The 71,552-nt window shown below is 46.9% G+C and overlaps 1 protein-coding gene and 1 long non-coding RNA gene across 2 annotated transcripts; one reads left to right on the plus strand and one right to left on the minus strand.

Annotated features, from left to right (window-relative positions):
- The first annotated feature begins 19,722 nt into the window (after positions 1-19,722).
- Positions 19,723-23,186, plus strand: FOS (Fos proto-oncogene, AP-1 transcription factor subunit). Its single transcript, XM_022576518.3, has 4 exons — positions 19,723-20,046; positions 20,829-21,080; positions 21,511-21,618; positions 21,742-23,186. The coding sequence occupies exons 1-4, from the start codon at positions 19,906-19,908 to the stop codon at positions 22,381-22,383; spliced, it is 1,143 nt and encodes a 380-aa protein (XP_022432226.1). The 5' UTR covers positions 19,723-19,905; the 3' UTR covers positions 22,384-23,186.
- On the minus strand, positions 23,053-32,328 carry LOC111175953 (uncharacterized). The gene is made up of 3 exons (XR_002644856.2): positions 31,937-32,328; positions 28,883-29,013; positions 23,053-28,778 (listed from the first exon to the last, which is right to left on the minus strand). It is a non-coding gene; the product is annotated as an uncharacterized LOC111175953 (long non-coding RNA).
- Between the last annotated feature and the right edge of the window lie 39,224 nt (positions 32,329-71,552).

Below are 71,552 nucleotides of genomic sequence, written 5' to 3' on the forward strand. Positions count from 1 at the left end.
TGGAGGTTTTCTGTGCATTTCACCTCATCTCATTGGGATGTAGGAAGAGCAGATACTCTGAAAAAGGACACCTGAGTTGGAAACCTGGTTCTGTACCACACCCTTTGGCAGGTTGCTTAACTGCTTGAGCCTCAGTTCCTTTGGTTGTCAAAATGGGCACAAGAAGACCTAGTTCGGAGATGTTGGGAGGATAAAATGAGATCACATATATGAAAGCAAAGAACATTCTATATAGTTTGGCACATCAAAGGACTAGATCAATCTTGCCTTCAGTTATTTTCTTCCCTCACTTCACACTCTCTGTCAGTGGCTAGCTAGGCTCTTATTTATTTATTTATTTTAAAAATATTTATTTATTTGGCTGCATTGGATCTTAGTTGCACCATACAGGATCTTCCTTGAGGCATGTGGGGTTCTTCGTTGCGGCGAGCAGGCTTCTCTCTAGTTGTGATGCGCAGGCTCCACAGCGTGCAGGCTCAGTAGTTGTGGCGCACGTCCCAGGGCATGTGGGATCTTAGTTCCCTGACTGGGGACCAAATCTGCATCCCCTGCATTGGAAGGCGGATTCTTAACCACTGGACTACCAGGGAAGTCCCACTTGCTGGGTTCTCGATTGGCCTGAAGAACTGGAAAAGAGATCTAGAGATAGAATCTTACAGTAAACAAAACTGTCTTATTCTAACTTAACTCTGAGTTTAAAGTAAGGAAGATAAGGACTGCTACTCCACTTTCTTTCTAGAGGGTAAGGTAGGTTATTTATACGTCTGGGGGTAAATCATATCAATGCTTTACCTTCCCATCTGAAACAAAACACAAACCACTTCATTCCCACTCCCAAACTGATTCAATCTAATCTACCCTCAAGTCGGGCCTTCCCATTAACCTAACTTGAGGTTTCTCCCTTTACCATATGCTTTATGCTCTAGGTGGAGTATTGCAGGGAGGTAGAGGGGAGTATAACTGATACTCGCAAAGGGGTCTAGTTTGGCCATCGGTTGACAGAGAAAAGTAGAAGCTATCATTACTTCCCTGAAAATGTCACAATTAGTAGATTGCTGCCTTGCCCACAGTCCTGTGACAAGCGGAATCTGCATAATGCTTGAATATGTGTCATGGATCTCAACTATTACCTGGGGATTTTTTTTTAAAGTGCAGGTGATGGATTTGTTCAGTTCACTATGCCGTTTCTCCTGTGTTTAGCCTACATCTGCAAAAGGCTGCAGTCTTTTTTTTTTTTTAATTTTCTCTCATTTTATTTATTTTTAACATCTTTTTTGGGGTATAATTGCTTTGCAGTGGTGTGTTAGTTTCTGCTTTATAACATGCAGTCTTTTATTAAGTAAGGACCAGACAGGAAAAACATTATGGTGGAGATGGGTGGGTGGGACAACGGTTTGGGGAGTGCTGGTCAACTGGGTACACAGCTGGGGAGAGGCAACAGACCGCTAAGGGAGTTGAGGGAGAATTGTTTAGAGAAGGGTGTCAGGGAAGTGAGTAATAGGTAGGTCAGAGGATGGAGCAAAGGAATGTTGAAAGGGAACAGATATGCTCTGTGGGAAGGCAGTAAGTATCTGAATGGGAGCACAGGGAGGGCTAGCATGGAGTAACAGGGAGGGAATCCTGAGGTGCTGATTTGTCAGAGATGGAAAACGGGGTTGGATGTGTGTTGGTGGAGGAATGGAGGAATCCCAGAACAACTCCAGACACCATTCATTTTGATGAAATCCTTCTTCTTTATGCTTCTGCCATCAGAAATAGATGCTATGTGCTCAGCACCATGGCTTATTTTTAATTCCAGCAACTCATATCCTTTTTGCTTTCCCTCAAAAATAAAAGACATAGTTTAAATTCAGCTAAGCTTGAAGATTATGATATTTGGAGAAAATTCAAAGTCTTGGACCCTTCAGCTGTGCCATATCATTCAAAGTTTACTTTCTGTTCTGGGTGGTTGCCTTCACATGGTCATCTCAACCCTTCACTCCTCTGTTAGTTGATCTGGTTTTGCTTACCATTTGTTGCTGCAACATTCCTGTAACTGTTTCCAGAATTGTGTGAAGAATAAGGAGGCTGGCAGACTATTTCTCACACTCAGCTATCTTGTCAGCTATAGTCAAGACAAAATTAAGCAATGTAGAAATCAAAGCTTCACTTCCTATTGACCTAGGTTTTTCAGGCCTTCCCATTTTTCAGTATCACAGTCCTCAGGGGCTTCTAAATTTTCTGTCCCTTTGAGAAGAACTCTTCTTGAACAGGCACCCCTCCCTCAAGTTCTTCAACGAAGCTCTAAGGAATGAAGGTCTAAAGAACTGCTGCTTTTAAACTATAAAAGATAAATCCAAACTTCTTTATGATTCCGCTTGATTCGGGGGCTTACTCCAAGTGTGGGGAAGTTTTCTACACTGGGTTCTATTCCTGCCTCCTGGGCAAGGCAGTTTGGTCAGTGGTTGTTCTGTGGGCTGCTGTCTGGAGGAGACGGCGGTTTCGGAGGTCACCCTGACAATTATGGCCAACTAAGGGTGGAGGGAGTGGTCTGGGTTTGGCCCTCATTCTGGAGTCCCAGGCGGCACAGAGAGATCTTGGCTCAGGACCTGGGGCTGAGGCGTGTTGGGACAGCCTAGGGGGTGTCCTGGCTTTCCAGGGTCTGGGGAACCCTCTCTGGCCCGGGGGCGGGAGACGCTGTTCCAGAATCGGTTCTGGCTCCACTGCCGCCTCAGCACTTTCTAATTCCAGCTCCAAACAACAACAGCCGCGGCTGCAGCCACAGCAACAGGCCCCGCCCACCAGGCCTGGCTCCCCGCATGGAGCACGTGACGGCGACGCCGGCGTCGCTCCCTCTGCCCCTGGCGCTGCGGGAGGGCGGGGAGACTTGGGCGGGGGGCGGATGACGTTTACTCAGTCGTCTCCATGGATATAATGCACAGACGTCAAAGTCGCCCAGTGTTTAGTGTGTAATGGTTCCTCCGTCTCCATGGGAACGTCAGGCGGCCAAACACCGGCCCCAGCAACAGGCTTCCGATTGGCCAGGAACTTCTAAAGGCGGAGCTTCATCTCCCGCTCCAGTTCTGCTGCGTTGCTGTTTTGGTTGTTGTCTCCCACTTATTTATTTCTCTAACAGATCCTGGAGTCTGAGGTCTGGATCTGTCGCCAAGTATGGGATCCAGGAGAAAACGTGCTCAACGTGTAGCTTGCCCCTACCTATTACAACCCAACAGATGACGTAGTTCCCTTATGACCAAGTCCCTTCTGGGAGTCCCGGCCCTCAGGCCCAGCATCAGTCACAGCACAATACTTGACGTTTCACCCTCTGACCCCCCCGCCCCCCCCCGCCCCCCGCCAACCAGCATCACATCTGAGGCTATTTACCCTTTCAGCCTCGTGCCAGAGTCTGTGTTGCCTTCACACTTACATTTGTTTATGCTCGCAAATCCAGACGGGGGGGGGGGGACGGGGGGGGGCGGCTTTCATAAATAATACCAGGATTCAGTGCTACTCCCTGCAGGATTTGGCTACATTTTCCCGTCTGGTCTTAATTCTGTTGAATGACATCATTTATCCGTATTCCCACCCATATATGCTCAGATTTCCTGCAGCCTGAGCAGTTTGTGGGCTAGTTGAATATTATGCTTTTCTCTCTGCCCATTTTAATTCAAAACAGGGGGCCATTTGACTTCTCCAAAAGAGATAGAAGTAAATCGAGGACAGAGATGGGGGAGTGGGTGGGGGAGAATTCTAGTCTTAAAACCCCCGATTTCTTGATATATATTACCAGTATACTGATGAAGTTAAACATTCTGAGGCACAAATGTCTCCAGAAACAGTTTTAACCTACCCTGGGCTCCCATCAGCGAAACCAAGTTAACATCTGACAAGAGATAGTGATCTAGCCTCAGGGTTTCCAGTCAAGCTGTGCCTAAAAGAATTCCTTAAAATCTTAAGTTATAGTGTCAAATATAATAAATCTTTACCAGCTCATGCGCATACAAGTCTGAGATGTTTCATAAAAGGTTTAGATGACCCGATAATATGTTTTCAAAACCCAGAAAGAGAGAGAGAGATGCTGGTGCAAACCTCAAGTTAAAAACAAGAAAGTAAAATTATTTTTGTAGATTGAAATTGATAAGGAGTAAGGAGGGTATCTATTCTCTTTTCTAATCTTAACCTACTACCTCCTTTTCCCCTTTATCTACTCTGGTGAATAGCCTTGCTAACTGTCCTCCCCCTACCCCTAGGCCAGCCTCATAGCCTATAATTTCCTTCAGAGATGAGAGTGAAATTAAGTGAAATCGGGAGCATGCTTAATGCAAATAGGACCAAAGGGCACAGCCCTTTATCGTAATGAACTTCATTCTGATTAAGTCACAGGGACTGCAACTGCTTACTATTTACCCAGTAAATATATTAAATTGCCAGGCAAGTCTCCTTCATGTCCTGACACTCCCAGGGAATATTTGAAAATCTGATATAAGATCATTTTTAAACGATCAAACATCCCTTTCTAATTCTATCATCTCTCTTCACGTTTCCAGGAATACAGAGTGTCTTGGTCTCTGAGAGCCAATATATCTGGGTATATTCCTACGAAAAGAGGAACAATGAGGCACTCTTTGCATTGTACATTGAAAATGACCTGAAAAGCTGGAAGAGGTGGCTGAGGACATTTTCTCAGTGTGGATGAGGAAGAGGGGAGGAAGACGGAAGATGACAGTCTCCAAGTGCCTAGCTTTGACTCTAACACATAAACTGGATTTTATGATTCTGTCCAAGGGCATCGGTTATAACCTTAGAGCTTCCATGTCTTTTTCCATCTCCCAGACTTGGCTCCTTTTTTCTTAGTTCTTTTTTTTTTGTTCTTTGGACCATGACCCAAACATGTTCGTGGGCCATGGTGTGCGGCCCACGGAGTGTTTAACCCGGGAAATACCAAATAGATTATAGTTTTGATGGTGCTGAAAGCAGCAGTTTGTTTCATATGTGCTTACATGCACACACACATGCACAGACCCTTTCTGCCCAGTGGTTTGGCTGAGCTGCTCCATTTAGCTGACCAAGTTCAACTTAAGGACTGTGATGTCCTACTATGCTACTGATTTCTTCAAACCACAAGACAATTAATCTCCCCAGCCTACTTCCTCGTCTATAAAATGGGGTCTGGAGAACTCATTGACCCCACATGCTTGCTTTGACCTAAGAGCATTGTAATGATATAGTGATTATTAGTTGGTACTGTGGAAATACAAAATGGTATATAAATACTTGATTACTATTAATGGGTACGATTTCCCCCAACACCTCCTGCTTTAGTGCTGAGTGGAGCCTCCGCCCACCAGGTTTCCACAGCAAAGAGGCCTTGGCCCAGGCCAGGAGGTATAGGAGCAATGACCTACATTGTCTTCCAAGGCCCAAGTGCACACTGGGCCTCTTGCACACCCCAGCCATGACTGAACTCCAGCCATGACAGAATTCAGCTCTGCAGTTCATATTCCTCAAGTCTGGCTTTCCTCAGTTGTAAAAATTAAGACATTTCTATCTGCCCTGCTTACCTCTTAGGACTGTTATGAGGCTCACTCTAGGTAATTCTTTTTTTTTTTTTTTTTTGGCACGTGGGCCTCTCACTGTCGTGGCCTCTCCCGTTGCGGAGCACAGGCTCCGGACGCGCAGGCTCAACGGCCATGGCTCACAGGCCCAGCCGCTTCGCGGCATGTGGGATCTTCCCGGACCGGTGCACGAACCCGTGTCCTCTGCATCGGCAGGCGGACTCTCAACCACTGCGCCACCAGGGAAGCCCTCTAGGTAATTCTAGTGAAAGAGCTTTGAAAACTGTAAAGCAGAAGGCATTTTCAAGTTTAAAAATGTCTTATGAGTGACCTGTAAATGGATCAGTGTCAAGGTGGGCTTGAGGGGTGTAATTCACAGACAGGCCAGATGAATCCCCACCTGTGTGATTAGATACGTCCTATATCAAGGCATGCTCCCTTACTGTCCCTAAAACTATCCATTTTCAGCGATTTATGCCTTTGGAGTAAGCGTTTGCCTCTCTCTTCAGGTCTTAGTTTTGGAATACAGATTCTTTTATGAGTAGTAAGCTCCTAAAGTTGAACGTAAGTGAAGTTATCAGATGGTAGCACACAGGAGCACTGGGCTCTTGGATGAGCCTGAGAAACAGGATGCTAGGAGCCTAGAGAAGACTATTAATCCTGTTCAAAGCCAGCTGTCACAGTTGTGCCGGTTGCTGATAGAGGATCCTCAGAGCCCACCCAGCGGACCTGTAGCTCTACTCACACACGCGTGGGAGATTTTTCTCCCCATCCTCACCCGAAACCTCGGAGGACACTACTGTACAGTAACCCAGGGCTTCCCACACTGTCGGATGCCAAGGGCCAGCAAAGTTTTTAAAAAGTTGGTGAACTGACATAGGTTGCCAACTTTTTTTTTTTTTTTTTGCAGTACGCGGGCCTCTCACTGTTGTGGCCTCTCCCGTTGAGGAGCACAGGCTCCGGACGCGCAGGCTCAGCGGCCATGGCTCACGGGCCCAGCCGCTCCGCGGCATGTGGGATCTTCCCGGACCGGGACACGAACCCGTGTCCCCTGCATCAGCAGGCGGACTCTCAACCACTGCGCCACCAGGGAAGCCCGGTTGCCAACTTTTAATTTTACCAAATGATAACAATTACCACGTATTATCACCATCGTTTCATAAATGAGAGGGCATTTTAACACTCAAAAAGTCGAAAGGACATAGACTGAAGGATTGAATATATGTAGCTTTATGAAAACTTCTTGCTTTGTCTTTATTTCTCCTATCTTCCTTTGACAGTTCTATTCATTCTTCATTCTCCATAGGGTGGTATTGATAGTGGTGAAGAGCAGACAGAGAAACCAAGGAGAGGTAAAAATCTGATTCAAGAACCATTTGAGTTTCCCGATCAAACTGACTACTTCTTCTTTTTCTTTTTTATCATTTATTTATCTATTTATTTGGTTGCACCGGGTCTTAGCTGCGGCAGGTGGGCTCCTTAGTTGTGGCAAGTGAACTCTTAGTTGCAGTATGCATGTGGGATCTAGTTCCCTGACCAGGGGTCGAACCCATGCCCCCTGCATTGGGAGTGCGGAGTCTTATCCACTGTGCCTCCAGGGAAGTCCCTAACTGACTACTTCTTGCATTATGCACCTTTGGGTCACCAGTTTCTTTGGTTAAGGAGAGTAAAATAATCTCACCAGATGGGTTCCTGGTAGTGGGAATATAACATATTGAGTAATTCCCTTGGAATTACTTCCACTCTGGGACAGGTCAGTTTGTTTCTAGTTGGTCTGTTCCTTGCTTGGACCATGCCCCACCCACCCAAATACTTCTGGTTTTACTCGGGGAGGTGAGATTAGTGACTGTCTTATACCTGATTCAGCCAGATCAGATGGAGCTGAATGGTGGAGACTGGCAAAGTTCCCAGAGGAGTGAACAAGCCTGCCTTCCAACTGGTGTCACAAGCAGGTGCAGGAAACACTGGCAGAGCCAGTTCACCCAGCATCTTGGGCAAGATTTGGCCAGTACTTTTTTCCTGTTTCTAATTTCCTCTGGCAGAAGTGGGAACTCTCCATGTTCTGTGGTTGCATGTTAATCTAATACAACCAACACACTATCTTTTTTTTTTTTTTTGGCTGCGTTGGGTCTTCGTTGCTGCTCGCGGGCTTTCTCTAGTTGCGGCGAGCAGAGGCTACTCTTCGTTGCGGTGCGTGGGCTTCTCATTGCGGTGGCTTCTCTTGTTGTGGAGCACGGGCTCTAGGCGTGCCGGCTTCAGTAGTTGTGGTTCATGGGCTCTAGAGCGCAGGCTCAGTAGTTGTGGCTCACGGGCTTAGTTGCTCCGCGGCATGCGGGATCTTCCTGGACCCGGGCCCGAACCTGCGTCCCCTGAATTGGCAGGCGGATTCTTAACCACTGCGCCACCAGGGAAGTCCCCCAACACTATCTATCTATCTATCTATGTATCTATTTATGTATCTATTTATGTATCTATCTATCTATCTATCTATCTATGAATGATGTATAATATATATATTTCCCTCAAAAGCCCAATGTGAATAGAAGCTGAGACTATAATTTAATTCTAAGCAATTTAAGCATAATTAAGGCACCTGAGACTGAGTTTCTCTCTCATCAGCCACCAGAGAGTAGACACCTAGGGAAATAAATGCACTTATTCAGGTCCCAAGACACTACTTACTACACTGGGGAGAAAATTTAGTCCAATTATTATCTATTGCAGATTAGAAAATTATAAGATCATTTTTTAAAACAATTATTGAACCTAGTCAACCAAAATGGCATAATATACCTATATTATTGAATTTTGGTGACTATAAATAACATAATATCTCTAAAGCACTGAACATAATTCTTGAGCAAGCACTCGGTAAGTATTAGCTATTGTTATTTCCATGCATTCAAGAAGTACTTTTTGAGCAGTCTTTATTCTGTCAGATGCTGTGTTAGGGGCTAGAGAGTCAATGATGAGTAAACAGGCAAGATTTCTGTCTTCCTCGAATGGGGAGCTAGACACCAAACAGTCAATCAACAGTTAACAGCTACCAGAGCTTTGCTAGATGCTTGAGGGTCCATCAGTGAAGAAAACAAAAATGCTTATCCTTGTGGAACTTAACTGTTTTTTTTTTAAATTAATTTTTTGGCTGCACCACACAGTATGCGGGATCTTAGTTCCCTGACCAGAGATCGAACCTGTGCCCCCTGCAGTGGAAGCATGGAGTCTTAACCACTGGACCACCAGGGAAGCTCCGGAACTTATTTTTTAGATATTAGCCCAATTGCTTTCTTTTTATTTTATTTTATTTTATTTATTTATTCTTTTTGGCTGCGTTGGGTCTTCGTTGGTGAGGGCAGGCTTTCTCTAGTTGTGGTGAGCGGGGGCTACCCTTCGTTGCGGTACGTGGTCTTCTCATTGCGATGGCTTCTCCTGTTGTGGAGCACGGGCTCTAGGCGTGCGGGCTTCAGTAGTTGTGGCGCACGGGCTTAGTTGCTCCGCGGCATGTGGGATCTTCCCAGACCAGGGCTCGAACCCATGTCCCCTGCATCGGCAAGCGGATTTTTAACTACTGTGCCACCAGGGAAGTCCCGCAATTGCTTTCTAAATAAGTATATATTATTACAAATGGTGTTTAGGGCTATGCATGCAAAGCCTAGGGTGGAATGAGGGCTTCTGAAGGGTTCCTAGTTCAGCCTGGATGCTCAAAGAAATTCTCTATGAGGTTATGACATTTTAAATTTGAGATCTGGATAAGAGTAGATCCAGTTGAGGAGCAGAGTGGGAGATGGGGGCAGAGAACATATGTATAATACTAGTAACTCATATTTAATTCATGCTTTCCATGTCATGATGCCTTTTCCCAAATGTTCTAGAGGCTGAGACTGCCAAAATCGGGAGACAGTCCCTGCATCAGAAGTTTGCTCGCAGATTGAATTCAGCTCTCAGTTTCAGAATGCACAGCAGCAACTGCCTATAGTTTGCTCCTTCCCGGGAATCACTGACAGTTGACAGTCACTGCCTCAGCTTCCCTCGGTCTCACTGCCTGGAACAATTAGTACCCACTACAACAGGAATGACCTCTGAGAACTGAACTCCGCTTCTTTGACTTGCTGTAATGATAGTCACCCTAGTGCCCCCAGGAATGTGTCAGCATATGTTTGCTGCTGGATTTAAATAATCAAGCTTGGGCTGAATAATCAATCTCTGAGGGTTGAGCTACTCTCTTCCCCTGACACACGCGTACTCCTTTAGCCCACTTTTCTCTTTGCTACTGAATTTTCTCCCATTTAAGTTTTAAGGCTCTTCTTCTGTCATTCCCGTTAGCAGGCTTTCACAGTCTGGTTCGTATTCCAGCTCTGAAATAGTTCACATAGTTCTGTGCAGACATAATATTTATGGGAACTGAAGATGGGTGGATTCTGATAATGGCCTGTGGGACAGTCTCCAGTGCAGTGAAAATAACAAAGAATTCAAGAAACTAATACTATGAGAGTTTAGTCCCCTATAAACTTCCCAAATGTACTTGCTTAAACCCTGTGTAAGTATTAGCAGAATACAAGGAAATGTCACCCTGGGTTAGAAAGCTTGGTTTGTTCAGTGTTCTGTTTTACAGGACAAATTCTAAGCTGAACTCTGTTTATTGTCAATAGCTCTCTAACAAAGAGCAAAATGGAATGCGCCCGTTTTTAAATTCCTGTAAAAAAGGGCCCTGGAAGACCTCAAAGCCTGACTGAGGGTAATTTACATCACTATTTTTCAGTGCTTTCATTGAAGATTCTCTAAGTTATTGAAAGAGAGCTTATCAATCATTGATTTTAGTGTGTAGCCATCTATAAGAAGGATCCATATGGGTTGTTATTGTGTGAGAATGAAATAGAACCATCCATGTCCTGTTTGAAGTATAGCAACAGCTAGGGGGGAAACTAAACTGGGAATAGCTGGGACATTTCCAAATTTGGTAGCACTGATCCACAAGTTAGTGTTTACGGTCTGGGGGAGGGAGAGATGGTTTTTGGTAACTAGGGCTTGAAATGCACCTTACAAAGACAGAGGGTTGCTGGGCTCAGTGATATTTCTCAAAACTTTACCTTGGGAAGCATTTCCTCTACTCAGAATGCTCTGCTCCCTGTCCTTCTGTGGCTGGTTCCTTCTTGCCATTCACTTCTCATGACAAATGTCACCTTCTTCCACCTAATCCAAAGGAGCAACACAGTCACTCACAACATATCCCTCCACTTTAATTACCTGCCCAGCACTTTACTTTTATCTGACATTTGTTTATTTTTTTTGTTTGTTTTTTACATTACTAGACTGTGAGCTTCATGTCAGTAGGAAGCTTGTCTGTTTACTATGGATTCCACTGACTGGCACATAGTAGGTGTTCAATAAAGGTACTGAATGAAGAATAAGGAATAGGATAATTGCCTCTGTACAATCTGAGTGATGAAAGGATTAACTTTGTAGAGGCCATACCCTAGTATCTGCAGGTAACTGTTTTTTCTTATGCAAGATAATAATAATTTGAGGTCTGTGAAACCCCTTTCTTTCCTGGACTGAATTCTGAAACCAATGGAAAAATGAAAAACAGGATAGAGATATCTGATAAGAATATTAGTAAGTTAATCTCAAACCAGATGTGTGAAATTAACACCTCAGGGCTGCTCTTATGTAAAAATACAATCTAGGGAAGATCCCACATGCCGCGGAGCAACTAGGCCCGTGAGCCACAACTACTGAGCCTGCGCGTCTGGAGCCTGTGCTCTGCAACAAGAGAGGCCGCGATAGTGAGAGGCCCGCGCGCGGCCATGAAGAGTGACCCCCACTTGCCGCAACTAGAGAAAGCCCTCACACAGAAATGAAGACCTAACACAGCCAAAAATGAATAAATAATAAATATTTTTAAAAATATAAAATCACTTAATTTGAAACTCTTCCTTTTTCTCTATTATTATCATCATTATTATTATTACTATTATCATATATTTTTTTATGTGTGTCTCTGGTGCTTTTAGCATATGGGCCAGAAATGGATAAGAGTTGTGGAAATATTAACTGTTTGTGGCTTAGAGCTATAGTTCTGTGAGCTTGTGGATTGGGGGGGCCAATGAATGGAGTGCTATTTGCATCAGGCTTTCTTCATTTCCCCAGCCTATTCACAACCCCTTGCTTCTCTCTTTTCCAGGTTCCAAACCTCAGGCAGACACTAGCTGGATGAAGCCCTGGGTTCAAATAAACTTAACTTGGATGGCGAAGTATTAATAGCAAATGAAGTCCCACATCCTCACCTACTATGAAGTTCCCCATTTCTGGCAAACAGACTAGTGGAAAGCAAAGATTCCTCACCCACAGACACACCTCTGGGCAGGAGACCCTTGATTTTTTCCAAACCACTTGATTAATCTGGAGAAAGAAAGAGACTGGTTCTGTCAAAGATTCAAATTAAGAATCCCATCCCTTGGTGCAAAGCATTCTGCACAGATCAGGAGCACTTGGTGCTCTGTTTATAACTGCAGAGATCAGCTCCAGCCCAGACAGGGCTGATGCAGGTGCTGCATCCAGGCCCCAGGTGATCCTGTGTTATGTGATACTCTAGTCCTGTCCAGTGCATGCCAAACAATCAGCGAATACTGACCTGGTGGCAGCCACATTCTCAGCCATGGCCGGATTGCCCAAGAAGCCAAGGAAACCTGTGCTGGGGTGGGGGCAGGGGTGGGGGGTGGAGAAAGTCTCAAAGAAGAATACAGGAAAACTGTATTCATCGTTCTATGTATTGCGTGCTTGCTATTGCGCCAGGCACTGTTCCAGGCACTGGGGAGCCAGCAATTTTTCCATCCCTCATGTTGCGGCATGTGAAATCTTTAGCTGTGGCATGCGGGATCTTTTAGTTGCGGCAGGCAAACTCCTAGTTGAGCCATGAGAACTCTTAGTTGCGCCATGTGGGATCTAGTTCCCTGACCAGGGATCGAACCCTGGCCCCTTGCATTGGGAGCGCGGAGTCTTAGCCACTGGACCACCAGGGAAGTCCCAATATTGTTTTTATTTTGAATTACTCGGCAGGGTATCATAATCATTTTAGTATTGGTGCCATGAAAGTTTTATTATGGCCCTATTCCCAGTGCTTTTTTTTTTATTTTGGCTGCGTTGGGTCTTTGCAGCTGTGCGCGGGCTTTTCTCTAGTTGCAGCAAGCGGGGGCCACCCTTCGCTGCAGCGTGCAGGATTCTCATTGGGTGGCCTCTCTTGCTGCAGAGCACAGGCTCTAGGTGCGCGGCCTTTAGTAGTTGTGGCACTCGGGTTTAGTTGCTCCGCGGCCTGTGGGATCTTCCTGGATCAGGGCTCGAAACCGTGTCCCCTGCATTGGCAGGTGGACCCCCAACAACTGTGCCATCAGGGAAGCCCCTCCCAGTGCTTTTAAACTAAAAAATTGGTTACGTTTTTTACCTCTATGCCCAAATATTTTCTAAAAAGTTGCTTGTGGTATTAGGCTGAGTTTGTGGAAAAGAAAGGATTTAGGGGGATAACCCATCCCGGATGAAATTTCTTTTTGTGCTGATCACTGTTTCTGGGCGGGATGGTTGTGGATTTAAAAATATAGCACCCATACCCTCTTGAATGGCAGCTAGTGGAAGCATTAATACGCAGATATGATGGGTCCATACAGTTCTAAGGATGGGTATACCCCTTGGGTTTATAAGCATCTAAATTATTATGCCTGGTAAAGAAGGTGTTGATCAGGATTTTGGTTCCCCTCATCTGAGAAGGATACAGGTAAGAAGTCACCCATCAAGCCCCTTTATCCAAAAAGAGAATCCATGCTGCCTTCTCAGCCACATGAACAATAGATGATGAGGTTTCTGTTTAATGTTCCTGCATTCCACAAACATTTATCGAGTACCTACTAGTGTCAACAAGCTAGGTCCTGAGGATAGATACCTATTGAATAAGACAGATAAGGTCCCTGCTTTGGTGGAGCTTGTGGCTTAGGAGAGGAAGACAGACAATGAAAAAGTACATAAATAAAAAAACAAGGTAACCTAGTGATAAGTCCTTGATAGAAAATAAAACCAAGTAATGTGACAGAAAGTGACTGAGGTACAAGGAGGAGGGATGCAACATTGGATGGGAGACAGGCTTCCTGGAGAATGTGAAACTGGAGTGGATACTGAGCATGAGGAGAAGTCAACGTGTCCAGATCAGGGGGAAAGAGGGAACAGTGAATACAAAGGCTCAGCTCCTGAACCAGACTGGCATATTTGAGGAATAGAAAGAAGGTCAATGTGGCTGGAGAGGAGTGAAGGAGGGAAAGTTGTTCAAGATGAGGTTGGAGGGTGAGGCCAGGGCTGGGTCACACAGATGTGGTAGACTTCTGTAAGGAGTATAGATTTTTTCCTAAGTGTAATTCTGTGTATTGACCACTAAACAGGTTTGGAGAGATTTATGATTTTGTGTTTAGTGTTAAGATTTAATTCAGTGCCCCACTAAGTGGGAGAGGAGATTTTCAGTGTATGATCTGTCCTTATCTGAATTGATTACCTCACAAACTCGGGTGGGTCAGTCTAAAGGTGGAATTCTTCAGTAGAGTCAATTTGGGGATTTTCACAAGGGATCTGTAACTCATTGACAGTCCAGTGGAGAAACATCAGAACTCAGTGGAGAAAATCAGAACTCAGCTGGGAGCTGCAACCAGAATTTTCTCACAGAGTACAAATCAGACACTAAACTGAGACCCAGAGTGTCCACATCTGAGGATGAAACTATGATCTGTAGATCAGAAGGCAGCATAATCTCAATTCCTACATACTGGTCAGCTGATCAGGAATCTCCTGGTTTGGGAAAGGGGATTAATTTTTTGCATTACAATTATTAACTCCCTTTTAAAGAGCTTTCTTGCTGTTCTTGTTGAGTAAGGTGGTGGATAAAATGGTGTAAGCAATGCTTGAGATGTCTTAACACCCTGAAGCTCATCATGTGCCAGCCCATTTGAGCCATCCCCAGCCTTGCCATGAGATTTCCCCATTGGATGTGAGCTCTGTAGTTGAGGTTTATTAGTCAGGGTGTGTTGTTGTCCTATAGGTTTGGTGACGTAGATGGGATTCCTTTGGAATTCTAGCAGCAAAATCCACCAGAGCCAAAGAAGGTCAGCTCAGGACATCTGGGGAGCTGACAGCCTGGACAAGACTTGCTTGTCTGAGGATAGGGAACACTTGTTTCTGCAGCGAGGTTTGGCATTACTGACTAAATTGGGGAGGGGGGTCTGAAGCTGCCGGTGTGGTGAAAGATGCCATGAGCTTGGGCTGAAATACGTCCTTCTTAGGCACCATAGCTGATCCCCAGTTTCCTCAGCTCCAGAGGGAATGTGTCCCAGGGACCACACAGACCACCACTTTGTTTAAATGCTTACATTAGCAGAAGGATGGGGATCCCATTGAATCATTACCTCCTGTCAAAAAGCCAAGAGTTATTCAGAATGAAAACAATTTTTCCCAAAGAGGCGAAATCTCTCTTACTAATTAGTGGTGGTGATGGCGGTGTGTGTGTGTGTGTGTCTGGTGATGGTGGTGGTAGTCCTGTGCCTCCCACTGTTTTAAAATAGGGACAGTCTTTGCTCACTGTCTGAGCCCTGGGGTGAGTACCTTGACCCCTAAGCCCCTTCACTGGATTCACGCGAGTGTGTGAGTCCTGAGGGAAGTGTGGAATACTTCTCTCCCTTGGGTCTAGACATTTAGAATGAATAAATTAGAGGGTGGTGGTAACACGGTCATTGTCATTACAGACAACGTGGCATTTATGTATGGGAACTAGCTGTCTTTCTCATGGGGCTCAATTACAAGAGTAAGTTCGATCTTTCATCATGAACCACTGGAGTGTTCTTTACGGACAGAGGCTGCACCAGCTGAAAATAGCCCAAACATCTTGTTATTTTCTCTTTCCCAATCTTTGCATATTCACACCCAAGAATAAAAGACTCAGCCTGTTCAGCCTTTTCAAACAGTTAAAGAACATTCTCTATTTGATTTCTTAGTACCCAGAAAGGACAATAATATATACTTGCCTTGCTTGGCTGAGGGCATTCATTCATTCATTCATCTGTTCAATACATGTTTATTAAACACCTACTGGGTCAGGCATTGGGCTACGTGCTAAGTGAATATTTGCATATGAAAAAGATAAAGGCCAAAATTATGTAGATGTTAAAACAAGTCTTAGAAGCGACTTCCCCAAGTCCCTGAAGGAGTTGAATTTGCTATATGCATCTTTCTGACTTTTGGTCCCGTGCTCTGACCACAACTCTTCACCACTAGACCACACTTCTCCAAATAAACAACTACTTCTGCATGCTGGGGACGGGTTGTGTACGGCAGCATTTACGTAGGCAGCATAGACAGTAGCCTTTCACTTAATGTTGCAATAACACCAGGCTAAACAATGTGCACTGACCTCCAGAGTTACTGAACAAAAGCTTGCTGTGGGTCAGGTCTCTTAACTCAAATGCCAGAGAAGTGCAAAATATGAAAAGTCTTTATCTGATAAGAAACAACTGCTGGGAAAGAATGAATCTGTGTTTAATCTGGGTTAAAATCGGATGTGGGAGTCTACCCTCCTGTTCATTTTTGGATCCTCAGATAGGGGGAACTCAGCACATAGATAATCACAAACTATGTAAGTTTTGGTTTTCTACGCTCAGGCTTGTCCAGAACGTGGAATCCCTGCCCTGTTGGAAGGCAGCACTGTGCTCACAGAGGCACACACACATTTGTCTTAAAGTTACCCTGACCTTGGCAAATGGCAAAGATAATTTCACAGGTTGGGTCAGATTTCCCTTTATTTTTTTATTATTATATTTTGAAATTTTATATATATATTTATTTATTTATTTTGGGCTGTGTTGGGTCTTTGTTGCCGCACGCGAGCTTTCTCTAGTTGCCGCGAGCGGGGATTACTCTTCACTGTGGTGCGCGGGCTTCTCATTGTGGTGGCTTCTCTTGTTGCGGAGCACAGGCTCTAGGCGTGTGGGCTTTAGTAGTTGTGGCACGAGGGCTCAGTAGTTGTGGCGCACGGGCTTTGTTGCTCCGTGGCATGTGGGATCTTCCGGGAGCAGGGCTTGAACCCGTGTCCCCTGCGTTGGCAGGCGGATTCTTAACCACTGTGCCACCAGGGAAGTCCAGATTTCCCTTTATTTTAAGGCTACATCACTTGAGCTCCATATTAAAAATGTGATTTGGCAGTCCTGAAATGGATACCATGAGTATATTGAGATATGAGAGTATGTTGGAATGATTGCAGGTTCAGATATTAGCGGGGCAGGAGAGGAATTCTGAGATTATATCATCTGATACTACTGCTTTGGGTTGAGCACTTGCTTCCTAGATGATGCTCTGGCCCCTTTTGATCTTTATCATGTCATTTCCCAGAGGACAGTGGATCCAGATCCTGTCTCTGTATTGCAGTTATTTCCTCTGATACCTGTCCCCAAATCCTCTTCTGTGTTCAATAGCACCCTGTTATTAGCCCCGTCAAACCACTTACTGCTGTCCTGCAATTCTCTGATGACTTGTCAGTCCAGGAGGCTGGAATCTGTCTGACAGTAGCGACAGGTCCACCCTGTTCATTACAGTGAGTGCCAGCCCCCAGCAAGTGCCAGGCCATAGGAGGCTCTCAATAAGTAAATTCTTCGTTAAATAAATAAAAGAATGAATGAATGTGTGATTCTGTCCTTTTCAGAGGATGGAGTTATTAAGTCTCCAACTCTCTAGTCATAATGTTGCCAGGAAGGAAAGAGTTAAGCTATGTGGAGGAGACAGGTTTATCCAAAGACCTTTTTCCTTTTTCATTGGCAAGGGCAGGATAAATGATATATGAGATAAATCCTGGATATAAAATCTTGACACATCCTTTGTCTGTTGGCCTGAGCTGCTTCAAGACTCTGAAGGGGAAGTAAATGAAATCATTCTAGGTTTTCTCTTAAGTGGCCTGAGATCCAGTTATGAATGGAAGGCAAGGCCAGACCCAGGAATTCAAAGCTTGACCTACTTTGCCCAAAGCTAATAAGAAGAGAGATGGATTTGCCTTCTTAACTTTTTTTTTTTTTTAAAAGAATCAAGTACAGTGAAGTAGCCTGACAGACGACAGAACTAGGTGAATGGAAGGCAGCAGAATTGCTTTAGGATTCAGAGCAGCTCCCAGAAGTCTGTGTTTACGTATTATGTGTTTTTCCTTTTTTCTCCCCTTTTTCAAGTGAGAAAAAGAAAAAAAAAAACCGCCTAAATTCCCACCAACATAAACCAGTGACATGCAATGATGAAACTCTGTTTTCACCTCTGCTTGTGACAGGGAATGCAAAAATAGCAAGTGGCCCAGTTCCACGAATCCCCGCCTCCCTGCGCTCCCAGCTCTCGCCGGGTTCGCATCTCTAAGAATGGAGGTTAGCGCCCAGCCGCGCGCAAGCCGCACTCAGCCCCCGGACTGGGCAGATGAGGTCAGGCGGCGGGAGTGGCTGCTGCCGGGCCGGGGAGGCCGAGGCCCCCGTGGAGCAAGGAGGGAGGGCGGCCTCGCCAGGCCGACGGCGCGCCCGGCCGCTCGGCGTCGCCTGGAGACTGCGCTGGCGGCGCGGTGTTGCTGTAAACAGCTGCTTCCCTGTTTCTATCTATAGCAGGATCGCCTGGCTCTCGGGTGCGGCGGCGGGGGGCAGGTCGGCGGTCCCGCTCCCCGCGCGTCCCGAAGGATCCGCCCGCAGCCCTAATCCCGCCTCGCGCCTCTCCAGGTGCCCACCGTGACCCCCGGGCCCGAAGAGTGGGGGAAGGGACACAGGGACCTGTGTCTCTACGGGGACTTGTGGCTTCGCGTCCCGGAGGTGGCCGGCGCGCTGGGACCGACCCGGGGCAGTTTGACCTCGGCTGTCCTTTGCATCCGAGCAGGAGGCTGGGGGCTTCTGGGGGGCGCAGCGCACTGTAGAGCACCTTGCTGCCCCAAAGCCCTGTTTTCCAGGCCACCGAGCGGTGCCTGAGGCCCCAGACGCCGAGGATTCCGGCCTGGGCGCTGCTGGGCACGGTCCTTCCAAGCGCCCCCGGTCCTCCCCCCTCCAAGTCCGTGCTGGAAAATCACTGGCTGCGGGCTCCCAATCACCAGCTTCCTGGGGCACCGAACCACCCCCACCTCCCCAGCACGGACTTGCGCTCCCCCAAGAGCTCACTCCATCCGGTACCCAGAACTGATGACCTTGTCCACATAACACCCCCAGGCCCCGGGCCCAAGCTCAGAACCAGGCAAACGAACCCTCCAGACACCCTTGCATGGAGGTTCTGCAGAATGTTTATTGGCTAGTTTCTCAGGGGTTTGACAGTAACACTAACATGTCATATATGGCCAAGAAAAAAAAAATGCGCCTCTTTCCTTAAAAACAAAAAAATTAAAATGAAAATTCCCAGCATCGTAGGTAAAGTAGGTTATCGTATTCTCTTATTTTGGATCCCCCGACTTTCTGCTTCCAAACGCAGTAACAATCCTAGTAGTGCTGGAGTCCGGGGGCTTGAAGCGAGGGGCTGAGGGTCTGCTCCCACAGTTTGCCCTAACTTAGGGCTAGAATGGGGAATGGGGGTGGAGGCGCATTCCTTCGGGGGCCGAGGCTTAAGCCCTCGGGGCTGTGTACCTGTTTCGCCTATACCAGAGCCTCAGAATGTGCCCCGCTTTCCGTAGAGGGGTAGAAGGGCGCCCCCACCCCATCCTCCCACCCCGGGAACAAGGGTCCGCATTGAACCAGGTGCGAATGTTCCCTCGCCTTCTCCTCCTTTCCCTCCTCCCCTCCCCCTGGCCGCGGCCCCCGCCTCCCCCCGCGCTGCACCCTCGGTGTTGGCTGCAGCCCGCGAGCAGTTCCCGTCAATCCCTCCCTCCCCTTCACACAGGATGTCCATATTAGGACATCTGCGTCAGCAGGTTTCCACGGCCGTTCTCTGCAGTCGTGGGGGGAGCCATCCCCGAAGTCCCTCATCTCTGGGGCTCCAAGCCACCCCAAGACCCAGATTGCGAAACGCTCACAAGATAAAGAAACACGACAAGACGGGAGGCAGGGATCTGCGAGGGCGGCGGAGACGGCAAGGAGACCGAAGATGTGGCCAGGCCCGGGCGACACCCCTCGAGAGCCACAATGGTTGCGCCCCGTGACGTGTAGGGCTCATTCACAAAAGGGTTATAAAAGCGGTGGCTGCGGCGCCTACTACTCCCAACCGCATCGGCAGCGAGCAGCTAAGAAGCTGAGACTGAGCTGGCGGCGGCGCAGCGAGCGAGCAGCAACAGCGCTCCTACCTAGCTCTGCCGCACAGCTCCTACCTACCTGCCTCCTTCCCTCAGCCCCTCGCCCGGCTTTGACTACCCGCGATCATGATGTTCTCTGGCTTCAACGCCGACTACGAGGCGTCATCCTCCCGCTGCAGCAGCGCCTCCCCGGCCGGGGACAGCCTCTCCTACTACCACTCACCGGCCGACTCCTTCTCCAGTATGGGCTCTCCCGTCAATGCGCAGGTGAGGCTGGCTTCGCGCTGCCGCGGGGCCCGGGGCTCCGGGCTCGGGGCTCGGGGTCACCGGGGAGGAGAAACCGGGGAGGGACGGCTCAGGAAGACGAATCGAGGAGCCCTTTCGCCGGCGGGGAGGGAGGCTTGCCCCGGCCAGAGCAGCCCTACCTCCGGATTCCCGAACCTGTTCGGAGCGCACGGAAGCTTGTCATAATAAGAATTGGTTCTCCTTTCCCGCGGCAGGCTCATTCTGAGCTGCCCCCGGCCCGCCCTCCCTGACTGATCTCTGACATTAGCTGGGACAAAAGTGTCCCAAGCAAAGACTCGCCAACTAGAGTCCGACGCCTCTGGGGAGGCGGCAAAAAGCGGCAATCTCCCCTCCCCTCGCAGCCTGGAGCAAGGCGGAGGGGTGGGGTGAAGCAGGCGGGTGTGTAAGGCAGTTTCATTGATAAAAAGCGAGTTCATTCAGGAGACTCCGGAGCGGCGCCTGCGTCAGCGCAGACGTCAGAGATATTTATAACAAACCCCCTTTCAAGAGAGTGATGCTGAAGGGATAACGGGAACGCAGCAGCAGGATGGAGGAAAAAGGCACTGCGCTGCGGAATTCTTGGGAAGAAAGGGGGAAACCTTTCATCCAGGATGAGGGGCATGTAAAAAGACCTGAGCAGTCCATGGCAGAACGGTTTCTCCTCCCTCTCTCCCTGCTGCATGCGGCACTGGGAACTCTGCTCACCCCACCTGCGTCCAGAATCTGCTCACTCACGTCAGCTTTCTCCTTCTGTTTCATTCTAGGACTTCTGCACCGATCTGGCCGTCTCCAGTGCCAACTTCATCCCAACAGTGACCGCCATCTCGACCAGCCCGGACCTGCAGTGGCTAGTGCAGCCCACCCTGGTCTCCTCCGTGGCCCCATCCCAGACCAGAGCCCCCCACCCCTATGGAGTCCCCACCCCCTCGGCTGGGGCTTACTCCAGGGCTGGGGTCATGAAGACCATGACCGGAGGCAGAGCTCAGAGCATTGGCAGGAGGGGCAAGGTAGAACAGGTGAGTTCTCAGCACCTTCCCTGGGGTGGGCGTAGTGTGGCTTCAGCACTGGTGGAGGTGGGGAGCCCAGCGGACAGGGTGAAGCCATTGATGGAAATGACTAGATATCCCGAACAGGGAGCCCTGGCTCCAAGCCCTTTCCATCCCAAGTTAGGCTCTGATAGTCCCACTCTAAGAAATACCCTAATGTGTAGTTTCTTCCCTAATAGGTTCCTGTCTGATGTTTTCAGTCTGGGCTCTTCTTTGGTTCTTGCTGAGGTTCTTGTTTTAAATGCAAGTCACACCCAGCTTGCAACTGCAGGTTAGAATGGCTTCACAGAAGAGGTGTTAGGAGCTGGGAAGCTGCAGGAGCCAGTGTCACTGGGGTGGGTGAATGGAGCTGATGGCAGACACTGATACTGAATGCTGTTCTTCCCCCCCCCCCACCCAGTTGTCCCCAGAAGAAGAGGAGAAAAGGAGAATCCGAAGGGAAAGGAATAAGATGGCTGCAGCCAAATGCCGGAACCGGAGGAGGGAGCTGACTGACACACTCCAAGCGGTAGGTAGATCCCATGGCTCATTTCTTTTTAAAACTTAAGGGGAAAGTTGGAGATTGGACATAAGGGAGCAGCGTCCTTGAGTAAGCTCGTGTCTTATGCTTTGTTTTGTCCTCTCTATCCAGGAAACAGACCAACTAGAAGATGAGAAGTCTGCTTTGCAGACTGAGATTGCCAACCTGCTAAAGGAGAAGGAAAAACTAGAGTTCATCCTGGCAGCTCACCGACCTGCCTGCAAGATCCCTGATGACATGGGCTTCCCAGAAGAAATGTCTGTGGCTTCCCTTGATCTGAGCGGGGGCCTGCCTGAAGCCGCCACCCCGGAATCTGAGGAGGCCTTCACCCTACCCCTCCTTAATGACCCTGAGCCCAAGCCCTCAGTGGAGCCCGTCAAGAGCATCAGCAGCATGGAGCTGAAGGCTGAGCCCTTTGATGACTTCCTGTTCCCAGCATCGTCCAGGCCCAGCGGCTCTGAGACCGCCCGTTCTGTGCCAGACATGGACCTGTCTGGTTCCTTCTATGCAGCAGACTGGGAGCCCCTGCATGGTGGCTCCCTGGGGATGGGGCCCATGGCCACAGAGCTGGAACCCCTGTGCACCCCGGTGGTCACCTGTACACCCAGCTGCACTACTTACACGTCTTCCTTTGTCTTCACCTACCCTGAGGCTGACTCCTTCCCCAGCTGTGCGGCTGCCCACCGCAAGGGCAGCAGCAGCAACGAGCCCTCCTCTGACTCGCTCAGCTCACCCACGCTGCTGGCCCTGTGAGCAGGCAGAGAGGGGAGGCAGCAGGCACGCACGTGCCACTGCTCGAGCCGGTGCATTACAGAGAGGAGGAACACGTCTTCCCTCGAGGGTTCCCATAGACCTAGGGAGGACCTTATCTGTGCGTGAAACACACCAGGCTGTGGGCCTCAAGGACTTGACAGCATCCATGTGTGGACTCAAGTCCTTACCTCTTCCGGAGATGTAGCAAAACGCATGGAGTGTGTATTGTTCCCAGTGACACATCTGAGAGCTGGTAGTTAGTAGCATGTTGAGCCAGGCCTGGGTCTGTGTCTCTTTTCTCTTTCTCTTTAGTCTTCTCATAGCATTAACTAATCTATTGGGGTTTGTTTTGGAATTAACCTGGTGCTGGATATTTTCAAATTGTATCTAGTGCAGCTGATTTTAACAATAACTACTGTGTTCCTGGCAATTGTGTGTTCTGATTAGCAATGACCAATATTAAACTAAGAAAAGATATGACTTTATTTTCTGGTAGATAGAAATAAATAGCTATATCCATGTACTGTAGTTTTTCTTCAACATCAATGTTCATTGTAACGTTACTGATCATGCATTGTTGAGGTGGTCTGAATGTTCTGACATTAACAGTTTTCCATGAAAACGTTTTATTGTGTTTTTAATTTATTTATTAAGATGGATTCTCAGATATTTATATTTTTATTTTATTTTTTTCTACCTTGAAGTCTTTTGACATGTGGAAAGTGAATCTGAATGAAAAATTTAAGCATTGTTTGCTTATTGTTCAAAGACATTGTCAATAAAAGCATTTAAGTTGAATGCGACCAACCTCGTGCTCTTTTCATTCTGGAAGTTTTGTAAGATTCCGGAAGGTATCATTGGAGACCAGTTTGTCAAGAAGGGTAGCTCCTGGAGGGGACACACCCCTCTGTTTGATCCCTTATCAAAAAGAGAGAAACTCTGGAGCTGACGTTGGAAAATTGTACAAACGCGTGTCTTCACCTTGCAGTGCTGAGTCTCCCCTTAGAGATTCTCGGAATGGGAAACTGCTTTGTAACAGCTTTTGTGAGAACACGTCTTCCTTTTTCTGTTTTAAAAGTCAAAGAGGGGCATGTTTAAGTCTAGTTGTGCTAATACTAAATGTCTTGGTCTTCTAGGAATCCTTTTAGCAAACAATTAAGCTTTGCACGAAACACTTTAACTTTTTGCCACAAAATCATGTGAAGGTTACTCCCTCCTTAAAGGAGAGCAAATTGAACGGTTAGAATGATGACTTTCTCAATATTCCACTGTTGGGATTGGAATCTTAACTTCATTCTTTACCCTATCCATCAGGCTGAACTGCCTCTTAACACTTGGTTTTAAAAAAAAAAGTTTTCAGACTTCCCTGGCAGTCCAGTGGTTAAGACTCTGCCCTTCCAATGCAGGGGACGGGGGTTTGATCCCTGGTCCGGAAACTAAGATCCCACATGCCTCGTGGTGTGGCCAAAAAAAGAAAAAAAGAAAATGAAAAAGGTTTCACCTGGTTAGGAAAAAAAATAAACCCACAGCTTTTCAGTCCTTAACTCTTCAGTCCTTAACTCAAACAGACATACATTTAGTCGTATTCTTTTTATTCTCAGAAAGAAAGGAGGCGGGTTCTCATCCCTATCCATTTGTAATACATGCATTGTAATTTCTGAAGTTTCTTTAACATACGCCTGACATTCACTGGGGGAAGTAAAAGCTGGCTCTGAGAATTCGAGAGATCTCAAACAGTACAAACAATGGTCGATCGTTCGGTAAATAAAAAGTTACATGATAGCTCAAGAAGGAGAAGTCAACATGACTGAATACGCTTTAACTTAGAAACTTTATCACCTTAATGAAGAACATGACCTTTGTCTGGGACACCTCTGGTGATGGGGTGCTTCCATGCACAGGTACCAACCACAGAGAGAGGAGGTGGCGTCCTTCCTCCACTGCTCCCTGCTATCATGTGGGCACCACCAAGCTCGGAAGCCAGAGCCCAGGTTTGCACCCGTGCCAGGTGGAAGAGGAGCTTCAGGGCCAGCCTTCTAATGCTTTGGTGATAGTAAAAATCACTGGGTGGTTATGGCATGTCATACTCAGCCAAGTTGAAAGTTTTAATTTAAAATGACAGTTCCATTGAGGGTGGTGTTCACACCTATGATCTCCCAGCTCCTCACATAATAACTGACATTTGAAAGCAACTTGCTTTAGGCTCTTAAGAGCACTGATCTCTCACACATCACTTGCATATTATTTTTACCTGTCAGGAAATCATGAAAATGGCCTTAGACTCCCTGTTTGCTGTCCAGAGGGTAAATTTTCTGTAGCCTTTAGATAGGACCTAAACTGGATACAGAATTACTGTAACTAACACCTAGATCTGAAGTAACAAGAAGATATCTGAAGGAAACCAGCTGGATCTCCTACATGTACCGTAATAACAACACATGGAAGCAGATTTCTCAGATGGGGAAGGGAAGCTAAACCTCTAGCCCCGGACACTGAACTCCTGGAGACCTGACTAATGGCTTCGGTCAGCCCCATGCTGATTAGAGAGAGAGGCTTGCTTTTCACTTGACAGCCCTGACCTCTGCCTGCACGCAGACCCTTCTTCTAGTTCACCATAGCCCAGCTGAGACCAGGCTGCTCCATCAACAAGCCTGCATTAAAGGTCCAGGAGAGGGCCTTGCACACAGAGAATCTCTTTAACAGGCTTCTCAGAGGACCTATAGGGTCCGCCATTGGGTTGGCATCCCACCAAGCTCTCTGCCCACCATTCTCATGGGATCAAGAGAAGAAAGGAATTCCCTCTCTTTCTAGCTAAAGGGGCTCCTTCCAAATCCTCTTTTCCTGGCTCAGGATTCAACAACTCCCATGCATGATGGACATTGGGAATGTCAACTTCCTTTTGGGAAAGACTCTATCACTATCCACACGATATGGCCTTACACTGGTCTCAACAAAATGACTATCTCAGGGCACCATCGTTCACTGATACAAAAGATACTCATATAATAGCAAGAGATGGAAATAAGGATGCAAGGGGGTCATTTCTTTATGGGGAGAATGTCTAATTTGTTCATTAATGGATCCCCAGACCTGGCTTAGTGCCTGGCACATAGTACAGGGTTAACAAATATTTGCTGGGTGGATAAATGAATAAATTCTGCACTATTTCCACAAGCAGAAATATATTCCACACATACTCTCTCAATTCTCCTATTCCAGGCCCTGTTATGATATTAAGCAATGGGGATTTCATATCTTTTATGTCTGGCTTCAAACATATACCCCAGTTCCATCTTTGGCTCCTGGAATTCCTCTGCTGCCTCCCTGGATTACTTCTGCCAATTCAACTTCAAAGTGAATGCACTGCCTTTGTGATTCCAGCTCCAAATTAATTTTAGATGGAAAAAGGGTAGAAGAAAAGAGAATTATCTTTATATAATAGTGGATTGTAGACTCTGCATCATCTTTGCACATCCCTGCATCTTGTGTAATTCTCAAAATTAAAGGGTAGCATTTAACAATTTGTTCTAATAACAGTAATTTTGTATCAACAGCAACTTTCCATGCATGAAAGAGAGTAAATCAATTATGCTATCTTTAATTAATGGACAAAGTAGAGACAGAGGCAAAGTAAACGTTTTCAGATGACTCTAAGGAAATCAGCTGAAGTTTTTATGTTTTTCAAGTAAAAAAACAAAATCGAAAACAAAAATTCAGTCTTTCAGCTGTGTGTAAGACTTCCTCCAGACACAGAATAATCATATTCCTCACAAAATAAATGAGATACGAGCATCACTTGAATGCTGAATCTCAGAGCATTTTAAGCTGTGCTGTTTTGCTATAAATATTAAAGAGCTCACTCTTGACTCCTCTCCACCACCATCTCCTGTCCTTCCGTGGACACCACTCTGCTCACTGACCTTCCTTCCATGCCTGACACATAGCATGCATGTCCCTGCTGCAGGACCTTTGCACTTGCTGTCCCTCTGCCTGGGCTTCTTTTCCCAGGCTGGCTCCTTCCTGTTGATCAGGACTCAGCTCAAAGAACACCCCCTCCAAGAAGCCTTCCCAGGTCGTTCTATCACTCTCTACAACACCTTACTTATGTTTCCTTTTCCCTTTTTAACAAATTTCTACCCTTCACCACTGCCTGTTAAGTTCCACGTGAGCAGGGACCTCTTCTGTCTTGATCACCTCTCTAGCCCCAAGGACTTTTAGGGACTCAAATGCTTGTTAAATGAATGGAGATGGATGAATGAATGAAGGTGGATTAAATCGACAAAAACATCTAAAGGGAGATAACTAGAACTTAATAGTGGAGATGAGCCGTGTTCTTCATAGGTTTCTTCCTGAGTGAAAGAGCAAGGCTTCTTGTTTTTAAAAAAAATTCTTGTCAAGAGTTCTACAATATTAAGGCGACGAACTAGCTGGCTTGGGAAGGAATTTTGAGGGGTACCCCAAAATACAAGTATGCTGCAGGTCAGTGACACTTCTAGACTAATTACAAATTGAGAAATTTATTTCAATACCAAATGAAGGGTGGATGCATATGTAAATTTAAGTATCATCACCTTCCAGGAAACAAACAAAAGAATGTTTCTCACTCTCATGGATATAAAATAAAATTTTCAGACTATCCCACAAATGCATTTGAGTTTTGGACCCTTGCACTTGGTGTGCTAAATTATAAAACTTACAATTTATTCTGCATGAGAAGAGAAGAAGAACAGGGTTAGCGGCTATCACGATCATTACCAATATCAATATCATTATCACAACCATCATTTACAAGAATATGCCCAGACCTGGGCAAAAGCAGATGGGAATAAAGTGTATTGCCTCCTGATGAACGAGTTCAAAGTCCCTGAAGGGTGCTGGCGTAATAGAGGTCCACCTTGCACTCAGGTGAATGCAACAGAAGCATAAACTGGCTTAGCTGTAACGCAGTTCATTTCAACGGCTCCACGCACCGATCCACGGGCTGATCTAAGCTGCCTTTCCTTCGCTCTTCTCGAGCACTGTTCAACTGCCCAAGAGACCAAAGATCAGAAAGGGCTCTGGCTGTTGTCCCAAGGAGGCTGCCTGTCCTGATGCATCAGATCTTCTTAACTAATCAACAGTTTTAACTTTCAGCTCAAACTGACATGGTGTTGAGGTTTGGTTCATTCAGGTGATGAGAATAAGAACCCGGAGGGGTTTGAACATCAGCTACGTTAGAAGCAGCTACATGTAGGAAGGGGACGCTGCTGAAGCGAGTGGAGCAAAATGCAGCACCTCCAACATAAGGGTAAATGGCACAGGCCCCAGTTGCTCCCATGTTCACTTTGGGGAGCAATTTGTGGTCAGAGCTACAGAAACAGTGATTCATTTTCAGGCTTTTTAGTCAATCTTGAGACTGTCATTGCAGCTAAACTTATCAAAGAAAAATGATAAATTAATCTGGATTCGAGGAATTGGATCCAATAGAGCAGAGTGGTTCAGAGCATGGACTCAGCTTTGAATCCTGGCTCCTTGACCTTGGGCAGTTTACTTCTCCTCTCTGCACCTTAGTTTCCTCATCTGTGAAAGGGAGATAATAATTGTATCCACCTCTGGGGTTGTTGTGAGCATTAAATAAGTTAGTCTGTATGGAGCTTATTACAGTACCTGGGCACACAGGAGTATTATAGAAGGGTGAGCTATTATTTATTGCTTTATAATTTAGGGAGATGGGGCTCAAGGGAGAAAATATATATCCTCTGGAGCAAGCATGGACTTCATCTCATTCAATAAAAAGTTTCCAGGGGGCTTCCCTGATGGAGCAGTGGTTAAGAATCTGCCTGCCAATGCAGGGGACACAGGTTCGAGCCCTGGTCTGGGAAGATCCCACATGCCGCGGAGCAACTAAGCCCGTGCACCACAACTACTGAGCCTACGCTCTAGAGCCCGCGTGCCACAACCACTCAGCCTGCGTGCTGCAACTACTGAAGCCCATGCGCCTAGAGCCCGTGCTCCGCAACAAGAGAAGCCACCACAATGAGAAGCCTGCACACCACAATGTAGAGTAGCCCTCCCGTTCGCCGCAACTAGAGAAAGCCCACGCGCAGCAATGAGGACCCAACACAGCCAAAAAAAAACTTTCCAGGGAATTCCCTGGTGGTCCAGTGGTAAGACTCCATGCTCCCAGTTCAGGGGGCCTGGGCTCGATCCCTGATCCGGGAACTAGATCCCACATGCATGCCGCAACCAAGAAGTCTGCATGCCTCAACAAAGGTTCCGCGTGCTGCAACTAAGACTTGTCACAGCCAAAATAAATAATAAACAAATAAATGTTAAACAAAAAAAGTTTCTGGGTGTCTACTCTGTATCAGGTGCTGGATTCAGGTGCAAAGAAGGCACAGGCTGGAGTTCCTGGCCTGGAAAGGGAGAAAGACACATAAACGTATTACACACACTGTAGCAATGAAAATTGACAAGAGATGTGCAGGGGTTATGAGAAGGAGGGAGTGATGAACTCTACCTGGGGGAGTCTCTGGGAAGGTGATCGCTGAGCTGGGCTTCAAAGATGGACGGAATTTGCTAGATGAGCAAGTGGCAGAGGGAGGATTCCAGGAGGCAGAGGGAGGATTCCAGGAGGCAGAGGGATATACGCTGTAAAGGCACAGACCCAGAAGACAACACAGTTAGTTTTGCCGGACTATAAAATGCAGGGCTGGGGGAAGAGTGGGTGGGAGATGTAAACTATAGAGCGTCATATAAGTACAGTTGATTTCATTTACATCAATATTGCCACATCAAAGTGGAGGGGGCTGGAGACACAGGTCAAGAAGAGGTAACTGTGGCCAGATCATGAAGAGCCTGGTATTTACTTAGTTCAGTTGTGTGTAGGTTGAACCCAGACAGTGGTGGTGGGAACAGGGAGGGAACAAGAGGTAATTAGCAGGTAGGACTGTTGGGACTTGGTGACTGAGTGGATGTGGGAGGTGAGGGAGAAGGAGGAATCCAAGCTCACTCCCAGCTGTACCAGGCTTGACCCACAAGGAGGCTTGTGGGTCCCCCAATGACTTTGTGACTCTAGGAAGAAGAGCAGGTTTGGGGGATAAGAAGGTAAGTCCTGTGTTGGACACATTGAGCTCAAGATACCTGTGGAATAATGGGGTGGGGAGGGGATGTAGGTGGTTGGAATTACATGGTAGAGGTTCTATAATGTCAATTTATAGAGCTTGTCTGGAGGCATGTGGTCGGGATAGAACCTAGGATATAATATTGATAATGGTCAGCATTTCACATGTGCTTGCTACGTTCCAGGCTGTGCCATGTACTTTACAGGCAACACTAAATCGGAGACCAGATTTGCTTTGCTAATCATTTTGCCTCTAGCAACTAGCACATAATGGGCACACAGTAATTGTTTTGTTGAATGGATACTCTCATTTAGTCCTCACCACAAACCTATGAGGCAGATACAATTAGGATCCTCATTTTACCAATAGGAAGATGATCTAGGAAAAGTTGAGTTAACCGAGGTCACACAACTGCTAAGTAGCAGATCTGAGATTTGAAATCAGCTCTTTGTGACTCTAAAGTCCAAAGTGCTTAACTGCTTTGCTAGAATGTTAAATCTGCCCCTAAACATGTACTTCTATGACCTAGGGTGACACTCTAACCCCTCTGAGACTCTTTCCGCTACCAAATCAGGAGTGGGTTTCAAAAATCTCAAACCACCCCTACAGCTTCAAAACATTGATGACATCAGATGACGACTGTGGCAATGCATTGAAGAGGCCCACGCCACATCATTTAGGGTAGAAGGTCCGAGCAGCATATGCAGTGCTACAGTGGGACACCAAGCAAGTGCTAGGTACAGGCAAAGAGGGTGGATTAGCGTTCTGCTTCTGTATAACAAGTCACAACAAATCAAGCAGCTTAAAACAACACGTATTCATTATCTCACAGTCTCTGTGGGTCAGGAGTCCAGGCACAGCCTAGTTCAGTCCTCTGTTCAAGGTCTCACAAGGTTGCAATCAAGGTGTCAGACAAGCTCATTCTCAGCTGGATGCTTGAATGGGAAACAATCTGCTTCCGAGCTCATCCGGGTTGTTGGCCGGAGGCCACCCTCAGGTCCTAGAGGCTGCTCATAGCTCCTTGCCCTGAGAGCTTCCTCAACATGGCTGCTCACTTCCTCAAGCCCAGCAGGAAAACCTACTAGTGTGTGCTAGCAAGATGGAGATATATATATATGTACATACCACGACATAATCTAGGGGTGACATCCCATTACCTTTGCCACATATTCTGTTGCTTAGAAGCAAGCCTCAGGTTCCACCTCAAGGGGAGGGAATCACACAAATTCCCAACATGGACACCAGGAGGCAGGAATTACTGGGGATCACACTAGGGTCTGTCAACCACAAAACACACACAATGTGTGTCATCCACATTACCTGCTGAGAATTTAAAAGTAATAATAAAACTAGTTCAACTTGGTCTGCTTTTTAATTAACACCATGAACTGGCAATTCTAGACATCATCAGTGACAAAATACTCTTTCCCGAAAAAATCTTTTGTTGTTTTAAGTTCTAAGCAGTTGCTGGGATTACTGTTGAGTTTCCTTTTTTAAATACATGCATTTATTTTTGGCTGCGTTGGGCGGGCTTTCTCTACTTGCGGAGAGTGGGAACTACTCTTCGTTGCAGTGCGCGGGCTTCTCAGTGCGGTGGGTTCTCTTGTGGAGCACGGGCTCTAGGCACGCGGGCTTCAGTAGTTGTCGCACATGGGCTCAGTAGCTGTGGCTCACGGGCTCTAGAGCGCAGGCTCAGTAGTTGTGGTGCACAGGCTTAGTTGCTCCGTGGCATGTGGGATCTTCCTGGAGCAGGACTCAAACCCGTGTCCCCTGCATTGGCAGGCGGATTCTTAACCACTGCGCCACCAGGGAAGTCTGGAAAATTATTTTAAAGTTATTTATTTTAAAACTAAAAAACGAATAAAGAAAAAACCCATTACATCATCAGTAGTATAATTTAGTAGTTGACTAAACTACTAACCCACTGTTGTGTTGCTTAGGAATAAAAATTAACAGCTGGGCTTCCCTGGTGGCGCAGTGGTTGAGTCCGCCTGCCGATGCAGGGGACGCGGGTTCGTGCCCGGTCTGGGAGGATCCCACATGCCGCGGAGCGGCTGGGCCCGTGAGCCATGGCCGCTGAGCCTGCGCGTCCGGAGCCTGTGCTCCACAACGGGAGAGGCCACAGCAGTGAGAGGCCCGCGTACCGCCAAAGAAAAAAAAAATTAACAGCTAGCACTAATTGAGGTTCACAATGCGCTAGACACTGTTCCAAACACACACACACACACACACACACACACATTTATATTAACTCATGAATCCAGGTAAGTCCTGCTATTACCCTTATTTTATAGATAATATAGTCCGGGGGCACAGAAGACTGTGATCTGCTCAAGATCAGCCAACTAGAGTGGCGGAGCTGGAATTTGAGTCCGGGTAGTGCGGTCCCAATGTGTGAATTCTTAGACACTAGTAAGGAAAAACAAAGAAACACCAATATCCCCAACAACCTTGCAGGCTGAGGAAGCCCTTCAAAAAGGACAGGAAGGCTTCTTTCCATCCAGGAGGACTTCTTTCTGTTCCTGACCTGCCCCTGCTGGATCCTGGGCTGAGGGAGAGCCGGCTTCCCAAGGACCTGTCAGATGGGGTGCTCTCTCGGCGTCCCTTCTCCGCCCTCGGATCACCCTCGCCGCGCCCCAGCCTTCCTCTGCCAAGCCCAGGTTTCTCCCGGCCCTTCCCAGCTTCCGGCCCTTTGCTTCAGGCCAGGTCGCTAGGTCGGGCCGCGCCAGGAGCTCGCAATTCCTCTATTTACTGTTTGGTTTCCATGGTGAGACGTAGGTGCCGTCAGCGCCTCCCGTCATCGGCCCCGCAGCTCGGCCCCCACCCGGCGCCGTGACGTCTGCCCGCTGATTCCGCTCTGCCCATATTTGGCTCAGCCACGGCGCCGCCCGTCTGGACGAGGCTGGGAGCCGGACTCCCGCCTTCCCCTGCCCTCTGTCCCCGGCCACGCCCCCGTGGGGCTGCTGCGGGCCGCTCGGTTCCACGCGACCCCAGACCCATCCCCGACACCCGAGCGGAGGCGAGGGGCAGGGGCGATAGGGACCCCGAGGGAAGGCGTGGATGACTGATGGATGAACTCTGGGGTCCCAAACATTTGTCTCGTTGAGGCTGTAGCCAAGATTTGGGCTGTTTCGTTTGTCTGGGGTGGGAGAGCTGGGATCACGATTTTCTCACTCTGTGCCCGAAATCATGGAAACAGCCATCCTTCGCCTCACTGTTTTACATTTTATAGGCTTGAACTTAAAATTCTTGTCCATGGCGCAGTGAAAAGCTTTGAAGGCCGAGGTTCTGGGATCAGTGTTGCCCCTTGGGGGATAAGTGACCTTGGGAAGGTCACTTCCCTTTACCTAGCCTGGTAAAATGAACTTCGGGGGTGGGGCTCTGTGTCGTCAGGCTTGTGAGGGGAGATCGTCCATCACCTTTTAGTTACAGGCGTTGGCGGGGGGGAGCGGCGCATTACATAATTGGAATATCAGTGAAGTTCTTTGAGGACCCCTACAATTCTGACCTCCACAGTAACTGGACTTGTGCGTCTCTTTGCGCCTTGCTCGTATTAGGCGCTTAATTAACTGTTGCTAACTGATTATTGAATGAATCCCAGGCAAATTACTTTCGGATTTCACCTTCATAAATCCAGATCCCCGCAATTCCTCTTACAGGCGGAACGAGGAATATTGCGGCGATGGTTAATAATCGCGCAGTAGGGTTGCTGATGTAAAGCGATTTGCAGATGTAAAGGGCAATAAACATTCCTGGGAGGAATCCAGCGAGATTCCAGAAGTCTCGGAGGGAGCCGTGGGTGTGCGCCGCCCGGCCATGAGGGCGGGGGTGGGGCGGGCAGTGCCGCAGTGGCTACTGCCGGGGAGCCGACTGCAGGGGTGGGGTCGACTCTTGAGGCTGCTTGGTCGCGGCTACCGCCCTCCACCCTCAACCCGCACCCATTCCCCAGTTCCTCTGGCCAAAGGAATGTGTGTTTTTCAGAATTTCAGAGCTAGAACGCACATCAGGTACGATTGCTCTAATTCAGCCTTTCAATTTTACAAATGGGGGAACGAAGGCTCAGGTTCACTCCTGCAAGTTGCACAGCTAGTCAGGGACAGATAAAAGCCAACATGTCTGGCTTTAAACTGGTGTCCCTTCCACCTCCCCTCTAGCCCCCTCAGCTCTTGTGGCTTCAGGTTGCCTGGCTCAGATGGTGGAATGTACAGTAAAGCTAAATATTGACTTCAGGGCTCCTCTAAAGGGTGCCAGTGGCATGCCTACTGCCCCATACAGCCCACAGCATGACACCAGGGCCTGGGGTGATGGCCAGGAGGGTCGTACTCCCCAAACCACAAGAGTTCCTCATTCCAGTGGCTGGAATGGCTACCCTTGTCCAGAGAGCCCGAATTGGCTGTCTTGAAACCAGTCTCAAACTAGCAGTTGATTATTTTTCACAGTTACCCAAGCCTCCCATTAACTTTTCTCAGTCAAGACGACAGCAGAAGGCATGAGTAGCCTGAACCCATGGAGACCCCTTTTCTGCTCTTTGGAAGGTCTTTTCATGGTACAAAGAGGTTAGATCCTGTGAGGGAATGCTTCTTTAATGTCTCTCTCTCTCTTCCCTTTCTGTTTACCCAACTTCCTCTTACATTCTATATTCTATTTCCTCCCTGACTGTAGGCAGCTAAGACTGAGAAGACTGGTGCCCACTGCTGGCCCAGGGCCGTTCCAACCTGCTGATTTGAGGAGGAGTCTGGGATCCTTCACCTTTCTCGCTGGATCGATTGTACTTGGAGCTCTAGCGACAGGAGTAGCAGCTCTGCCGCCTGGTGGACATATGAGGCAGAGCACCCTTCTTCAATTCCAGAAGCAGCATCACGGCTAGGGGAAGAGATTTTCTTCGTTCACTGATGGAAATAGCAAAACTTGGCAGAAAAAATAATCCCAGTTTTTTCTCTCTTTAGTTTATTTCTGAGGATCTGAGTGATTTGGATGCAGAAAACACTTCTGTTGTTTCTCTCGCCCAGACTGCTTTTTTTCCTTCTGCCAACTTTTGTTATCTCCATCAGAGCGAACAAGGTTTCCTTGCCCCTTCTCTCAAACCCTATTTCAAATTCCATCTCCTTCATAACAACTTTTCTGACTCCTCTCCTGTATATCTTATGAAATACAGCTGTGCACAGACCCAGCACACAGAGCACAGCTTACATGCTGTCTTTTTTTTTTTTTTAATTTATTTATTTTTGGCTGTGTCGGGTCTTTGTTGCTGTGCACGGGCTTTCTCTAATTGCGGCGAGCGTGGGCTGCTCTTCATTGTGGAGCACGGGCTTCTCATTGCGGTGGCTTCTCTTGTTGCAGAGCACGGGCTCTAGGCACATGGGCTTCAGTAGTTGTGGCACGTGGGCTCAGTAGTTGTGGCTCACGGGCTCTAGTGCGCAGGCTCAGTAGTTGTGGTGCAGGGGCTTAGTTGCTCCGCGGCATGTGGGATCTTCCCGGACCAGGGCTCGAACCCGTGTCCCCTGCATTGGCAGGCAGATTCTTAACCACCGCACCACCAGGGAAATCCTACATGCTGTCTTTACTGTTGTTTACTTGAGAGTTGAGGCCAGGTCCTGGGTGTCTTTTGTGTTCATAGATGCCCAGCACAGGGCTGGGGACAAAACCTGCTCTCAAGCCCTTGCTGATTAATTGATTAATTAATTGATTAATTTCTCCAAAAGCAACTCCAAGCCTTTGCTTTGATAAACCTTCCTCTCAGTTCTTTGGAAATCTAGATAATGATCTAATCAAAGACAGCCTTGCACAAGAAATAGTTTCACAAAGCAGTTTCCCAAGAGAATACCACCACCACCCAGAGAGGGATGAGGAAGTGTGGGCTCTCCCTGAAGATGAGGAGGGTGGTGACATAGGAAAGTCAGAGGACAAAGAACTAGGAGAGGGGAGGCCTCTGCTCCTGGGATCGGAGAGGCAGCACACCGTCTAGAGCTGGGTTTCTGTCCAGACCCCACCACTTGCTGTGTGGCCTTAGGCAAGTTTACTCTGTTCTCTGTGCCTCAGTTTTCTCATCTGTAAAAAGAATTACTCACCTCCTAGTGATATGAGGAGGATAAATTGAGCTGATATATGCAAAGTGCAAGAACAGTGCCTGGCACATAGTGAAATATAGCAGTTTGTTGATCTGTTTTCCAACGTAGCTGTTTTATAAATGGAATGGGGGAAGGTTATAAGATCTCTTTGCTCCCTTCTGCACCGACCTTCCTGGGCAGTGCATGAGCTATGTGGTCATGCAGGTCTGGGTGGATTCCTGTCTCTGTTACTAGTTGTTTGACTTTGGGCAGATCACTCTACTTCTTGGAGCCTCAGTTTTCTCATCTGTGAAGTGAAGATAATTGTGTCTACTTCCAAAGGCTGCGGGTACATTACATGATTATAAAAAGCCTGGCATATCAGGAGTTTAATAAACAGAAACTATAATAATATAGTTATAATATATATAATATAATAATAATAATATATATTATATAATATAGTTATTGTTATCTATGAGAGGAGCCACATCTAAAGGAGAAGAGAGTCTCCGAAATCTTTGAGATTTCAAGAAAGATTGAACGTTCTGAGTAGCAATGAGACCAGCTCAACTCCTGCAGCTTCGGGCTGGGAGGGTAGGCCCTGGGTCTGGGCCATGACTGGATATCACAACATCTGAAGAAACCAGGAATGGTTTGGCTTGTGTATCAGCTCTAGGGACATTTCCTGCCTGAGGACTGCGCTGAGGGTGTGGATCTAGTCGGGCCAGGTGCCAGCAGCGGGAGACCCATCCTTCCCACGAGGTGGGACTTTAGTAAAAGAGGGCGTGGGCAGGGTGGGCCTTGGAAACCTGTTGTTGTTGAGTGTGTGTGTGTGTGTGAGAGAGAGAGAGACAGAGACAGAGAGACAGAGAGAGAGACAGAGAGACAGAGAGAGACAGAGAATGCTCCAGAGACATCCTGCCCTGGAACTGGCCTCCCAGGCCTGGCACAGCCGCCCTCATGGCAGAACTTGCCTGCACAGCTCCTCAAAGCTGCCATTCCCAGCCCTGACCCAGGACATCCCAGAGTGATTGCCCCTAATTATCCAAGGGATGTGGGGAAGGAGGGCTGTCATAGTCTTACAGCCAATGTAACCTTAATTCCCTTCAGCTGCATGGATGGAAAAGTACTAAATGGCACATACAAATCATGCAGTCCTTTGGGTTCTTTTAGAAGGGCGAAGGAGGGTTGCAAAATCCAACGATGATAGAGTGTCGCAACCCCAAATATGTTGGGAATCACTCTTATGGCTCTCACCCTTGACGGCTCTCGTCCTCTGTGACCCACAAGGAGTTGTGCGCCCTGACAGGCTGGGGCCTACACTAAGTAAGTTGTTGTTCTGGGATCCCAGACGGCCTTAGGAGCTCTTTGGGGATCACAGAAGAATCTGTGAGCCTCATTCCAAACTCATGTTTCCAGTCATGGCAACGGGGGGCGGGGAGCACCCAACGACTAGTACCTGGAGCAGAGCTGAAACGTGGCTTGTGAAGAGTCACGAAGGTGCGAATATTGGTTGTCTCTGGGGAGAAAGGAATGTGTTTTTTGTTTTCTTTGCTTGTTTGTACTCTCTGATTTTTCGTTTTTGGCGAGCACACAGATTGCTTTTGTAATAAAAATGTTTTTTAAATGTTCCCAGCAGAACAGTATGTTTGTTTTTTTAATAGGTAATGATAATAAATGGAAAGGCTCAGAACTCAGACACCTCCTGATTTTTTTCTTCCACCCCTCCTTTCCAAAAGAAATAGTTGCTCCTGGTGAAACCTTTGAAAATTCAGATAATCAAAATAAAGAAAATAAAAATCACCTGTAATCCCATTACAGAGGTAACCACTGCCAAACGCGGGCCTCTCACTGTTGTGGCCTCTCCCGTTGCGGAGCACAGGCTCCGGACACGCAGGCTCACTGGCCATGGCTCACGGGCCCAGCCGCTACGTGGCATGTGGGATCTTCCCGGACCGGGGCACGAACCCGTGTCCCCTGCATCGGCAGGCGGACTCTCAACCACTGCGCCACCAGGGAAGCCCTGCCAAAAGTTTTGATTCTCCCTTTCCAATATACACTTTAGTTTTATACTTTTTAATTTATACATTGTAGTTTTCATGAACATAACACCAGGCCAGAATACTGTTTTATAATCTTGTTTTTCTATACCATAGATCATGAACACAGACAATTTTTTCTACGTGATCACTTTAATAGCTAATCACATAGAATCCTAAACATCCAACAATTTAACCAATCCTGTATTCTTGGACCTTTGGGTTGTTTCTAAATTTTTTGCTATTATAGACAAGGATGCAAATATCTTTGTGGTTAAATTTTTGTGCACATCTGAGATTTGTTCGTTCGAGCTGGGCCCAGGGGGTACTCCTTTTTAAGGCTTTTGAAACATAGCTGTGCAGTCAGTACACTGTTACATAGGACAACTGGGAAGGGAGTATTGGCTCAACCAGTTTCTAGCTGTGCAATCTTGAGGAAATAACTTACCCTCTCTGCGCTTCAATTTCCTCAAATGTAAAACTGGAATGGTAGTAGCTATGGAATGAGATTATTGTGAGGATTGAATGAAAAAAAGAGTGTCAGGTGGTGCCTGGCACAGCACAGGATGAGCCCTCAATAAATGGTGATTGTTTCTGATTTATGGATTGTCTTTTCTTCAGGGGAAGAAGTTGTCTTGAGGTTGAGGTCTGGTTGCCTCAGAAAGTTGCGGGGAGAACTCGAGCAGGTGTACATGGTGAAGGGGGAAGATGCTGGGGAGTGGAAGGCAGAAGAGGACAAGTGATAGAGAAGAAGCTGATGGGGGGTAGGCTGAGGAAAGTTTAGCAGAGAGGAGTGTGGGCGTGGGGGAGAATGGGAACCCAACGGACACGGGTGAGATGTCCACATGGGCCATTTGGAGCAGGGACCCTCGGAAACAGAGCCAGATGCCAGTCCCTGTGTGGCCTGGGAGGCCACCTCTATAAGATCTGAGATGAAGCCTGTGTCCTTTGGTCCCTGGCCCCGCGATGCCGCTTTCTGCCTTCCTCTCAGTCCCATGTTGCATTACTCCAGGCCAGTCTTCTTTCAGTTCCTTGAGTGCGCCATGTTCCTCCCTGTTGGGTGAACTTTGTGCGTTCTGTTTCCCCTGCCAGGAATGCCCACTCTTGCTGGCTAATTCCTAGCACCCTTCAGATCTCAAGCTTAAAGCTCACTTCCTCACAGAGGCTTTCCCTGGCCATTTGGTATGAACCAGCCCCCTTCCTCCCATTATTCTCTCATGGCCTTCTGTGCCCTCATAGCAATGCCAAAGTTTGTAGTTATGTGTGTTTGTGATTATTCACTCTTGGTGTCTTCACTGGGCTGAAAGCTCCATGAGGGCACGAAGAAGGTCTGTTTTTTGCTCACTCTTGTACCCCTCATGCCCAGCACATAGTAGACACTCAACAAACAGTTATTGAAAGGGAAGAAGAATAAGACAGTTCATCTGTGACCTGTAAAATGCCTTTACATCCCCTCCTGTGGCTTCAATCCCATCCTAATTGATGCTGGCTGGTTGGCTGAAGGAACAGGAGACTTGAGGACTGCGAGGAATGCCTTAGCCAGCTGCTCTCCCATCCTTCTCTCCCTTGAGGAAGCAGGCTTCCCTTTCTAAGACTAGAAACTTTAAACCAGTGCTTCTCAAACTTAAAGGTGTATATAAATTACGTGGGGATCTTCTCAACATGCAAATTCTGATTCTGGGTGTCTAGGGTCCACCTTAGGGTCAGGTCCAAGACTCTGCATCTCTAACAAGCTCCCGGGTCAAACCCATGTTGGTCCCAGGACCACTCTGAGCAGCAAGGCTTTCAGTCTACAGCCTCTTTCTGTTTAACACACCACCGATTCCCACGCCTAAGTTTGAGTCGCTGCGCCCTCTGCCGGCCACTGAGGGGCATGGCAATCATTGACCAAGTATTAGATAAAGACTGCACGCATGAATTTTAAAACTCATGCAAAATTCTTGGGGAACAAGATCTTCTCCTAAAAGCAGATGGGCACACAGATTCCAATAGCATTAGGAAAATGTACTCTTTTTTTTAAACATCTTTATTGGAGTATAATTGCTTTACAGTGTTGTGTTAGTTTCTGCCATATAACAAAGTGAATCAGCTATACGTATACATATATCCCCATATCCCCTCCCTCTTGCGTCTCCCTCCCACCCTCCCTATCCCACCCCTCTAGGTGGTCACAAAGCACCGAGCTGATCTCCCTGTGCTATGTGGCTGCTTCCCACTAGCTATCTATTTTACATTTGGTAGTGTATATATGTCCATGCCACTCTCTCACTTTGTCCCAGTTTACACTTCCCCCTCCCCGTGTCCTCAAGTCCATTCTCTACGTCTGTGTCTTTAAGGAAAATGTACTCTTAAGAATACACTCTGGGGCTTCCCTGGTGGCGCAGTGGTTGAGAGTCCGCCTGCTGATGCAGGGGACACGGGTTCGTGCCCCGGTCCGGGAAGATCCCACATGCCGCAGAGCGGCTGGGCCCGTGAGCCATGGCCAGTGAGCCTGCGTGTCCGGAGCCTGTGCTCCGCAACGGGAGAGGCCACAACAGTGAGAGGCCCACGTACCGCAAAAAAAAAACAACAACAATACACTCTGTAGGGACTTCCCTGGCGATCCAGTGGTTAAGACTCTGTGCTTCCACTTCAGGGGGCCTGGGTTCGATGCATGTCGCAGGGCCAAAAAAAAGAATACACTCTGTAAAGGATCCCAGCCATGCTGAGGCAAAGAAACTCCTGGAACTGAAGGATGTTAAGACTGGGGGAGCCCATCTCTGCAGCGATTTTCTTCTTTTGCCACTGTTGGCTTTTCCCACTCTTGTTTTTTTTCTTCATCAGGGCTGCATTATGACTTTCGTGGGCCCTGGGCACTTTGAAGTCCCCTTTCTCTATAAAAATTAATTAAAATTTTCATTTTATGACTGCATTGTTATAAAGATGGATAGTCGGAGGAAGATGAATATATAATATATTGTTCTTTTGGAAATAAAAGTTAATTTTTTTCTTCTGATTTTTAGATGAAATTAAAACATTTTCGTGGGTTTCTAAAAATAGCATGGGTCCCTAGCCCAGTCCTCTTGTATCCGCCCTGTTCTCCACGAGGTGGCAGAGAGCGCATTCTTAATGCTATCTGAATCTGTGTACCCACCTGCTTTTAGTGGAAGATCTTGTTCCCCAAGAATTTTGTGTGTTTTAAAATTCTTGTATGCTGTCTCTCTACATACGCCCAAGACTGTACTAGATGCTTTGAGGGCCATTGTGCTGTTCAAGTAGGCGACCAGATTGAACATGTTAAATGACTTAGACATATAATATGTGGAGTGTTTACAATGTGCTAAGCGCCTTAAACATATCTCTCAAGTTTCAGAACAGCTACTATCCACGTTGTACCCAGGAGAGCACCAGAGTTGAGAAGGTGACATCATTTTCTCACATTCCAGGTGAGTAGTTGGCAGATCTGGGATTTGAACCCCAGGTCTGTCTGACCCTCTCCACAGGCTGTGACAGGATATCCAGTGAGGTGCCTGCTTGGATATATATTCCCAAATGTATGTTACACTATCAGGGCCACCAGGGGGCAAGATGTCAGGGAGGGCTGGAGAGTCTTAGGGAGGAGGGAGACTGAAGGTCGGCTTTGGAGCAACAGTCATTGCAGAGATGAAATGGCAGGGAAAGACATGTGAGGTCACAGAGGTGTGGAGGTGGGCCCCTGGTTCACGGGGGGCCATGAGGAGACTTCCCAAGTGGGAGGGAACTCAAGGTTAGGAAGCAGAGGGCGACGAGGCAGGGTGTGGCTATAGGGGGTGAGGAATTTGGGCCCAGTCTAACGTTCAGTGGGAGGTTCTTTGTTCCCTTGAGTCCTAAAATTTAGTCCTGAATTATCAATAACCTAGCAAAGTTTTATCCATCCTCCCTGTCTCAGTTCCTCATCTGTCAAATGGGAGTTATGAAGCTTGCCCTACCCTCTGAGATGTCAGGAAGTTCAAATGACTGTCAGCCCCACAAGGATGGGGAGCCTGTGTCTGATTCAGGCTGTATCCCCCGGAGCCTGGGTGCTCAGCACACATCTGGTGAAGGAATGGGCATGATATCCCACAAATCCCTTGAAAAGCAGCGACAGGAGACAGCGTGGCTGGAGAAAGCGCCCGGAGCCAGAACAGGGCGTGCTTCTGTGAAACAAAGTTTGATATAAGAAACCACCAGAATCTTTCTGCAGGGTTGTGGATTGAGAATTTGCAACCCTAGGCTTTGCTTTTAGCTTTAGGATGTAGGAGGTCAAGTCATTCCATTCTAAATTCTTTTTTTTTTTTTTTTTTTTTTTGTGGTACGCGGGCCTCTCACTATTGTGGCCTCTCCCGTTGCGGAGCACAGGCTCCGGACGCGCAGGCTCCAGACGCGCAGGCTCAGCGGCCATGGCTCACGGGCCCAGCCGCTCCGCGGCATGTGGGATCTTCCCGGACCGGGGCACGAACCCGTGTCCCCTGCATTGGCAGGCGGACTCTCAACCACTGCGCCACCGGGGAAGCCCCATTCTAAATTCTTATATCTAAACCTACCTTAAATTCTAGTATCCTAACTAGGAAAAAAGGCTAAAATGTAGTTTATCTTCTCTATTTCATGTTCTCCTAACACTTTAGGCACTTAGTACAGATGTAATTTTTTTTTTGGGGGGGGAGCTTAAAACAGCAACCAATCTATTATATCTCATTATTTCATGGGTCAGGAAGTAAGACAGGAATTGGCTGGGAAATTCTTCTGCTCAATATGGCAAAGACTGATGTCCTCCGTGGTATTCAGCTGGGGGAGGGGCTGGTCTGGAGGGTCTGAGATGGCTTCACTCACATGACCAGATGCCATTTAACATTTTGTGTGATTATTTGATTAATAACTGTCTCCCTCACTAGTCCAGAAGCTACCAAAGGACCGAACTGTGTTTGTTTTTGTCTATCATTTTATCCCTGGTGGCTAGCACAGGACCTGGCCCACTGAGGCTTAGTAAATAGTATTTGTTAAATGAATCAATGATGCAATTCTTTTTTTTTTTTTTTGGCGTGCTGCACGGCTTGCGGTCCCCGACCAGGGATCCGACCTGGGGCCCTGGCAGTGAAAGCGCCAAGTCCTAACCACCGGACTGTCAGGGAATTCCCAATGATGTAATTCTTATAACAAGTGTCAGGATCCTCAGAAAAAAGGCATAGGTAGGAGTTAGTGATGATGATAGTAGCTCAGGAAGTGCCAGGACTGAGCTAAATACTGTGCAGCCTGGCTGGGTGGCATTATTTATTTACCCCCATTTTACAGATGAGGAGCTGAGGCAGCCCTGATATGGTTTCAAAGGGCAATGCAAGAGGAGCCCCTTTTATGTCCCAAATCAGAGGATCTGGGGTAAACTCAGGAGCCCTGGAGGCCAAGCAAGTTATTTAAATGAGTCATTTGAGAGATAAAAACCTGATGAAATGACAAAAGGCTGGAAGGTATGTTTTCAAATTAGTCACAAACAATGTTCCAGAGTCCTGCTTCTCCATTATCCAAGTAAACCATCCCCAACCATGAGGTGAAGATTCACAGATTCACTCTGTCACCACATTCGCTTACCCTGTTCCTCAAAATCCACATAACTGTTTCTTCTTCATCCTGGGTTTACTTATTTTTGATGCTTCTGCACAGCTGGACTGTTCCGCCGACATGTTGTAACGCTGCCTTCATTTCATCAAACAACAGGCTGGCCTGTCGTCATGGGAGCAGCATCCCAAAGCCAACGTGGGTTAGTAATAGTGCCCTTGATGGAAGTTGCCTGCGGGGTCAGAGTATTAGCAGATTATCTGATACCCAGGGCTTCTTGTGGGCTCTGCCTTGCATGAAGGGCTCTTCTAGATCGTGTTACTGTGATAGGGGAATACCCAGGGTACCAGGAAATTCCTGCCTGGGCAGGGAGCTGACTTCCCGGCACCCCAGGGATTCCAAGCCCAGCCGCCTGCAGCCAATCAACAACGGAGCTACCTCACGCTGACAAGCAAAACGAAGCCCAACAAAAGCAGCTGGAACCCAAACAAACAGACTTGGGTGAGGTTGGGAGGGGGGTCAGGCCAGGCGTCATCCAGGCTCTGGGCCAGGCCGTTGTCTTGGCGACGGCCAGTCGGTTTACCAGCGGGCAGCGGAGCCAGTTCTCTGAGGGGGAAGCCCGAAGAGGGGGCTGCGGTGCCTGGGCGGGGTGCGGTTGGGGGGGGTGGGGAGCTTCTCCAAGTAATAGAAACCCACAGAGAAGGCACTGGGCATTTCCAGAGAGTGGTTTCTTCTCTCAGGAGCCAGGCAGGCTGCCTGGGGGTCAGTGGGCTCAGAGAGGCTGGCCAGCCTGAGAGGGAGGGAAGTGGCCACTGAACTAGCAAAGATGCCTCTGGAAAGGCTGGAAGGTGGATTTACAGCTGTCTTAGCTTTCTGGGCAAAGCATGAATTGAAGTGGATCACAGAGTTCTATAAAACAAAAACCAGAAACAATACATGCACACAGCAGCCCGTGGAGGAGAGGCCTTTGGGAACCTCAGAGGTGGCACATGAAAATGTTTTATGTCCTTCTCCAGGAGTTTTTTTTCTTTTCATTTTCTTTCTTTCTTTTTCTTTTCTATTTTTTTTTTTTTTTTCTGATGACCACAATTCAAGTCATTATCTGGAGGAATGAACAGCATTCAATGAAAACAAAACGTTAGAAAACCTCTGTTTTGCAGGGTAGGGCCTAAAAGGTGCTCATGTCCGTGACAGCAGGTTACTTTAGGGTAAATAAGAGACTCCCTTTCTGGCTAAAGTGAGACATTAGTCAAAATAAATGCAATGGAGGAAAGAATCTTGGTACCTTCCTCCAGAAATCTTGCTGCAAAAGTGCTTGTCATACCAAAGGACAAATACTGTATGCTTCCTTCCACATGAGGTTTCTAGGCCAGTCACTTCATAGAGACAGAGAGTAGAATGGTGGTAGCCAGGGGCTCGGGGAGGGGAGGACGGGGAGTTACTGTTTAATGAGGATGGAGTTGCAGTTTGGGAAGATGAAAAGAGCTCTGGAGATGGGTGGTGGCTGGCGTTTGCCCAATGATGTGCATATACTTAATGTCATTGAACTGTACACTTAAAAATGGTTAAAACGGTAAATTCTGTTATGCACATTTGCCTGTATACATATACATATATGTATATTAAAGTGTCTGTCACTTAAAGACTGTCTTCTAGTTGTACCAGGAGACAGTGGCGTTTGCTTGGAGGCTGACCTCCACGGCGTGTTGGCTCAGCTGTCTGAGACTCTGCTGTGTCATCCATTAAGGAAGGATGCCGGTAAGGAAGAATGGACATGAGGGCATTTAGTGAACAGAAATACACCACAAGAACGCGAAATGTGATTAAGATATTATTTCAAAATTCATTTTTAATGTATCTAAATGCCAGGGGGCAAGTTGAAAGGGGAAGGGGGGAGCTTTGAGGAAACCAAGGAAAAGATTATATTTGGCAATTATAGGAATTGGAAAAAGCCCAAATATTTTATGAGAGTAGAAGAGAATTTTGGGCTCATTCTCAGAGGCCAGAAGGTATGACCAACTTGGGCTGTCACAACGATTTAAAATACTTCTCTCTTTTGCTCTGCCTAAATTGAGAAACCATTTAAGCCCACCCATCAGGAGGAAATGAAATGAAATGAAACAATGTCAAAACATCACCTCTCAAATTTCATGAAGGAAATGGTACAGTTACAACACAACGCTGGGTCAAAGTTTATGGGATCTCGAACACAAATGCATAGTGGAACTCAGGTTACCATCAGAGAGTCCCATTAACTGTCAACAATCTATTCAAAGCAATTTTTTTCTCCCCGTTTTAAAGATATACACCATTCAGGGACTTCCCTGATGGCGTAGTGGTTAAGACTCCATGCTCCCAGTGCAGGGGGCCCAGGTTCGATCCCTGGTCAGGGAACTAGATCCCACACGCATGCCGCAGCTAAGAGTTTGCATGCCTCAACTAAGGAGCCGGTGATGCGCAACTAAGGAACCCGCCTGCTGCAACTAAGACCCAGTGCAACCAAATAAATAAATATTTTATAGAAAAAGATATACTCTAATCACCACCACCACCACTTATGCAACATATGTTCCATTAGCATAAGTTAGCACGTGCCAAAGCACTAATCTAAATGTGGTGCATTCCTTATCTTTTCACTCCTTAGAAGAACCACGCAAGGCGAATCTTTTTTATAGATAACAAACTGAAGCTTGTGTTTGAAACTTGTTCTTTCTGGTTCTTTATTTCCTCATCCACAAAATGAGAATAATATTACAGCTAGAGAAGTGTAGCAGCTTGCCCCAAACCACACAGCTGGGAAGTAGTGATGTCAGGATTTGAAATTATGTCCATCTGACTTCAAAGCTCTGCCCTGGAACACAACACTACACTGGAGAAGACATTATTGCTGAGAAGCTTATGAAACAAAATTGGTAATGAATATTCTGCTCTGAGAGCAACTAGAATGAGCAATCAGTAAACTGCTTTATCGTGACGTTGTATGATGTCACAATGACACAATGAGGAAGAGCCATGAGCATCATGGGTTAGCAGGGATCTGGCTCTGACATTGGATGAAACCACCAAGTACAGAGTATGAAATCATGCTTGACTGTGTTATATATGTGTGTATGTTGTGTGTCTTGCATGTTTTGTTCTGTGTGTATTATATGCTGCACGTGCTGTAGATGTGTCGTTTAGTTGTTTGTGTTTTGTGTGTGTGTGTGTGTGTGTGTTATGTGTATTAAGTGTACGTGGGTGGTTTGTGTAAGTGAGGGAAACTTGCCTCAAGACTGATTTCTTCAACAATAAAGACCAGACATTCCAACAGCCAGTACTTACTTGGTGCTCGCTGTGAGTGAAGCACTCCTCTCGCAGTGCTGTGCATAAAATAACTCCTTCGTCTTCACAACAGTCCTGTGCGGTTGCTGGTAACAGTATCCTCATTTTACGCAGGAGGATAGGAGGCACAGAAAGATCAACCAACTTGCCCTAGGCCACCCAGATAGTAAGAGGTGGAGCTGGGATTTGAACCCAGGGAGATTGGCTTCAAATTCCGTGATCTTTTATTCTTTTCTTAATTGGTGCCCCCAGATCACCATGTGAGAATTGATAGAATTAGTCTCCTCATTCTGTGGAGAGTCTGTGGACAATGTGGACACATGTGGCTAAGACAGCGCTCCTTAATTAAACATTAGCTGAGGTAAGCCAGCCATCGCTGGCCTTGCGGTGTATGTGCGATTTCTATCAATTTAATAATTATTAAGAATTGAAAAGATTGCTGAAAAAATCTTATATTTCACGTTTGTGAAATGTGTATGGGCAAAATGGTTTCATTGATATTTTTTCCTCTAAAACTGTGGACTGCCTACAGATGACCAGTATCTATGGATCAGATGTTCTCTAGGGCATGAGGATGGTCTTATTTCTTTGAGGTAGTATAGCATTTCCCCTCTTTTCTTTCTCCAACTGCCTTCCTGGGGTCTGTCGCTTTGAAGTTGAGGATAGCAGAAGGAGGTCTTTGGTAATGCCACTCAAGGTGGAGGAGGACTCTGAGCCTGTTACTATAGCAACACAAAGGAGATAGTCATCCATCCACCTCTCTAACAAATGTTTATTGAGCACCTGTTATGTGGCAGGCACTGTTTTAGCCATCAAAAACTCAATGATGAGTGAGATAAAATAGTTCCTCTTGTGGAGCATCTATTCCAGTGGAGAAAAGAGACATCAAACAAATAAACATAAAAACAATACAAGTCCAGATAGAGATAAGGCTATGAAGAAAATAAAGCAGGAAAAGAGGAAAGAGAGTGACTGGAGTGGAAGTGGAGGCATCTTTTAGACAGTGTGGCCATAGAGAGTGTCATCTGAGGCTCTGCAAAGAGGTTAATCTAATTGCACAAAGAATCTGATTCTCTTATACATACTCCATCCCAGGCCCAGACCCCACTCTCAGTAGGACCACTTTCTTCTTGTTCACCTTCTCCCACAGAATCTGAGGGGGACCCATTTTCCTAAACCCTCAGCAGCAGAATGGAGGTGGATCATGGACATTTTAGGAAGGCGATAAGGAGAAGGTGAAGCCAGACCGTGGGGAGGGAAGGAAAAGGTTCAAGGGCTTGGAGACCCAAGGGATGAAAAGTGTAGTGAGTGTTCATTGATTACCTACTCAATATCCATTCCTCTTCTCCCCACTTCCAAACAGCACCCAGACTCTCCTCCTGGGTTTGGATGAGATGTCAAGGGGGAGTCCTGACTGTTTTAAGCCAATCAGGAGAGTATCAATCCGTTTTCCTCTGTGATTGGCTCAGATGGAAGTATGAAGTGTGATGCTTGAGTCTTCTGATGCATGTGGAAGTGAAATTCTCTCCTCTCTTGGGGTAGACACGGATACAGGTGTAGGTCCATCTTGTGACCTTGATGGAAGCCATCCTGAGGACAAAGCCACCACATGGAAGAGGGCAGAGAGCAGAGAAGTGGAGCCAGACTCCCAGTTGCTTTTGAAATCCCTAGCACTGGATTTTTCCCTTTGTGAACCAATTCATTCATTCAAAACATCCTATATGCTTGTTATTTGCTAGACACTTTTCCACATGCTTGAGAAAAATCCCCGTCCAGTTTTCTTTGGCTTTCCTTTTACTAGCATGGGAGGAGTGATGGGCGGATGATCGTCAGAGTCAGACTGCTTGGGTTTAAATCCTGGCTCCACCACTCCCTGGCTGTGTGACGTCAGGCAAGTTATTTAACCTCTCTGTGCATCAGGTAACACATGCAAAAGGAGAGAATTCTAGTGTCTGCCTCATAAGATTGTTGTGAGGATTAAATGAGATAAGGTAAAGGGTGTAGGACAATACCTAGTCTGTGACATGCCACCCAATCACACCTTGGGAATAGAGGACTTACTTCTCCAGCTACTGGGGATGCTCAGCTGCCAGGCCTTTACGACGATTGCTGCAGCTGAAGGTGATCACATTACTCAAGGCCGTGGCCTCTTTAGGAGAACAGTTTCCATCCAGTGATTGGTCTATGGGGAGCTATAAAGGCCTGGACCCCCTGCCTCCTCTCAGGACCACTCTGAACGGCCACCCCAGTTCTAGAGCTCTCAAGGGGTGACGGAGGCTCTTGTTGGGCTTCCATCTCAGCTCTCTTTCTCCCTCTGCCCAGTCCTGCTTCTTTTCCCTCCTTTCTGCAGGTGTTGATCCAAACAGCACATCCTGCATGCTGGTCTCAGAGTCTGCTTCCTGGTACCCCACCTATGACTCAATAAATGTTAGCTGCCATTGCCATCATCCAAAAGCATCCTAGGTGAGAGAGAAAATAAGAGAAAGGGTGCAAAGGGGAGAGGTTTCCCTACTAACTGGGAGAGGTTGGTCACGTATATGGTTTTAAAGTTTCTTGGGGGCAGGATTTTGTTTTCTCGAATCTGGAGAGGTATCAGGACCCTGGTGTTCACAGTCTGAATCTGGGAAATAAAACCCGGGATTTAGCTCTAAATCCTTGTCCGAGCTTTGCTGGAGGAGGAAGCCTGCTTCTGTCCTCTGGCTTTTTAAGTTAAGTGATGGTGATGCAGGAAAGCAGGCTGGCTGTGCTCTTTTTTTTTTTTTTAAACATCTTTATTGGGGTATAATTACTTCACAATGGTGTGTTAGTTTCTGCTTTATAACAAAGTGAATCAGTTATACGTACACATATGTTCCCATATCTCTTCCCTCTTGCGTCTCCCTCCCTCCCACCCTCCCTGTGCTCTTTTTTTTTCTTTTTGAAATTAATTTTTATTTTAAAAAATTACATAACACATTGTTATGGAAAATACAGATATTTTCTAAAGATGGTCTAAGTGTATTCCAACTTTTTTTTTTAACATCTTTATTGGGGTATAATTGCTTTACAATGGTATGTTAGTTTCTGCTTTATAACAAAGTGAATCAGTTATACATATACATATGTTCCCCATATCTCTTCCCTCTTGCGTCTCCCTCCCTCCCACCCTCCCTGTGCTCTTTTTTAAATGTCAATAGATTCAGTTGAACCCCACAAACATCACTGGAGGGGCTGCCATGGGCAAGCACTGTGTTTGTGTTTGTGCCTGTGCATGTGAGGGCGGGGGTGGGGAGAGAGGGAGAGAGAGAGCGCGAGCGTGAAATACAGAGATAAGAAAGATAGACTCCCTACCATTTGCAGGGGAGATAAGCCATGTTCCCAAATAACATATTGCATAGCACGATGGTGTGTGCATCAAATTTAGAACCAGATGGACCAGTGCTCAAATCCTGAGTTGAATCCTAGTTCTGTTACCGAAGAATGTGGTTTTATATCAGGGGTAGCACAAAGAGTGATGGGGACCAATGCATAGGAGACAGTAATTCTGGAAAAGGGAACTGTCTTGTGTTCGCTGTGTAATTTAAGAATATTCAACTCTGCTACAGAAAACAAGAGAAGTTATGTACAGAAGGAAGTCACTTATCAACTATTTTAGACACAGATAGATTAAACAGAATGTGTGTGTGCTGAATATAGATAAAATGAGGAAAGAAATGAGAATGTAACTTATCGACAGAGGACTACAAAGACCAAGTAAACCTCAAGTATTTACAAGGCTTGGATCGTGTCTTCTCCAGGTGGAAGCAATGTCACTGTTGAGATGGCCACCCAATGGCCTCACTCATGATGTCCAAGAAACATAGATGAAATCCATAACTGCTCATCAGATTAACTGGGGTGCTGCAGTATGACCTGGGTACCTGCCCCTGAATCTTCCTGAGAGGGACAGTTTGTGCCTTGGCCCCAGGCGCCACCTTCCAGCTGGTCCCCTTAGCTTGGCTTCACCTCTGAGCCCTGTTGCCACACCGTTAGGAGGGAAGGCTGCTGTGGCAGAGAGAGAATGAGATATGTGAATGTGTGTAATCCAGGATTCAGGTAGGCGACCCTTCTACCTGCTTGCACTTACCTTAAGTGCGTTTGCCTGTTTCTTGCTTCTCACCGTGTTTTAAATTGATTAAACAAATTGTGTGATTCAAGTATTGTAATTTGGCCTGCAAGCCTTTCTGCTCTGTGACCTCTGGGATAGCCTGCCTGGAGGTATAGTTGGATGATACCGTTGCTTCAAGGTAGCTTCCCAGATGACAGGGGAACGTTAGGTGAGGCTTCCTGGAAGCCAAGCCCGAGCAAGGGATTCTTGTGGGACTGATTTTTGAGGGAGTTCTCTCCAGAGAAAAAGTGTGTGACAAAGTGAGGAAAACAGGATAGGAGATGGGAAGAGGCCACACAAATATGAGGTTCTGCTGAAGTATAACCTCAGCCCGGTCCCATGCAGAGCTCTGGAGTGTAGATGGCGCCACAGATTTGGCCTCCCTGAAGGCAAGAGGGCCAGTCTTCTGTACCCTGTACTTGGGGATGATGTGCCCCTTAGAAAAGGGGGTCTGGGTGAGGTACCAGCTGCATCTGCTACAAGTGATCAGCCCAGGTAAGTTGTAGGGTCAAGGGAGGGAAGACGGAACTTAGTAGGCTGGGAAAGTAGTAGGAACAGGGACTAGAAAGACAAGGTACAGTATGACTTGGTGGGGTATGGAAGCCAGAGAGAGAAGTTAAGACCTGATTCCACAGGTAGGGAGCTATAGGGAGCCACATGTGTGCTCTTGGGCACATGTGTGTTTTGGAGAAGAGCTTCGGAAGAGCCATATGGCGGTGGCATGTGTTAGGCAAAGAGAGCAGCTGGGCCTGGCTGGGCAGTAGTACAGGTAGCTTAGAGCATCTTCCTCCTCTGTGGCCTTTGGGTAGCTCTATACACTCAGAAGGCTACTTCCCAGGGTCTAGTATGCAGTCATCTCCCTGGCCTCCATCTTACAGTCTCTGTTCTCTTAAGAATCAGCTTGTCTGGAAGGAAAAGGGACTGGTACAGCATCCCCAAGAGGTAAGCCTCCCTAAGCCAGGTGTGGGGTGGGCAAGGATGGGGAGAGCTACATTGCTGAAGGCTCTCCCTCGGAGAAGGACACCTCATAAAAAACTCAGCAGCACATCCAGGCTGGCTGCAGAGGGCTGACTAATGCCGGAGTTGTTATGTGAGTTGCCAGCTCGCTCCAAGTGGGGTTACCTGATCTCTAAGTAATATAGAGTTGTTAAGCCTTTGGCTTTTATCCGAAGCACTGTGGCCACCTGGTCAGTGGCAGACTGAAGATTCTTGGCCTGAGACCAAGCCACCCTCCATGAAATGATCCTTCCTCTCTGCAGAGGTTTTGACTGTCTATCAAAGCCTTAAGAACAGTGGTTCTTAAACTCCAGCATAAGAAACACTCCCTGGAGTGCTTTCTAAAAGCGCAGATGTCCGGGCTCCACTTGCAGAGATTTGGACTCTGTATGTCTGGGATGGGGGTGAGGGATTTGCATTTTAAATAATTACCCTGGTGACCGGGAACAGATGGTCCAAGCAACATAATTGGGGATAGGGAAGAAGACCCAGCATTTATTTACTTAGGAAACCCAACAGCCCTGTGAAGTAGGTAATATTATTTTCATTATTCTCAATTTACAGATGGATAAACTTAGGTTCAAAGGGTTTCACTAAACTGCTCAAGGACTCAAATAGTAAATGACAAATCTAGGATTCTGACCCACTGAACTGTCCTGCTATGTGAGCTCAAGAAAAAGACCAATAGATCTAGCTGACTGCACACATAGGTAGGCTTGTGTCCTGACACTCTCCAATATAAGCCCACTATAGTCAGGCCAATGGTATCAGCTAGGAACAAGCTGGGTTATGCTGCAATAACAAGTGAGCCAGCAAGTTCATTTCTTGCTCACATTACATGGCCATTCAGACCAGCAGGGGGGTCTGTTCATTACAGTAACTCAGGGATCCAGGCTGATGGAAGCTCTGGCTTGACATGTGCTTCCACTAATACAGAGGTAAGGAGAGAGGACACTGGCTCTTGAGCCATGCATTTCTGTCTGGAAATGACATGGGTGTCACATCTACTCAAATTTCGTTGGCCAAGTAAGTCCCTGAGCCATGCCTGAGTTCATCAGGGTGTAAAAATGTAAACAAGAGTGTAGTTCACCAGGCCAACCTGCTCATCAGATCCTGATATGCCTCCTTTCTCATGTCTATACTGTTGCATCTGTCTGAACCGGCCTGGCCCTGAATGTCGGCCAGCCTAACTGGACCTGGGTATCTAATTCTAGACTCACCTGCCACCAGCTCTGGGCAGCCTTTCCCAACCTACCCAGGCTGATTTATGTGCTCCGGTGTCCAGGCCCTCACAGGGCCCTGGGCCGCTCCCCATTAGGGCATATGTCATGTTGCATTGCAGCTGTTACTCATCTGTCCCCCATCCCACTGGGATGAGGGCTCCAGGGAGATGCGGGTGTGTAGCAGTGACAGGCCTTGCCGCTCTAGCCCCTGGAAGGCAGGAGGTCAGAGTGATGAAGAGCTGGGTTCTGGCCTTGTGGGAGCTATCCTCCTTTCCCCACAGGAACAGGATTTCAAGGAGCCTTAGAAAATGGGGAAGAGGAAGGCAAGAAATCTATGACTCCAGGATGAGCCAACTGCAGGTGAGGAAGAAGACCCCCTGCAGAGGGAGTAGGCTTTTTCCAAGGCTTCACTGCCCATCATGGAAAGACTCGTCTCAAACCCAGGTTAGTCACTGCCTGGAGCTGGCTGTGTCACCACAGGGTGAACTTCAAGTCTAAGCGGAGGGCATGCTGCAGCTGGGGGAAAATCCTTGCTGTCCTAGCTCTTGGGTCCCTGATGCCCATTAAAGGCCATTGTTAGCAAAGGGCCAGGTGTTAGTGGTTTCCTCGGAGAGAGCTGCCTGAGTCCTGTCACGTCACAGCCTCTGGGGCCCAGGGAAGGCTATTTAGGGTCAAGAACAGGAATCAATGCCCATCTAGCAGGGGCATTGACATGACTCTGATGCGGGACTCTGCAAAGTCTGGGTCACCTCTTGGGCGCTCACACCTGGAGTAAGCACAGAAGAGAGGCAAAGACCGGGACTGTGCATGGGAGTAAAGCACGTGGCCTTGAGCTATACAAGGCAGGGTCCATCGCTGCCATCCTGACCTCAGAGACCCTCTTCCTCCCACTTCCCACCTCACACTTTGGGCTCTGGGGGATGAACCATTTTTCAGTTCTCAGGGTACCTCACGCTCTCTCACTTCTGGGCCTATGTGTGCTTTAACCCCGACACAAATCTCAGCCTCTTCACTTATTTTTCCATAAGAAGTTAAACTTTCAAGTGTTTTGTCTCTTTGTGGTGTGGCTTTCCCTGAAGTTTGAGGGAGGGGACTCTTCTAGGGCGGGTCCCGTTGCACAGTGTCCAGCTCACCCCTTCCTTCCCACCAGGGAAGTCCCTATATATATTCTTTTTAAGATTCTTTGCCATTATAGGTTATTACAAGGTATTGAGTATGATTCCCTGTGCTACACAGTAGGACCTTGTGGTTTATCTGTTTTTATTTATAGTAGTGTGCACATGTTCATCTCAAATTCCTTGGACTTCCCTGGTGACGCAGTGGTTAGGAATCCACCTGCCAATGCAGGGGACACAGGTTTGAGCCCTGGTCCAGGAAGATCCCACATGCCACGGAGCAACTAAGCCCGTGCGCCACAACTACTGAGCCTGGGCTCTAGAGCCAGCGAGCCACAACTACTGAGCCCACGCACCTAGAGCCCATGCTCCGCAACAAATAGGAGCCACGGCAATGAGAAGCCCGAGCACGGCAATGAAGAGTAGCCCCCACTTGCTGCAACTAGAGAAAGCCTGTGAACAGCAATGAAGACCCAATGCAGACAAAAATAAATAAAATTAATTAATTAATTAAAAGTAAATTAATTAATTAATTAAAAAACCCCCAAATTCCTAATTTATTCCCCACCCCTGCTATCCCCCTTGGTAACCAAAAGTTTGTTTTCTATGTCTGTGAGTCTATTTCTGTTTTGTATGTAAGTTCATTTGTACCTTTTTTTAGACTCCACATATAAGTGATATCACATGATATTTGTCCTTGTCTGACTTACTTCACTTAATATGACAATCTCTAGGTCCATCCATGTTGCTGCAAATGGCATGATTTCATTCTTTTTTATGGCTGAGTAATATTCCATCACATATATGTATATCACATCTTCTTTATCCATTTATATGTCTTGGCTTTTGTAAATAGTGTTGCTATGAACATTGGGGTGCATGTATCTTTTAAAATTAGAGTTTTCTCCAGATATATGCCCAGGAGTGAGATGGCAGGATCATATGGTATGTATATCTTTTCTTATTCATGGGATTAGCTCCCCAGCCAAACGGGAAGTGTCACCTCTTCTCCAGAGGAGTAGGAAACTCCGTAACCATTGCCAGGCCACATACACAAGTGTACCACTGGGCAAGTGGCAATGGGGAAGCTCTGATCCAGGCTGCCTCCAAGGCCAAGGGCACAGGTTTGTCAGTCACACTCAGCCTGCAGGGCTTCTGTCTGGCCTGCAGATGCCTTTCTTTTATTTAAAAAATACAGCCAACATTCAGAAACTGACACATTTCACAAAACAGCTCAGCAGATCTGGCCACAGTGGGACTGTGTTCCAGCACAGCACAGTCCCCGAGCTGAGAAGCTGCCCTGTGTTAGCTCAGCTCTCCGATTTGCCATGGTCCTCACCATTCCTGCAATATTTGCTTTGGTGTCATCTGAAATAGAGCACACACATGGTAGCTTTTCTCCTTACTGTAGCTGTGGGATTAGAGCAAAGCTCTCAACTTCCCTGAGACCCCTGTATCTGCAAGATGGAGTACCCCATTGCTCCCCTGAGTCTGGGGTGAGGATTGGATGAGAAAGTCCTTGGGAAGCAGAAGGTACTCTGCTCCCTCCCCCATGTGCTGCTCTTCTACTTCCTCTCCCCTTCCCCCGGCTTCCCAGACCCCACTGCTTCAGCTTCCCAGACCCAACTGCTTCCCTCTATGGAAGCTCCTCGCTGCTCTCTAAAGGGCTCAGGTGGCTCCCTGCTTGGCAGCTGGATCTGCCTTCCTAGGATGGAAGTACCTGCATCAGTATGAGGTCTCTAGCCAGGAAGGATGCGTATGTCACGGGGAAGGGGTGACTGGGGTGGAGGGGGGCTCTGATAGCTGGGCTTGGCCTCAGAACAACTAAAAATAAGGTTTGAAAAGTAGCCAACCACCTCCCTCAGGTGACCACCAGATGGGTGATTACCACTGAAAAGTCTTTCCTTTATAATCCTGAGGTCCTTGTTCGAGAAACAGGTGTGACAGCCACTGCAGGAGAAGTCAGCAGGGTTTGCTCAGCGTTGCTGGGAAATAGCTACTTCTTCCCTCCTGACGCTATTAAGCTAGCGGACCTTTTTTGTTTTTTGTTTTTTGCGGTACGCGGGCCTCTCCCGCTGCGGAGCACAGGCTCCGGACGTTCAGGCTCAGCGGCCATGGCTCACGGGCCCAGCCGCTCCGCGGCATGTGGGATCCTACCGGACCGGGGCACGACCCCGTGTCCCCTGCATCGGCAGGCGGACTCTCAACCACTGCGCCACCAGGGAAGCCCCATCTAGAGGACTTTTTAAAAGGTTTTAAACTTTTATTATTTCTTGAAATAAAGTATCCTCCCATTCCAAAATGAATTGGGCTTCAAATGCATTCCCCCAAATTTTCTTTGTTTTGATTACAAAAGTAATCCGTTCATGTTCATTTACAGAAAAATTTGGGAAATGTATAAAGACACAGAAGGAAATTAAAACCTCTCATCATCACTTGTTAATATTTTGGTTTATGTCATTCCACATTTTTTTCTTTGTACTCCCGATCATATATATGTATATCCGTACATGTATTTTCCACATGTACATGTTGGGTCTCATTTTACATACTATTTTATAACGCACAGCATAAGTCCTGGCAAAGATTAGGCAATAAATATCACCACGGCTAATAAATATCACTTATGGAGTGCTTACAATATGCCAGGCATGATGTTAGGTGTTTTATATGCATTATGTCACTTAGTCCTAATAACGATGCTATGATACAGGAACTTACTCATGTTTTACAGATGGGAAACTCAGAGAGGCTCAGAGAGGCCCAGAGAGGTTACGTCACTTGCTACAAATGTAGTCAATGAGATGGACAAATACCGTCTCCGGTATTTTGGTATGAACAAAATGCACACTTGCTGGTTTAAAACTTTTTAAAAAATGATTTAAGCAGTGCCTTACCACCTACTCAGGTGAGAATTTTTTACTGAGAAAGATGTGAAAACATGTTCTGGTCTTGGAGGCAGGAAGTCTGGCTCTGCAACTGACTAGTTGTATGATCTGGAGTAAGTAACTTAACCTCCCCGTCCCTCAGTTTCCTGGTCTACAAAATGGGATTTGTGTGGGGAGAAGGCTTAGTACTGTGTCTGGCATAACAGAGCGTTTGATATGATTGACAAATGTTGATGGCATTTGGAAAAACATCAAGAAATGAAAGGTACATAACACGAAGCTTGCTTTAAAAGGCTCACCCATGACATTTCGGGGCGATGTCAGCCAGTGTGGGGCCGATGAGGACTGTGATCTTGGCTGGTGATGAGTGTCTCCCCACCCCCCGCCCCGCGGCCATGTTCACCTTCTAGGAAGGACTTCTGAGCTGCAGCAGTAAAACGACTTATCAATTTGTCTTTCAGAAACAGGTAATATCTCAATATGCCCAATTCCTAAAATAGCACATTTGCATCTCTAAACTTTTTGTGGTTTAAATAAAAGTCAATGGCTGGGGAAAATGAAAAAGCACAGGATACCTGAATTTGAATAAATTTGAATCGTATTGCAATTAAGGGTCTCCCAATTTCCCTCCTTCTTTGTGGCTGTTTAACTTCTCTGAGCCTCAGTTTTTCCGAGTGTCAGTACTACCTCCCTCTTCAAGATAGTGTGGGGCAGGGCTTCCCTGGTGGCGCAGTGGTTGAGGGTCCACCTGCCAGTGCAGGGGACACGGGTTCGTGCCCTGGTCCGCGAAGATCCCACGTGCCGCGGAGCGGCTGGGCCCGTGAGCCATGGCCGCTGAGCCTGCGCGTCCGGAGCCTGTGCTCCGCAACGGGAGAGACCACAACAGTGAGAGGCCCGCGTACCGCAAAAAAAAAAAAGATAGTGTGGGACAAAAAGCAATATGTGTGAAGGTTTTAGCTCAGGGTCTTTGTCATAATAAATAATACCCTTTATGAGGCTGTATATATGAGGTGGTCTAGAACACAGGCTTTGAGGTTAGATCTGGGTTAGAACCCTAGTTCTGCCTTTCACAAGCTCTGTCACCTTGGACAAGTTATTTTGCCTCTCTGAGCCTACCTCACGGGGTTTGTATGGCCTGAGCACTTATGTGTGTAATACCTGACCCGGAGTAGGCATCCAACACCAGATACTATGATGAGGTCCTCCTTGCTGTCTCCTGGTCACTCTTTGCCTTTTTGATCCTTGTAAAGCCTGAACTGCATGACATAGCACTTGATTATACACTGCCTTGTATTGTCCTCTTGTTTTTTTTTCATGCGCTTTAACTCTGGCTCTTTTCACAAGGCTCAGACCCTTGAAGGTGCCATTTGGAACCTAGACTTCTTTAGTATTCCTTCCAGGGACTCACATATGTGCGGGCTCAATAAATCTTTGCTGCCTTGAGTTGCATCTGATTGATGGCTCTTTCCCTGTTGATTTCTCAAGGTTTCTCCCAGACTGAGCTAAAACCCTTGGGGAAAATTGCAGCAGCCTGCCGGAGTCCCCAGTGCCCTGAGCTCTTGGCTCTGCTGAAAATGACAAATGGAGAAGCTGAAGGGCCTGAGTGCCACTGCAGGCATCTGACAGCGAAGGAGAGGGGCCGCTTAGCCTCCCTCCCTGACCCTCCCAGCCACCTGGCTCAGCAGCAGTGCCTGTGGCTTTAGTGGCACAACTGTGGCCTTAAATGGCACTAGAGCTTAAGATGCTTCCCTTATTTACATAGCTGCTGTTTTAATGACTGGAGTAGGTCCTTCTGTGGTCCCAGCAGGTAATGGGAAGGAAAGTTAAACAGACATGAAAAAAGTGAGGGAGGAGTAGAGTGAGGACCTGGCTGTAGATTTTCAACATTTGTATTTCGTTTCCCCAACTGAGTATAAGTCATTAAAGAGGGGAACATCCCACCCTCACAATTCCTCAATTATTTCTAATAGTTTTACCACTAGAAGAGGGACCAAAGACTCACTAAAGTAAAATAATTGACATTTGGTGTCAGGGCAGAGCTGAGGGGTGAGTATGCTAATTTGCATATCTACAACTCTTTGTGAGTGTAGTTTCATCATTCAAGCCTGTTTACGAGTATTGGGCTACTTTGTAGAACAAATAACTTGTCTGATTTTAGGGATTGTAAGGTCATTCGTTCATTCAACAAATATTTATTGAGCTAGGGGCTAGGTTCTGTGAATACAGAGATTATTCATTGGGCAAATATTTGCTAAATCCCCTGCACGAAAGTCCTGTCTCAGGTGCTGGGGATGGAGCCGTGAAGGAGACAGGCATGGGCCCTAGCTTTGCAGACCCAGTGGGGAATAAGTGGCAAATGAGTGGCCAGTATAATATACAGTGCAAAGTGCTAAGAGGGATTACACAGGGTGCTGAGGGAGTTCTCAGTAAGAATCCCAGACCTAGACTTGGGGGTTCAGGAGAAAGTGACAGCTAAGCTAAGCCTGATAGAAAACAGGAGTCGGCCAGATGTGGAGGTGGGCGTAGAGAGGCAGGAGGGAAAATTGTTACAGGCAGAGGAGAGACCAAGTGCAAAGGAACTGGAGGAGATAGGCTAGGTTATGCTGCAGTTAAAAAAAAACAAAAACAAAAGCCTCAGCCTCTAAGTAGCTTAACACAAGGAAAGTTTCTTTCTCACTCAAGAGAAGCCTGATGTGAGATCGGGGCAACTGTCTTCCATGGGGTGATTCAGTGATCCAGGATGCTTCCGTCTCAAGACTGCACCATTTCAACATATGGCTGAGGAAGAAGAGAGAGAGAGAGAGAGAGAGAGAGAGAGAGAGAGAGAGAGAAAGAGAGAGAGAGAGAGAGAAAGAGAGAGAGAGAGAGATGAGCTGGATATTCAATGCTTTAGTCTGGGAGTAACCACATGACTTCTGCTCATAACCCATTGGCCAGAACTAGTCACATGGCTCCATCTAATTGCTACAGGATAAGAAATGTAGGTGAGCATATTTAACATTTGGTGAATGACACTGTCTGTGCGTACAGAGAGTGTAAATCGCACATTGGGAAAGAGCTAGTCGTTCCGAATGGCTGGAGCTTATCGTGTTTGTGTGTATTGGGGGTTGGTGGGCAGGGCTGGGGAGAGAAATTGTAAATAGTGAGATAAGCTGAGGCCAGTCACAAAGGGCCTTACAATCCATTTTAACGTTGAGGAATTTGGACTTTATGGAGACATGGTAGAATTTTATTAGGATAATACTGGCATTCCAGAAAGTTCATCTTAGAAAGATCAGGCTTTCTTATAGAGACTGAGAGGGAGGCGGCAAGATTGGGGAATGGTTAAGAAGTTTTTGCCGTTGATCGGGTGAGAGATGATGGTGCTTGAACAAGGAAGGATGAGATGTGAGGATGAGAGAGGTTGGTGCATTCTCAAGGGAGAGTCTGGCTGGTGGTGTTAACTGGGGAGTCATGAAGGTATAGAGGGTATTCGAAGTCAAGACTATGGAAAGTTGAATTAAAACAAAATCCCTGCCCTTGAGTAGCTAAAAGTCTAGTGTGGGGTGGGAGCCAGGCATAAAAACAAATATTAGAATTCAAGGTGAATGGTATAACACTGAGGAATGTACAAGGCTTAGTGATGGCACAAAGCCTGCAGGATCAGAGAAAGCTTGACAGCAGAGGGCAAGACTGAGTGAAAGTTAGGTAGGTGGGTCAGGGAAGGGCAGTCCCTGTGGAAGGAACAGCATGTGCAAAGGCATGGAGATGTAAACGCAGCCTCGCCCAGCCAAGGCAAGTCTTGGTTCTGGAGCATTTCAAGCGTGCTCATCTAAGAGGAGAGGCAGCAGCTGCACTGGAGGCCTTGAGGAAACACCTGTCCATCAACATCTCAGCAGCGCACCCTAAGTAGGAGGGCAGTTTTACATGATTGAAGAATTCAGGATAAGGTGGCATCTTTAAAAAATTTTAAACATTTAATTTTATCATGGAAGTCTTCAAACATAAAAAAGTAGAGAAAATAATACAGTGAACCCACATGTATTCATCACCCAGTTTCAGTAATTCTTAACATTCTGCCAGTCTTTGTTCATTTACTTATTTCCCTCTCTCTTGATTACTAGAGTATTACTTTCAGCTTTCTACTATGAAGAAAGATAGTGGAGGAGAGTATAATGAACCCTCATGTACCCATTACCTAACCCCAGGAAACATCAACCCAAGGCCATGCCCCCATCTGATTACTCCCCTATCATCATGTCATTTCACCTGTAAATACTTAAAAGAATATATCTCTAATAAGGACTTAAAAATATAACTGCAGTATCATTGTCACTCCTAACAAACTGAAAACTACTTCATAAGGTAGCATTTAAAAAACTTTGGGGAGGTGTTTGGTAAAGCCAGAAAATCCTGTGACTGTGTGTAAATGTGGATGCTCAGGTTGGTATAAATCTGATTCCTTCAACCAGGTCACACCGGCCAAGCCAGGATCAGATTGGGGGTGGGTGTGGGGGAGAAGGAGTTGGAGTGAATTTAGGGAAAGGTAGGGCTGTGGGTAGGAGGCTAGTTCAGAGGTCAGCAGCCTATGGGGCAGGAGAAGCTCTGAGCACACCCAGGGAGCCCCCTCAACCCTACTGGGTGGCCTTGGCAGGCAGGAGGCATCCATCCAAGGAAGAGAAATTCGGAGAAGAAGGGATGGAGCAGGAAACAGGGAGAAGGGGGTGGGAAGAGAGAGAGGGGCTGATACAGAGAAAGAAAAAGAGGAAGGGGAGAGCAAAACTAAATAATGACGGAACATCCACAGCATGCCAGGTGTCGGGGTCCTACCTCTGCCCCCCTCCCGGCTTCCAGGAGAGAGGCTCCCCCAAACCTGCCTGGTCTCTTGCTCATCCCTTTAGTGAGTTACTGTATCTGTGGTGGGAGGTTCGGAGCAGGTATGTACGTATCTATTAGCAAAGAGTGTTCTGTGTCTTTGGCAGAAGAGGGGAAGGGCTCCACCAGCACCAGCGGGGCAACCTGCATCAGGGCCTTGGCAAAGCTGAGGAGGTGCTGTCTGCAGGATGGCATCTGCCAAAGCAGGGAGAAGGAAGGCAGCAAAAATGAAGGGGTTGAACCTCCCATCAGAGAGGGACCGCGAGGGTGCTGTTGAAATCCTTCCCCTGGGCTCCGCTGAGTGTGGAGAGCGGCACACTTGGTTTTGACCTTGAGCGCCCTTTCTAGGCAAAAGCAGCGCAGGGTGTGGGGAGGGTGACCTGGGTAAACAGGAGGGTCTTGGGTTTGGGTAAATCCGCTGGGAGAGTCTCCGGACCTCCTCCCTCAATGCCCACCCACGGTGCGGGCACGGGGCAAGGGGTGGGCAGCCGGTACCCTGGCTGCCCCAGGACTCCAAGCACCCCACTGCCCCCAGTTCCTGATGAAGTCCTGGGCCCGCGCCTCCTGGAGCTTTCTAGTTCCATCTCAGTCAGGTGCTCATTTTCCAAACCCGGTGGAAGTGCCCCCAGGAGCGCAGAGACAGCGGTTCCTTAATGGCCAGTCGGCCGGTTGGCGCCACCCTGAGCGCACTTTTGCAGAGCGCTTCCTTCTGGGACGTCTGGGATGGATTGCCAGAGGCCCCTGGTCCGGTGAGGAGCCTGACCCAGGGAAATCTCTTTCTGCCCTTTCATTCTAGGCAAGTTACAGGCTGGAGGTGAGCCGCGTTGATTAGAAACTGCACAATGGGCTGGTGGCCACATGAGGCCCAGGGGATGAAATCACCAGTGGTGTGGCTTCCCAGATAGCAATGTTGGTGAACACATAGCAAAAGGAAGTAGACTAAATCAATCCGATCTGGGGACTTGTCTTCATCTGTAAATAGTAATAATTAGCACATTGAATTCTTATTATGTGCTGGGCACTGTTCTGGCATTGTTCTAATGCATCTCGTGCATGTTTTAAACATGCATTATCTAATTGCATAACATTATTCCTGATTTTACAGATAAAGAATCTGAGCCACTAAGAGATGACATCACTTGGCCAAGGTCACATAGCTTCTGGGGTCAGTGCTCTGTTTCGCCTTTGTGAAGAAGTGGGAACATGCATTGCACTTTTCTGAAGGAAAAACAAGCTGATGTCAGGAATTCTTTCAAGAAAGCAAATTTCAGGGCCGTTGCTGAGATCATCACCCATTCAGCAAATGTCCCAAACGCTGAATGGTCTTCTGTGTCAAAGCACTTGGCATAACTGCTGTTCACCATGATGACCTGCAACCACCCAAGAAAGGTTAATTTATGGTCTCCAGATCTGTTTAATAAGGTGGGGGAGCAAGTAACAAGCTTTGAAAAGGTCTCCATCAAAACCAAATTAACAAAGTTAAAGACTTATAGGAATTAACCCCCCTCTTTGAAAATCTTGGCTACTCTGGTAACTCATTCTAGAGGATGCTTAGTTTTAAACATTGTCCCCTCTGGAGGGGCTCTGCTCTGATGTCACCAGCGTTGCTGTTGCATCTGCGTAACAGGAACAAACAGTGTCTCTCCACTATTTCCCCGACAAGGACTTCCGGAAGATGGCGGGACCACGTGGTGAAGTTCTTTTTCTTCCACCCACCTCAGTCTGAAATTCCCCAAAGCTCGGAGCCCTCTGATGCAGCCGGCCGTTTCCCCAGCAGTTGCGCTGGCATCTTGCCCCCTTTACACAACGCAATCACTGTTGCAGAAAATGAGGGTCCTGTGACCATTTGGCACCATCCACTGCCTGGCATTTGTGTGGGAGAAGGAACTTTTTCTCCCTGACAATAGATTCTGATCACAAACCAGGCCCGTTTCAGAGAAACAGCTTCCACAGAACGACTTTGCCTAGAGGTAAAGAACTGAGTGGTAGAACAGAAATGATTTCCTGCGGGAGCCTGTTCACGTCACTGAGACATGAGTGAGGGCTGGGAAGGCCCCATACAGCTTTCCACCTCCCACCCTGACGGCTATCAACTCTCACTCGAGGTGTTCTCCCTTAACTCTGGTCCTCTCCTAGAATTTGTTTCAGACAATGGCATATCTGGTCCCTGGCCACTGTGATGGGCATCCTGTAGTTAGTGGTCTAGGATTCCAGCCTTACCTCTGAACGCAGGTGTAACGATCCTTTCTTACAGGTAGCATTTCCCTGGGTTACTTTACTAAGAAATTAACATTAGTATAATACCATTAACTAAACTACAGATTTTCTTTGGATTTCCCCAGTTTTCCCACTAATGTCTTTTTTCTGTTCCAGGATACCATATTGCGTTTAGTTGTCAAGTCTCTTCTGATCTGTGAAAGTTTCTCAGTTGTTCCTTATTTTTCATGACCTTGACGCTTTCAGGTGTTTTACTGAATGTCCCTCAATTTGGATTTATCTGAGTTTTTCTCAGGGTTAGACCAGGGTTATGGATTTTCTGGAAGAATACCACAGAGGTGAACTGCGCTTGCTTTTCACACCATATCAGATGGTACATGACACCAACATGACTTATCAGTGGTGAGGTTAACCTTGATCACATGGGTAAGGTGGCTTTGTCAGTTTTCTCCACTGTAAAGTTACTGTTTTTCCCTTTCTAGACTCTACTTATTGGAAGTGAATCACCATGTCCAGCCCACTTGCAAAGGGAGGGATATGAAGCTCCACTCCTTTGAGGAGGAAGAATCCACATATAAAGAAGATTTGTCTCTTCTCCATGACTTGGTTATTCAATTATTTATTTACATCAGCATGGACTCATGGAATTTACTTTATTCTTGGAGTTATAACCAATACTTTCTAAATTGTTGCAGCTTTGTTCATTGGGAACTTTCAGGTTGGCTCCTGTGTCCTTTTGATGTATCCCCCATTTTTTTCCCTTTCTTTACTTTCTGGTACTATAAGATGCTCCAGCCTCACCATGTATTTTCCCTGCTCCAGCCCTACAATCAGTTCTTTCTCTGAGGAGCCCTTTACTGGAGAATGGATTTAGAAACCAAGTTCTGAGCTCCTGGTGTGCTTTTTGCTACTGGGGTGTCACTGCTTCTACACCCTCTCTGTGGACAGAGTTAGGAAATATATATATGTATACTTACCCATGTATATGCACATATCTGTATTTATTTCAGTATCTGTCTGTCTGCATATATACGTAAATAAAAATGACTTCATACTGATATCTCCAACTCTGATCCAGCACTGCAGGATTCATTCTAGCATTCCCCTCTCTTCATTGTCACTTCTTTCTCTGACAGTAAGAAACCTGGCTCCCATTGTCTGTATATCATATAGTTATTTGTTCAACCCTATCGTACATGTAGTTTCAGAATTGCTAACCCATATCTCTATGAAAAACAAAATTTTGACTAGAATACTGTGTTTTTGTAGAGTTCTTTTTGTCTTTAGCCCAGTCAAAACATCATTTTCCAAAGTTACTGAGGTCAGTTCTTTTTTTCCTTTCTTGATCCCATCTTAATATTCTCAAAGCATTTCCACATCTGGCTTCACCTTTGATCGTATCATTACTGTTGTGTGAGAGAGGACAAAACCATGACATGTGGAGGTTGGATTGGTTGCCTATGGTCACGTGATCAGTTGGGTCCATGATTAGAACTTGCTACTTTGGGCTATGCTGGACCAAACTACTTTCCCTGGAGCTGCTGTTTGCAGGGTGGGCCTGGGCCGCAAAGACAGCTGTTACATGGGATGTCTGGTCAAATGAGAAGGTCAAGTATGGCTGAGCCACTTGTCCTTTTGTTGATCAGGCAGAGTTGTCAGGTGTCAGGGGAAAGGAAGCTTAGAGATCTCATGGCTCCAACTACTTCCCTGACAGATGGGGAAACTGAGACCTAGAGGGGTGATGTGACTTGTCCGAGATGAACCTGCTGGTGAGAGACATAAGCGGGAACAGGAGCCAAGACTCTGCATTGCCATATCTGTGCTTTTCTCATCACTCTGGGAAAAGAGGTCTTCAGAAAAAAGCCCTTTGAAATTGTTTAAACAGCGTTGGGAGAATTCACCACTGTTTCCTGAATAGAGAGGTAGATCCAGGAAGATTCCTTCATGCCTTGTACCTCCAGAAATAGGGGGAGGGTTGTTTAAAAAATGACTGGAGGGTCTGGAAATTTGATCCTTACATGTCACACAGTAGTGACTACATCTAAAAGTGGCAATTTGAGGGATCTTGTAAATTCCAGAGCTACCATTTTTTATTAGAGTCATATCCTCTCTTAATTGTCATCTGCCTAGTATCTAAAATGGTGAGGAGAGCAGTGTCTGTCCTGCCCAGGTCATGAGTTATTTTAAGGTTCCCTACCTAACTGGAAGGAAGGAATCAACCCTTTTTCTTTTCTTTACTGACTGCTGATTTCCTAGTCTCCAGCACAGTACATGGAACACAGTAGGAATTCAATAAATATTTATTAAATGAGTGAATGATCATACGCAATGCTTCAGGTAAAATACCTTGTTATCTCTAAAGCACTATACATAAGTGAGGGAATGTTAATGGCATTAACTAACGCTCTGACCTTGGGGAAGTTGCTCAACCTCTCTGGACATCGGGGTCACCATTTGCAATACAAGATGCTCCAGGCTCATCTTGTATTTTGAATTAAACTAGATGATCTCTAAGGTCCCTTTCAGATCTGTAATTCTATAATTTCTGTGTTCACTGTTATTATGAAGAGTATCGTGAGATCTCCAGATTGCTTTGGGATACCAAAGTATCACATACTGTCATGGGCTACAGCAAGGATGACAAGTTGATTTCTTTTCTTGTGTGAATCCCATTCGATTGGTAGTGGCTGCCTGGAATGCAATGTTGAGAAAGACTCTGAAGGTCCGTGATATAGCATTATAATGATTGATTAGTGATGTCTGTCATGGGCACAGAATATAAAGCAGTAGCAAGCATGTCAAATATCTGCCATCTCCAATCTGATGTTCAAAACAACTGCCCTGGAGTTTCTGGGAGAAATGTTATTTTTCTTTGATTTTGCATGATAATGGAGAGACCACTTGGGTGAGGCCAGGGTTTCCTAGAGGTAAACCCAGAGCTCTACAGACTTATAGTAAATCACCCTTCTGCCTTTCATTGCCTTTCCTTTTTATTTATTAGGCAAATAAAGAAAATTGTCATGGTTGACTAATTCATTGTTGAGAAGTGAAATACAGACTCAAGAGTCTCTACCACCCTGAGACTCAGACAGCTGTATGGTCTCTGTTCTTAAGGAAAATGAGAACGTAGAATGACATAAAAATTCTACACTAAACATAAACCCATTCACCCAGTATGTATGTGTTGAACACCATTATGCTGAAAACACAGATGATTTCTCCAGGGATAAGGCATTTCCCCCTTCTCTTATTTCCTTAAGAGTGGTGGCCAAACCATTGACTGGCCACTATGTGTGGGTCCATGAGTTTTCTGAATGTAATTCTTATTTCCCCCAGTCTACCCTAGTGATGAGGAAATAAGTTTTGGGTCTGACTCCCAGAATTCCTGAAGGAAATATACAAATAAGGCCCCTTAACTCTCCCATTGCACACGGGGGACCCTAGCCAGCCAAGGACGGACCTTCACAGCCCACAGGTACCATTCTGTTGCTCAATGTGCTTTAGAAATGCAAGGATGCTGTGAACTTGAGGATGTTCCCGTTCTTCCCTGCCTACATGGAAGTGTGGAGAGGCCTCTGCATCTTGGCTTGGGGGTCATGTGTATTGATCTCCACCTGTCGTCATTTCATGGCTGTGCAAACATGCGTCACATGGAGGAGCGACATGGCAATCCCTTGCCTATCTTCTCCCTCCAGGGTGGTCCGGGTTTGCTGTGGCAACATAAGCTTCTAGTTACCCTCCCTCAAGTTTCATCTTTCTCTACTGTCTGAGCCGTTCCTGAAAAGGCTGCATTAACTGAGTGAGTGATTACTTCAAGACTTGAAATAGCTTTTTTCCTGTCCCAGATATGACACAGCCACTTCCTCAGTAGAGCCATCACTCCAAGAGGAACAGGATGTCCTTGTAACGGAGCCAAGAGGGTCACATGATCAGACAGTCGGGGGCCTCCTGGGACCTTGTTTCCCCTTAAGCTGCTGGCCAGGACTTGTCCACAAAAGCCTCTCTGCGACAGACCCAGGCAAGCCATCCTGAACCTATCCTCTTATAGGGTTTCAGTCCAGAGCATTTCTCTAGGGAATAAGTGTTTGATGAACGAACACTAGAAGGGTGATAGGGAAGAATTCCTGTGGAGTGTCTTTGGTGGCCACATGGAAATAAAGCCAGAATGCATGTGTTTCTGTATTAGAAGAATTGGGGAATCCCAATTGCCTGGTATCCTTGTCCCCCATGGCACCCTTGAAGGAGACCATAAAGTTTGGACAGGCAGCCGAACTTGCTGATTGGGGAATTCTTGGCTTAGTCTGGAGCCGGCTGGAGTAGAGAGTGGGAAGCAGAGGGAGGAAAGGGTTACATTAGAATTCAGGATCAGGCAGAAGAGAAAAAGCATTTATGAAGGTTGACCCCCAGCCCTAAACCCAGCTCCAGACCCCAGACCTTGCAGACACATGGTCAAGTTTTATTGGGAAGTCACCAGCCACTCCAGGGGAAAATATGATTTAGGCAGCTGTGCAGGAGCAGGGGTGGGGGAGCTGAGAAAGGTCTTCAAGCGGCCCAAAAAGGGGAAAATTAGCTGAGTCAGAAGCCAACAAGAGGAACCTGAACTAGAGGAACTTGGTCTGTAGGGTCAGAGGCAGCCTCATGCTGGGAGAGAGACTTGGGTTTTTGCTTTTATTTTTTTTAAATCTTGAATTTCTGGTGCCATAAAAATCTTTATGAGACACAAAGTGATTTCATATTTATTTAGTGAAACCTTCTAAACAACTAAAAGTCACCTTTGGGGTGAATGGGAAAGTCCCCAGTCAGACCAGGAAGAAGTTCCAGAATGCCAGGAACCTGAGCAGATTTTCCAGGGCCACCTGGTCTTGCTGCTAAACCCCATCTCTTCCCTCCAAGAGTGAAATAGTAGATAAATCCAAAAGCTCCAGAGATTTTGACCTCTAGAAGAATTGAGGCTGGCCATCAGCCAGGAGAGGTCACATAACTTTGACTATTGCCTGGGACATGGGGAAAGCCACCGGGTCACAAAACAGACATCAGTATTGCTCTGATCAGAGCACGCAGTTGCAGACAACAGCGTTCACTCTAGCTGGCTTAAGCAGGAAGGAGTTTATTTGGGGACATTGGGAAGCTCGTAGAATTGTCAGAAGGGCTGGAGGAGCAGGTTTTAAGCTGAACCTCTAGGAACAGTGCCTGGAACCACCCTGCAGGATTGGGTTGGTAGAGAGCGGCTGCCACTGCCAACCACGGACCCATGCTTGCCCCTGCTGCAGGCAGGGAGCAGCCACTGCACCTCCACCCCCAGAAACCTCCCAGAAGTATGCCCACACCCCTCCTGTTTCCTCAGCTGACTTCCAAATCAAAGTCTCTTGTGGGTGCATCTAAGTGACAAAATCTAAGCCACATGTCTGTACCCAGGAAGGTGAGAAATGTCTATACACACACACACACACACACACACACACACACTCAACGTAAATATCCTTAAAATGTGGAGAGATTACGCAAAGACTTGAGAAGTTGGGAATGGCAGATATCTGCTACCAGAGGTCTGTGAGCTGCAGCCTGGGACGCTCAGGAAAAGGTCGTGCCCCGTGTGTGGGTGAAGTGATAGATTCCTTGGTCAGTCTCCCTCAGCAGCATTCCGCTCAGTTGGTCTTAGGCAAAACAGAGAAGTAGTGCTTGCCTTCTAAGCTCTTCACGTGACCAACCCAAACTGTCATCCATTTATTTAGCTTTAAGACATTTTCAAAAAGAGATTTGAGTCAACCCGGGTGTCGTTTTGCATAAGCAATACTAGTCCATTATGGGCATCGTGCAAGACACAGTTACACACGACTTCTAGTCTTGATGGGGAGTCAGGAAAACATACTCGCACCAACAGTACAGAAATAACCTCGTTATGAGAAGCATCACGTGAATGGTGCAGAGCTGTGGGCTGGTCAGTATGGCTTTCTGGAGGAGACAGGATTGGAGCTGCTCCTTGAACAATGGGTGGATTTAGATAGGCAGTCCTGGAGGATGGGAATGAGGTGAGTGATGCTTGGGGTGGGTGGGGCGTGTGTATACAAAGGAGATCCAGTCAGCTACAAGTCTGGAAGCAGTGCAGGGTATGAGCAGAAGAACTGTAAAAGATAACAATAGATACTTGAATTGGGACCGTGTTTTGGAGAATCTTGATTGCCCTATGTATTAGTCAGAACTATTTTAGTTTTAATCGATAGAAATACAACTCAAGTTACAACTTAAGACAAAAGGGAATTTATTGTTCCATCTAATTAAAAAGTCCAAGGGCATGAGTTTGAGACCCGGCTAGATCCAGATATTCAGATGATCTCATCAGGACTCAGTATCTCTCAGCTCTGGGTTAGTCTGTGTTAGTTTCATTTTCCAGCAGGCTTTCTCCTTGTGGTGGTCCCTGGCAACCCCAGGCTTACATCATCTCAGTTTAGAAATCTCTTGCCCAATATTTCTAGCAGAATTCTCAGGTCTGAGGTTTATTGATTGGCTCAGCCTGGGTCATAAGCAATCACTCCCCATCCTTACCAGAACTATAACCTTGACCAAGGGAATGAGGGGTCTCTCACTGACCAGATCTGGGACATGGCCCAAGAGGGCAAGTTCACCTTCACCCCAACCACATGGAGGGATGGTCACTTTAGCAGATGCTATAGGTTCCTCATCCTTTTGCCCTTGGTCCTTTCCCATTTCAGTGAATGCTGGCTCAATTTCCAATTGTTAACATCTGCCTCTCTTTACCTGAAGCCTTTCTCGGACCACCAGAGACCACCTGCACACATTCAAGACAGGCCAGAGAGCCAGGGAATTAACATCTCCTAGGAGCAGTCCTCAACGAATGGCTGATGGGATTGGTGTATAAATGCCACATTAGTATTTAAATTATATTTAATAGTAAAATAATAATTCAGGGACTTCCTTGGTGGTGCAGTGGTTAAGAATCTGCCTGCCAATGCAGGGGACACATTTTGAGCCCTGGTCCGGGAAGATCCCACATGGCGCGGAACAACTAAGCCCGTGCGCCACAACTACTGAGCCTGCACTCTAGAATCCGTGAGCCACAACTACTGAGCCAGTGCACTACAACTACTGAAGCCTGCGTGCCTAGAGCCCGTGCTCCACAACAAAAGAAGTCACGGCAATGAGAAGCCCCCACACCGCAACAAAGAGTAGCCCCTGCTCGCCATGACTAGAGAAAGCCCACGTGCAACAATGAAGACCCAACGCAGCCAAAAATAAATAAATTTAAAAATAATAAATAAAATAAAATAATAATTCACACTAATAGAGGCATGCTAATTTTAAGGAGGAAGAAACCTGTAGGGCCTCTAATTCACATTTTCTGAGACCCAATTCAGCGGGAGAGCACATCTCTCTCCACCCCACACAAGTCCAGGCCTGATGTGCATTGGTTTCTATGGGGCCCCATCTGTCTTTAGACCAATTGCTGTGGTGTGGAGAATGGAGTGTGCTGACTGGGTGAGAAGCCAGATCCCATCCTCCATCTGAGGCTCTGGCGCTGAGAGTGGGGGAGCAGGTTCTCTAGGGGAAATCAGGGAACCATTCCTGAAACTAGCACGAATAGAAGCTAGGTGGCGAAAACAGTAGATTCCTGAGACTTAGTGCTCTTCCAGAAGAACGAGTGTCTCCGTCAGGTTCTCCAATAGGTTTTCCT

The sequence above is a fragment of the Delphinapterus leucas genome, chromosome 2 (assembly GCF_059928025.1).
Source record: "Delphinapterus leucas isolate spDelLeu-1000000601 "Yukka" chromosome 2, BTC_Dleu_Yukka2, whole genome shotgun sequence".
NCBI classification, from domain to species: domain Eukaryota; kingdom Metazoa; phylum Chordata; class Mammalia; order Artiodactyla; family Monodontidae; genus Delphinapterus; species Delphinapterus leucas.

What these genes read in the sequence shown, in the direction of transcription:
- FOS (XM_022576518.3), top strand. Translation starts at nt 19,906, where the DNA reads ATGATGTTCTCTGGCTTCAACGCCGACTACGAGGCGTCATCCTCCCGC. An exon ending in GCTCTCCCGTCAATGCGCAG is followed by an intron (nt 20,047 to 20,828) that starts GTGAGGCTGGCT and finishes GTTTCATTCTAG; the next exon opens with GACTTCTGCACCGATCTGGC. An exon ending in GGAGGGGCAAGGTAGAACAG is followed by an intron (nt 21,081 to 21,510) that starts GTGAGTTCTCAG and finishes CCCCCCACCCAG; the next exon opens with TTGTCCCCAGAAGAAGAGGA.